This window comes from Sciurus carolinensis, chromosome 16, assembly GCF_902686445.1.
Source record: "Sciurus carolinensis chromosome 16, mSciCar1.2, whole genome shotgun sequence".
In the NCBI taxonomy this organism is placed as follows: domain Eukaryota; kingdom Metazoa; phylum Chordata; class Mammalia; order Rodentia; family Sciuridae; genus Sciurus; species Sciurus carolinensis.
In genome coordinates, this window is record NC_062228.1 from 43706074 (window position 1) to 43776514 (window position 70441).

Sequence of the window (70441 nt, forward strand, 5' to 3'; positions counted from 1 at the left end):
CATTTCAATAGGGATGAGCCTGAATTTAAATTGAAACTTAGCCTTCAGGGGAAAGGCTAAGTGCCAGATAACCAAATTGCTGAGGAACCCAGAAAATAACTGGGCGAGCATAAGGTGGCGGTCCAAATTGTAGGGCAAAAAGGCCCCTAAAGGGGGCATCAACCAGCCGCACTATCACATGCCAGTAATCCCACAGACTTGGGAAGCTGAGGCAGGAGGATCCAAGTTCCAGGCCAGCCTCAGCAACTTAGGGAGACCCTAGTAAAAAAATAAAAAGGGCTGGGGATGTAGCTCAGTAGTAGAGCCCCCCCCTGGGTTCAATTCCCAATACAAAAGAAAAAAAAAAAAAAGTAACATCAGCTATACTCTCAATATATCTCCCCTCGTCAGGGTCCTGGGAACATATGAACTCAGAAAACAGGCCGAGGTCACAGGACTTCCTGTATCCAAGGCTTTCTTTAGAGACTGGAAGACTGAAGGCGACACTTTAGGGTCGTTCACGAAAAACAAAAAAATAATGGAGACCCATGATTCGGCTGCAAAAAGGCACAGGGTGGCATTTGTAGGCGGCGAAAAATGCAGTTTGACCACAATCCGGAATGCGGCAGGGGCCTGAAAAATCCATTCTGCCTTAGCCTTTGCAACAGTTGCACGTGTCTGTCCCCAGCTTGTGAGCCAAACAAAACTGGGGGCCTCTCGGTGCTGTTTGTCGCGAAAAAGTCTTGGGAATGACCGGAAGCCGCAACTGTCGCTAAGCGAAGTTACGCCTCTGGCCGAAAACTCACACGACACTAGTAACGTCACTTTGGAGCTCCGGTTAATTTTCGCAGGAGCAGAGAAATAAGACTTTGCACCTGTCTGGGCGGGGCTCGAACCTCCGGCGCCGGAACCGTGCGAGGCGGAGTCACACCACCCGCAGCCCGTTACGCGCGGGCGGGGCCGCCGCGCGCAGGCGCAGTTTCAATGCCGGGTCTAGGACCGCGCGGATGACGGCTTGGCCTTTGCAGTGTCTACCCTAAAGCTGGTGCCTGAGTCACCCGCCCCGCCCTCCGGAGCCGGACGCAGCGGGAGGCCCGAGAGCAGCAGACCACAGACCGCCCGACCGCCGGACGTGTAAGTGAGGCGGTGACCGCCGGGCCCAGACTCCCCCCATATCCCGAAATCCCGAGCTCGGCAGCCCCCAGACCCAGCGAGACCCTAAAGACCCGGCTTCAGGGGTCCGAGAACCCATTATCCCAGATTCGAACCCCTAGGCCTGATCAATCCTCATTTTCCCGTCCGGGGGACTCCTCCCCATCCTCGGTTTCATGATCTATAATACAAGCCCATAGATTTGAGATGCACCCTTAAATTCTTCCTTGGGACGCCCAGAACCACGATCTTAGACCCATGCCTCCAGTTTCAGTGGGAATCTTGTTATCCCGGGCCTCTAGGACTCACAGCTCTGACTTCGGTCTAGAACCCTCAGACAGGGCGGTGACATTGTAGTCCCTCTGCCGAGAGTACCCAAAGGCACAAACCCACATTCGGAATTCCCTAAACCCCGCCCAGGGGGCCTACAGGCCTAGGATCTCCGATCCGCGAGCCTGACTCGCCAAAGACCCCCAGGTTCAATTCTGGGGCTCGCGACCTCAGATTCGAGCGCCCAGACACATCGATACGCCTTGCACCACATGGGGACCCCCTCTGGAGAACCGTGGGCAGACCTGTGCCCATTCCCTTAACGATGCCAATACATGCATTCAATCCAAAGTCCCTCAAGCTCGACAGGTGCCTTTCAGACCCGGGGTTTCAAACCTGATCCTTCCTCCCTACCCCGCCCTCCGTCAGAAGCCCAGACCACTAGCCGTGGTATCTGCCCCCACCCCGAGGCCTCAGATTCTTCTACGTCTGCAGCCGGAAATGCTTCTTTTTGTGGAAGAGGGCGGACTCAGGGGCGAAGCAGCTACTGTCCCCCTTTTCCCCTTCAGGAGTCAGTCGCAGCCATGTTTCTGGTTAACTCGTTCCTGAAAGGCGGCGGCGGCGGAGGAGGAGGCGGCGGGGGCCTGGGTGGGGGCCTGGGAAATGTGCTCGGAGGCCTGATCAGCGGCGCGGGGGGCGGCGGCGGCGGCGGCGGCGGAGGAGGAGGAGGAGGTGGAGGCGGAGGAGGTGGAACCGCCATGCGCATCTTGGGCGGAGTCATTAGCGCCATCAGGTGAGGCGGGGCCTGGAGGGGCGTGGTCCAGCACCGACAGAATAGGAGAGACCTGGAGAGCGGCGGGGGCGCCTGAATTAGGAGGGGCTGTTCTTGGCAGGAGACTGCCCAAGGGGAGGACACTAATAAGGCTGGCGTCAGCTTGTGGGGGCGGGGCTTGACGTGGACGTCATCTCCTTGTGCTTGCCAATAAATAAATGTGGGCTCTCAGGGGGCCGGGCCGGTGTATGGAAGGGGTGGGGCTTAATGAACTAGGCGCAGCTTTTATTGGCTAATCTTGAGATTAACGTTCTAGAGGAAAAGCCAGTGAGTCTGGATGACACTTAATAGGGGCAGTACTTGACCTAGGTAAAATCTGCAGTCCTAGGTGAGTTAGTTGGCCCAGGAGAGGCCAAGGCCTAATGGGATAGGGGAAAAGACCAAGAAGGAGCTACTGATGCCTAATTAGCCTTCATCAACAAGCAGTGATCTCTCAAAGGGATAGGGACTAAGGGATCTAAGTTAGGATGTTGGGAAAAGCAGACATTCAGGAAGGGGAGCGATGGGGAAGGGTCCTAAGAAGATGGGACCTGAGGAGGATTAAACCCTGGGAAGCTTGGGCAGAGCCTTTGTGAAGTGAGTCTTGGAAGGGGTGTTGTGTATGGAGTGGATAGGATTTCGGGTTGATAATTGAGTGGGACCAAGATGATTCTGAAATCTACCATTGGATGGATATGCCTTGGCAGGAATGGATTCTACCATGGGGGTGGGACTGTGGGATGTGGTTGGCCTGATGAAGTGAGAGGCAGAACCAGAGCCATGTGGAGGGGCAGGTGAAGACAGGGAAAGATGAAGAGGGAAGGAACCAGGTAAGGCGGGTGGAAGGCTGGGATTTCGGGGGTTGGCGTTGGAGATTCTGAGGGCACTGCCCGTTGGAGGCCCCTCCCCCTTCCGCACTAACTCCTCCTTGTCTCCTCTTAGCGAGGCGGCTGCACAGTACAATCCCGAACCTCCGGTAAGCGGCCCTCCACGACCAGAGAACCCTCTTCTCGGCTTTTTCCTTCCCTGCTCCTATAAATAAGACTCCCCTCCCCCTCTTATGAAATTGCTCTGCCATTAAGTCCCTCCCTTGCCATGTCCCCAAACAGCCATGGGTTTCAGCTATGCCACATATTCTTCCTGTTCACTAACCACCCCTTATCCTCTGATCTTCAGACTGCCTGACCCACTCACTTTCTCATCTGCAGTGCTTGGGTATGGGGAACCAAGGTACCCTTCCCATATCTGCTCTGAGATCTTCTCCCTCTGCAGCCCCCGCGCACCCATTACTCCAACATTGAGGCCAACGAGAGTGAAGAGGTCCGGCAGTTCCGGAAACTCTTTGCCCAACTGGCTGGAGATGTAAGTAATTTGGGGACCCTGGCTCTATCCTAATCCTTCATGTCTTCTCTTGGACTCTTCTTGTACCATATATTTGTGACAATTCCAAAGTTCCTGTTCCCCTTCATAACCCATCCAGACCCCTTTCAGTCTTCCCCTAACCTGCCCCTAATTTCTGCCCTCAGGATATGGAGGTCAGTGCCACGGAACTCATGAACATTCTCAACAAGATTGTGACCCGCCGTGAGTGTCCAGGGTCAAGGCATGGTTTAGAGGCATAGGTGCTGGGGTGTCTGTGGTCTCTGGCCTCTGACCTTCAACTTGTTCCCACAGACCCTGATTTGAAAACTGATGGTTTTGGCATTGACACATGTCGCAGCATGGTGGCTGTGATGGATGTATCCTTTTGGACACAGTCTAGGGAAGGACCTGGGTGAAGAAGGAATTTCCCTTTTTTTTTCCCCTTCCTTTCTCTCTCTCTCCCTCTCCCCCTCCCCCCCCCTCACTCCCTCTCCCCCTCCCCTCTCTCTTCCTCCCACCTCCCTCCCTATCTTCCTCCCTCCCACCCTTTCTTTTTTTCTTGAACCCAGGGATTAGTTACCACTGAGCTTCATCCCCAGCCTTTTGTATTTTTTATTTTGAGACAGAGTCTTGCTAAGCTGCTTTGAGCCTCACTAAGTTGTCGAGGCTGGCCTTGAATTTATAGTCACCCTTCCTCAGCCTCCTGAGTTGCTGAAATTACAGATGTGTACCACCAGGCCTGGCTTAAGGAGAATTTTCTGAGAGTGTGTTTGGGACAGCTGGGTAGCTTTCATACCCAAAGACATGAACATGCATATATCGGAAAACACACCCACCTAGAGACCCACGTGGGAACAGTGGCCAGGCACAGGAATGTGCAATAAATAACATCAGGTAGCACAGCTGGCACTTACTTAAGTTAATGGTCTATACCTTCACAGACACCCTAATGGATAGGAATATCACTATACCATGTTTTATAAGTAAGGAAACTGAGGATCAAAAAGAAGCAGACATTTGAAGTTATAAAGACGAGTAAATGGGAGGATATGAATTTGGACACAGGTCTTTTGAGCTTGAGAATCCAAGCTTATAACACCTACATGTGCATAAATTCACAGCACATACCATACAGCACATGTAATGTGGTGTATGAAGGAACATACACAGGAGCACATGTGGGCTAGGGATGTAGCTTCAGTGGTACAGTGCTGCTCTACCATACATGAAACCCTGGTTCAATCCCCAGCACTACAAGAACACACACAGAATATCTGACCACACATGGGCCAGTCGCTAGCTGATCTTGGATACAGGCACACCTAGAATATAGGGCAATACAGATGCACGAACACATGTCATGATCACTCTTGTGTTCCATAGGGTGAAACAATCCCAGCTCTACTCCTTAGCAGGTTGTTGACCCTCTTTGTGCCTCACTGTCCCTGCCTGCAAAATGGGAATGGTGGCCAGGCACAAGAATGTGCATCTGTAAGCCCAGCTACACCGGAGGCCGAGGCAGGAAGATTGTAAATTCAAGACCAGTCTCAGCAATTTAGTGAGACTACGACTCGAAATTTAAAAAATAAAGGACTGGGGATGTAGTTCAGTGGTAAAGCTTTCCTGGGGCTCAATCCCCAGTACCCCCCCAGCAAAAAAAAAAAAAAAAGAGTGATAACTGACACTGGAGTTACATGCATAAGATTTAGCACAGTGCACAGCATATAGCATATAGTATGTGGTCTGTACACATTAACTTTTACTGTGATCTTATTCTAATTTTTCAGTTTTGAATCTGTTTTCTTCTCTGGAAGTAATCCAGGTAGGGCTGGTGTTCTGAGGACTTAGTGAGAAAAGTGATGTTCCTGAATAGCTTACTACAGTATCTGGAATATACTAAGTAATTTAGTAAGTATTGGCCATTGTTGTTATTTGAGAATTTATTAAATGCCAGGCCCTGAACTAAGGGCTTTGTATCAATATCTCATTTAGCTTTTGATTTGTGTGTGTGTTACTGGGGAATGAACCTAGGGCCTCACACCTGCTTGGCAAGTGCTCTACCACTGAGCTACATTCCTAACAGGTACTTGTTATAACCTTATTTCCTTAAAATTTTAGGATTTTAAGACACTTGCTTTTTGTTTTGGTACTGGAGATTGAACCCAGGGGCACTTTACCATTGGACTACATCCCCAGTCCTTTTTTAATATTTTGAGACAAGGTCTTGCTAAGTTACTGAGTGTCTTGCTAAATTGCTGAGGCTAGCCTTGAACTCATGATCCTCCTGCCTCAACCTCTGAGTTGGCGGGATTATAGGCATGCACCACCATGCGTGGCTACACTCCTATTTTTTACATGTCCTAACATTTATGAAATTGTTACTATGTAAAATTTTATAAACAAGGCACAGTTGAACACACCTATAATCCCAATGACTCAGGAGGTGGAGGTAGGAGGATCACAAATTCAGATTAGCCTGGGCAACTTAGGGAGACCCTGTCTCAAAATTTTAAAGGCTGGGATGTAGCTCATGCATGCCTGGCATGCATGAGGCCCTGGGTCTCAGTACCGGGGAAGAAATGGGGTGTGGGGTGCTGGGGATATGCATCAGTGGTCTGTCTAGTGCTTGCCTACATACATGAGGAGGGGCATAGGAACTGAGGTGGCTGTGATCTCTGGCCTCTGACTTTCAACCTGTCATCCCACAGACCCTGATCTGAAAACCCATGGTTTTGGCAATAACATGCCATAGCATGGTGTCAATCATGTATACAAATGAGGACTTAATTCTTTTTAGATGAAGAACTCGTAGTTTGAAGAAGCATGATGTAACTTCCCATGGTTATATTTAAAGAGAGTCTTGGGGATATAGCTCAGTAGTGAAGTGCCCTTGGGTCCAATCCCTAGTACCACACACACAAAAAGAAAGATGTGTTGATAAAATGAAAAATGAAACCATATCCCATGTGACATGATGGGTGTTGAATGGGAGCTGGCATTTTAGTCCAGGTTCCCGAGTTTGTAATATTGTTGTGTGTCTAGTGCATACCGTATGCATATCTGTACAGCTGTCACAGTATTCTTAACAACCTCCTGCCAGAGTGACACCACAGGCAAGCTGGGTTTTGAGGAATTTAAGTACCTGTGGAACAACATTAAAAAGTGGCAGGTGAGTGGCAGTCTTTGAAATTCCTAGCACCCAAGACCCTCAAGCCTTGGAAGCACTATGCCCCATGATGCTCAGTCAGACCCTGTCCTCTCTCCACAGGCCATATACAAACAGTTTGACTTTGACCGATCAGGGACCATCTGCAGCAGTGAACTCCCAGGGGCCTTTGAGGCAGCAGGTGGGGCAACCAGGGACGTGGTGGTGTTGGGGTGGGATTGATGAGGCAGCCCCCACTGTGCTGGTGGCTGAATCCTGGGAATTAGAGTAGGTTGGGTCACGTGGCCTCCGTACCTAAGAGACTGACCCGTTCTCAGGGTTTCACCTGAATGAGCATCTCTACAACATGATCATCCGGCGCTACTCTGATGAGGGAGGAAACATGGATTTTGACAACTTCATCAGCTGCTTGGTCAGGCTGGATGCCATGTTCCGTGAGTGACATCTCAGCTCTCTTTCCAGGAGATTTGTCCAAACTCTGTTGTCCAAGGTTTCTTCTAAGCCTGACCTTGAGGTTGGCAGTGCTAGGGGCATAACAGTGTCAGAAACAGCCCTGTTCCCTTATGAAGCTTACAGTCCACTAGTAGGCCACAAGCAGTACCAGCTGAGACTAGTTAGAGTGATCAGGATTATGAGGGGCAGCTCAGAGGAGAGTGTGGTCAGATTGTGCTTGGGGAAGCCCCAGGGGGGCTGTTCAGAAAGAGGAGTCACCTGATGCAGCCCAAGGGGTCAGGGAGGCCTCCCTGGAGGGAGGGCACGTGTGAGATAAGACGTGAGGGATGAGGAAACATGAACATAGTAAGGGTGCAGGGAGCAGTGTTGCAAGCCAAGGAAACAGTCTATGTAAAGCCTTGAAAGGAAAGAGAAAATGGTGCTCTGGGCGCTTTTTTGGTGGACTCTTGGTTCAAAGCATACTGAATGGGGGCTGAGGAGGCGCAGGAGTGGGAGGGTCCATAGGAAGTAGGGACTAGGTCATGAGGTCTTGCTTTTTGTTTTTTCTTTTTCTTGGTGTTGGGGATCAAACCTAGGACCTTGCACATGCTAAGTACATGCTTTACCACTGAGCTACACCCCCAGCCTTTATGAGTATTAATATACTGAATCCTTAAGACAACCTGGAGAAATAGAAATTACTGTCTTCATTTTGTAGAGGACGAACCTAGGGTTCAGGGAGGCAAAATTGTGTGATTACAGCCATTCAGCTAGGAAGTGGGAAAGTTGGAATTTGAACTTAAGTCTGTCTGAGATCTGAACTGAATAGAGTGAGAGGAGGCAGGAACGATGAGCATGGTCAGGTTGTGCAGGGTGGTGAATGCCAAGTCCTGGGGTGCTCAGACTCCACCATTGGCACTGGAGAGCCTTGACAAGTTTTAGGCAGGAGAGGGACTGGCTCAGGTTTGGCTTTAAGAAGATCCCTTGGCCTCCCAAGAGCCCAGGGTAGACAGTACATTAAGAATTGAAGGAGGCTGGGTGCAGTGACACATGCCTGTAATCCCAGTGGGAGGCCATGGCAGGAGGATCATGAACTCAAAGCCAATCTCAGCAATTTAGCGAAGCCCTAGGCAACTTAGCGGGACTGTTGCAAAATAAAAAATAAAAGGGCTGAGAATGTGGCTCACTGGTTAAGCGCCCCTGGGTTCAATTCCTGGTACTAAAAAAAAAAAAGTTGAAAGAGGAAAAGTGGAAGATAGTGGGAGTGGACAATAGGGCATTTAATGTCCTAAGTTACTATGAGAAGGCCCAAACTAGGTGCAGTGGGGCACACTTCTAATCCCAGCTACCGAGGAGGCTGAGGCAGAAGGATCTCAAGTTGAGATCATCCTGGGCAACTTAGTAAGACCCTGTCTCAAAATAAGATATAAAAGACTAAGTGTAGTTTTTTTTTTTTTTTTCAATTGTAAACAAATGGGATACATGTTGTTTGTAAGTGTAGTTTATCTCAGTGGTAGAGAGCTCTTGGTACTCACCAAAAAAAAAAAAAAAGAGAGAGAAAGTTCAAGAGATGCCCTGGATTTTCCAGCAAGAAGACGAGTGGTAACGGTGATGAGTGCAGTGTCCAAGACACACAAAATGTAGATGCCTGACTGGTGACAGCTGTGAGTGATGGGAGTGACAGTATAGGCACCTCTTTGCATCAGTTTGACTATAGGTGGGAACCTAGAGTCAGTTCCAGTAGTGGGGATCACACCAGATTTTAGGGGTAGAAATTGAAGTCTGAGAGCCTCCCCAGTATCCTGTTGGTGGAGACTGGAGAGAATGGAGCATAGAAGTTAGTGGGAGGCTTGGGATTCCAGTCCCAATTTCTTTCCTCTCTTGTTTTGTGACCTGGAGCATGTCACTTCACTTCTCTGCACCTCATTTTTAAATGACAATCACTCAGCCTGATGGTACATGATTGGGGAGACTAAGGAAGGAGGATTGCAAGTTTGAGGCCCACCTGGGCAACGTACGGAGTCCCTACCTTTAAAAAAAAAAAAAAAAAAAAAAAAAAGCATTGGGGATGCAGCTCAGTGGTAGAGTGTCCCTGGACTCAATCTCTAATACCAAAAAAAAGAAAAGAAAAGAAAAAAGAAAACCGGTTCTCACAGAATTGGATTCAATGAGTTAATATGTGGAAAACACTTTACACAGCATTTGGCACAGAGTAAATGTGTGAGCTATTACTTTTTCATCATGGTCCCATTTAACAGTATATCATTCTCCAGGGCTGGGGCTGGGGCTCAGTGGTAGGGCACTTGCCTCGCACATGTGAGGCACTGGATTCGATCCTCAGCACCACATAAAAATAATAAATAAAGAAATTACATCCATAAAAAAAAAAAAAAAAAGAAAGAAAAAGAAATTACATCCATAAAAAAAAAATAGTATATCATTATTCTAATCCCTCCAGCCCCAATACAAAAACATTCTTTCTCCTCCAGGTGCCTTCAAATCACTTGACAAAGATGGCACTGGACAAATCCAGGTGAACATCCAAGAGGTAAGAACCCCCTTCTTGGGGTGTGGGTACTTGGAGAGACTCTGTCCTCAGCACTGTGTACCTGCTCAGAACTCTGGCCCCCTCTATCCTACTTCCTAACAATCCCTAGGTGAGGGCAGAGAAGAGGGTCTGGTATTCTGGGGTTCCCTGCTCCTCACTTTGTGCCTTCCTCTCTCCAGTGGCTACAGCTGACTATGTATTCCTGAATGGGAACCCTAGACCTGCCCCCTCACCGCCTCGCCACAGGAGCCACCACGGACCTTGGTTTCTGCCAAGGCCGATCCTGTCTGCAGTCACTTCTTCATAGGTCCTGCTACCCACAGACCTTTCCTTCACCCAGTCCTTGAAACCCAGTTTCTTAGTCAATAACCAGGGCCCATCATGCTCCAATATGCTGTACCCTGAGTGTTACCCTGACTCTAAGACGTTCTAGCACGTTCAGCCCAAGGGTCGCCCCACCCCTGCCACACCCCTCTCGTACACTCTCCATTACCTCTCTCCTGTACCTGTGCCGAGCCAAATATTCAGGTGGCTTCCATGCCCCAAGGCCCTGTCTCAGTTCTGAGATCACTGCAGTTCTCACATGCCCTGGCACACTCATTCAAGTTACCACCGAAGCAGCCAAATAAACTCCAGGCCATTGCAGGCCTGCACACCCCAGTGCCTTCGCCTGTACTCTGCTCACAGCCTGCTAGGCCCAGGAGGAAATAAATGTGTTCCAGTTGCTGCTCCCTATGTGATCTGTCTCCTGTTCTGGGAGTTTAGGGGTGGCTTGGGCTCTGGGGAAGAGAAAGAGTGGGTTAGGAGTCTAGCTCCATGCCTAGCCTCAAGATCTGTATATCTCCTAATCCTTTTCTCCTCTGCATCTTTTTCTCATTCTGGGTTCTAGTCACTCTGTAACCGGGTTCTTGCTGAGAATCCCACACAGGTCCTGTGGAGCCTGAGACTGAGACCCAAAAGCCCAGGTAGTCTCCACTTCTCCTTCCAGAGCCTGAGCTTGTAGGAGGTCTCAGTGCCACTCCTAATTCTGTTCCCCAGGGTCATGTTTGCTCCTCTTTCAGCTTTGTTCTTTGAGCCAGTTTCTGTCATCACTTCCCCCTGCCTCTTACGATGTCATTGGTTATACTCAGTGGCTTCCTTTCTCAGTGGGTCTCTGCAGGGGGAGGGGCTGCATCTGGGTTACAAAGCCTCTGTCCCACTCAAGGGTACCATTCCAGGTCCCCAAACCTGAAAGGGCAGCCTAGGGTGCTCTCTGAAGTCTTCGGCAAATAGCTGAGAAGCAGTAACATCCTGGTCCAGCATGAGGGACCAAGGGCCAGGGTAATGGACTCTCCACAGGACAGACATGGGAGGATGGGCTGGGACACACACACACACACACACACACACACACACACACACAGAGGCTGGGTTCCAAGAAGTCAATTTATTGATGTTTGTTCAAGTCCCCTAGGTCCTCCAAGCTTCTTGATCTTACTTCTTGTGGGGGAAGGAGGCCCAGCCAAGGCAGTACAAGCTGTAGACAGTGCCTGGGATGGGAGAGTGGGGGTACAGAATGAGGCCCTAATTTCCCTTCCAGACCTCATCTCCCACTTTTAAGCCCTTCTGGTTTCCCAGCACCATCCTAGATCCCAGTTCAGTTCAGATGTCAGCTCCCTTTCCAAACAGAACCCCTGATGGAACCCCACCTCCCATCCTACAGGCCTTGATCAGGACCCCAGGTAGCATCCTTTCTAAGTGCCAACCTTGACTCCAGTCCCATCCACCAAACTTGGCCAGCTGAGGACTCAGTGCCTTCCCAGACTGCCAATCCCCAGCCCAGACTCTAGCAAAGTCCTCTCCCCAAATGCCAGCGGGAACCAGCCCCCTCTTCCACATGCAGATCAGGACCAGCAAGCCTGCACTCACCCCCCAGAGTCAGCGCCATAGTCAGTCGGTATAAGAGGTTGTCTGTTCCCCCGCCCTTCAAGTGTACAGGGAGGTCATTGTCCGCCTGAGTGGGAGTGAGGGATGAGAAAGGATGCTGGCTGCCACACTGACCTCAACCCCTCGCCTGGCTCAGAGACCCTGCCTGCTGCCCTGGTTCTTCCCCCACCCCACATACCTGGAAGAGTTTCTGTTTCTCGGGCACTCGGTTCTGAAAGCGGTGACTGGCGGTTGAGCTGAAGGAGCGAATCAACGCCTGGGAGACCTGCGGGTACAGCAGGTAGATGGGTTGGAGGCACCTGAAGGGTCGTCCCTACATGGGGCTGGTGAGGCATGAACTTGAGGACCGTCCTATCCCTGGCAATGGTCCTGAAAGCAAGATTCAACTACCAGTGAGGGCAGGGAAGGAGGGGCCTATCAAGAAAGGCCTAGAAGAATCTTAGTACCTAGAGAGGAAGGCTTGAAGGTTAGAAGGCTGTCTAGACGGTCCTGGAGATCAAGAGGACTCAAAAAGGGGCCTTCTGTTCTGGAAGTCCAAGTCCTGAGAATGAGGGTGGGGGTTCCTAGATTCATGGGAGGAAACTGTGTCCTGGCAATATCAAGACTAGGTTCCCTGGGAGTTTCTAGGTGGCCTAAGAAGTCCCAAGTAGTGGTAGGGGTTTCAGTGATGGAAAGGGAACCCTGAATGAAGGAGGTTTAAATCCGGGGCTCTGGACCATGTTAGCGGTCCTGGTTGCCTCAGAAGCTTGGGTTTTGGAGGAGGGTCCCAGACCCTGAAGGGGGCTCACGTTCCAAGGCCCCAGATCCTGGGATGTTTAAGGAGTCTTGTGTTATGGCCAGGGCTTCTGGGTTGGGGTTTCTGGCCCAGTCCGTGGGGGCCCTCACCCGCAAGGCCCTCATTCTGCGTCCTCCTCTTCTGCTGGAGTCACCTCCCCTCTCCGCCCAAGGACACACAGTGCCCTCCCTTCCCGGGGAATCCCAAGCCACGCCCGCCGCGCTCGCGGCAGGACAGCTGGCTGGGGACACGGCCTCCGCCCCGAGCTTGACGGCTGAGAGGATGTGACCTCCGCCCAGGCTGGGCTGCCGGGTGGGGAGCCCAGCAAATCGGATTTCCAAGGGGCACGCAGAGAAGACATTTCAGCCTGCCCGCGCGGTGGTAGTAGCATCCATATGTTTCTGTTGGTCCAATTGGAGAGGAAAGTCGTGCCAGGGACGCAAGTTTGGATTCTTTGCCTACAAAGTTGGTTATTGAAGAGCAAGTGAGGGCACTGAAAAACCGGGGTAGGAGCTCCACTCCATGGTTGATATAGTGATTGCACCTCAGAGCTTTAGTTTCCGTATTTGTAACACGAGGGAAAGTCAGGATCTTGTAAATGAGCTCATATGAGATACGAGAGCATAACTGAGCCAACACAGGAACTGCAGAGAAAAAAAAAATGACCATTATTTTTAGCGCTAAAGTATGTACGTGTGTATACATATGTATGTATATACACGTGTATATGTATGTATATGAACATGTATACCTCCCTACACACAATATATATATGTATGTATATATGTATATATATATATATATATTGTGTGTGTGTATACATGTATATACATATATATAAATATATATACTTTTTTTTTCTTTTTTTTATTTGGTGGTGCTGAAGATGGAGTCCAGGGTCTATTGCATCATGCTGGGCAATTGCTCCACCACCATCTGAGCTGTATACCTCCAGCCTCACCGCCCCCCCCCCCAAAAAAAAAAAATTCCTGCTGGGAATTGAACCCAGGAGATCACATATACCAGACATATACTCAAGCATTCTACCACCACACTACATCCCCAGTCCTTTTTCGTATTTTATATTTTTAAGAAAACAGGGTCTTCTTAAATTGTACTGCCTGTCTTTGAACCTGTGATTCTCCTGCCTCAGCATTGCCAGTAACTGGGGTTACAGGTGGGTGCCCAATTTTTTTTTTTTTTTTTTTTTTTTTTTTTTTTTTTTGCAGTGCTGGGGGTTGAACCCAGGGCCTTGTGCTTGACAGGTAAGCACTCTATGAACTGAGCTATATCTCCAGCCCCCAAATATTTTTATACTTGTTTGATTTTTGTTTTATCAAGGAAATTTTTTTTCTTTTTTGTACTGAGGATTGAATACAGGTGCACTCTACTACTGAGCTACATCCCCAATTTCTTTTTTATTTTGAAACGGGGTCTCACTGAGTGGCCAAGCCTGGCCTGGAACTTGCGATCCTCCTGCTTTAGTCTCCCAAGTGGCCACTGTACCACGCTAACTGATATATTTTAAAGCAAATCCCAATATCATTATTTAAATATATTACCCTCCTGAGCACAGGCAGGGGAGCAGACAGTTGGCAATTGGAGGGGTGGGTGGGCAGTGGGAGTCTGGGTACTTCAGGGAGAAAGACTTCTGAGCATCTGAGTTACAGGATCCCTGGGAATTTGTAGAAGAAATGATTGATCCATGTATGACCTTCTGGATTATTTGTGAACCAAAGGGTAATAAAATTTCTCTTTTTTTTTTCTAGTACTGGGGATTGAACCCAGGGGTGCTTTACCTCTGAACTACATCCCCAGCCCTTTTTATTTTTAAGTGTCTCACTAAACTACTAAGTGCTGGCCTCAAACTTGCAACTTAACTTCCCTGAGTCACTGCCTCAGCCTCCCTCCTGGTGTTACTTGCATGTGCCACCATGTTCAGTAGTAAAACTTCTCTTATCTCACAAGAGGACCATGGTTACAGCCTGAACAAGGTGCCTAGAATAACCCACAGGTGCCAGGATGTGTGTAACAATATCTCCATGTCAAAAGCAGTGAAGCCCCAAACCTTGAAAGAATCAAACCTTGGAGTGGTTTATTTACCAGGGGACAACTGCCTCCTCATTTTTTTTTTTCTTTTTTATTGTTTGTTCTATTTAGTTAAACATGAAAGCAGAATGCATTTTGATTCATTGTACACAAATGGAGTATAACTTTTCATCTCTGGTTGTACACATTGTAGAGTCACACCATTCATGCAATGAATGTTTGTCTATTCCACCATCTTTCCTTCCCCCTGCCCTCTCCCTAATTTTTTTCTTTTCTTTTTATTTGTTTGTACCAGGGATTGAACCCAGGAATGCTTAACCAATAAGCCACATCCCCAGTCCTTTTTTAATTTTTATTTTGAGACAGGGTCTTGCTGAATTGCTGAATCTGGCCTCGAATTTGCCATCCTCCTGCCTCTGCCTACCAAATTGCTGGGATTATAGGCCTGTGGGGGGTGGTGGGGTAGATTCTAAAAGTCAATGCCTAAGGTGAAAATAATGTGTAGTTCAAATGCCCCTTGAGCAGGTGTGGTGGTGCATACACGTAAATCCAGAATCTTAGGAGAGTGAGGCAGGAGCCTGGCAAGTTCTTTCATGGGAGAAGACATGTCTCTGAAGAAGGGTCAACAGAGTTCCCAGAGAGAAAAGGGAACTTGACTCAGGACCAACAGGGTCATGGCATACTTATTGGAAAAGAATTTCAGCAGCACCAGTCCTTTAGGGGTTTATTAGGAAAGTCGATACAATTCAAGGGAGTATGCTGGGCTATCTCCAGAGCAAGAGAAAGCAACTGTTGATGTGGGGTGTTAATGTTTATAGTGATGGTTGCTAGGGGCTGGATTAGAGGTGGAGCTACATAGTTTTGGGTCACTTTTATTCTACACTGTGCATTGCCCTCTCCTAACAGGGCAGGGGCAAAGGGCATGTTGCTCAGGAGTTTTAACTGTTCATGGGTGTTTTCAGGATTATCAGTGGTTATGGGCACTTCCTTTGAGACTCAGCATCTTTCCCTTTATTCTCCAATTTCTATCTTAGTTCCAGGCCAGCCTGTGCAACTTAGTTACACTGTCTCAAAATCAAAAAGGCTGGGTTCTCAGTACCACAAACAACAAACAAAATATTTCCCCTGAATGGAACCATACTGGAAACTAGGACATCAACTTTTATTAAGTTAAATACAGCCCATTCTCGAGGCTGAAACAACTCACTGTGGCTTTGTCTAAATATCAGTGTTAGCTGGGGTGCTGTGGTGCACACCTGTAATCCCAGTAGCTTGGGAGGCTGAGACAGGAGGATCGAGAGTTCAAAAGCCAGCCTTAGCAAGGCGCTAAGCAACTCAGTGAGACCCTGTCTGTAAATAAAATTCAAAATAGAGCTGCAGATGTGGCTCAGTGGCTGAATGCCCCTGAGGTCAATACCCAGTACCACGCCCCGCCAAAAAAGTAATTATCAGTGTTAGGTTTTGGTTTAGGGAAAATATTGAATGAAAAATGTACCCCTCATTCCAGGTAAGAGATGGGAATCAAGTGTTGGGGCTCAGAATACAATGTCCTACAATAAGGCACCTTGGCAATTGAGAAAATTGCAGGAGCAGAAAGGTCACGCTGACATTTCTCCTCCCCTAGCCTCTTTCTGTATGAAGCCTGGTCATAAAGAATTCTCTGACTAATCTTGCCTGAAATTAGGTCACAATCCTCATTTCAGAGTTGTCCTGCCCTATAAGTAGAGGCAAGAATCTGAACAAATAAGCCCTACCGAGTGACACCTTCCACCTACCTAGCCTCCACCCCCAAGAACTAAGTTCACCCTGGAAGGTAGTGTGGTTGCTCTACATATCTATATTATTTTATTTTGTTATTTAAGTGCTGGGGATTGAGCATGGTAAGCATACACTTTCCCACTATGCTCTATGAATGGCCCCTATCTATATGGTGACTTTAGACTCCATTGTGCCCACAGCACCTGGCATATGGGCAAACTTGATAAATATTTGTTAAAGGGAACATAATCCAAATGTTCTCTGACTGGATCACTCCCACCTTTTTTTTTTTTTTTTTTTTTTTTTTTAAACAGACTGCTTTTTGATTCATTTGTACACAAATGGGGTACAACTTTTCATTACTATGGTTTTACATAATGTAGATTCACACCATTTGTGTAATTATACATGAACATAGGGTAATAATGTCTGTCTCAGTTCACTATCTGTCCTTCCCCCATGCCCTCCCACTCCCACCTCCTTTAATAAAGTAGGACATAGCTGGGCACAGAGGTGCACACCTGTAATCCCAGCTACTCAGGGGGGCTGAGGCTGAGGCAGGAGGATCACACTTTTGCAGAGGGCATTTACTAGGGATTGAATCCGGGGCACTGGACCACTGAACCACATCCCCAGCCCTATTTTGTATTTTATTTAGAGACAGGGTCTCACTGAAATGCTTAGGGCCTTGCTGTTGCTGAGGCTGGCTTTGAACTCTCAATCCTCCTGCCTCCACCTCCTGAGCCACTGGGATTACAGGCCTGCACCACAGATCCAGCATCCTCAGCCCTTTTTATTTTTTATTTTGAGATAGGGTCTCACTGAGTTGCTTAGGGCCTCACTAAATTGCTGAGGCTGGCTTTGAACTTGTGATCCTCCTGCCTCAAGACAGTGTGGCTGTAAAGGAAGCAGATGATGACTCACTGTCACACATCACACATCACTTGACAAGACCCAGTCTCAAAATAAAAAGGACTGTGGCTCAGTGGTAGAGTGCCCCTGGGTTCAATGCACAATACTGAGTAAATAAAGTAAATAAGTAAGTAAGTAAGATCTCAGTGCTTCTTTTAGCTTCTAGCCATCTCGAAGATATTTCTGGGCATTCCCAGTGAATGGCTGCACATGGGCCTACTCACCCATCTGTTCTTTATAATGTGTTCCTGAAGCATCAACATTGTGGGGAAAAAAATAGAAATCTAAGAGCCAGGCACGGCGGTGCACGTCTGTAATCCTAATGGCTTGTGCAGCTGAGACAGGAGGATCTGTGAGTTCAAAGCCTGCCTCAGCAATTTAGTGAGGCTCTAAGTAACTCAGTGAGACCCTGTCTCTAAATAAAATACCAAAAATGGCTGGGGATGTTGCTCAGTGGTTAGTGCCCCTGAGTTCAATGCCTGGCGCGCGCACACACACACACACACACACACACACACACAACCCAAAAAACAAAAAGCAAAAAAACTAAAGGTTGGTGACTTAGTCCAGTTTCTGTTGTTGTAACAAAATACCTAATACCAGGTAATTTATAAAGAGTATAATTTTACTTGGCTCATGGTCCTAGAGGGTGGGAAGTTCAAGAACCTGATACCACCCAACTGCTTGACTTCTGGGGAGGCCTGTGCTGTGTCATAACATGGCAGAAGGGTAGAAGAGGAGGTGAGCACATGGGAGAGAAAAGGCACAAGGGGCAGTCTTGCTTTATTTCAATCCTTTCTCAAGATGACCAATCCACTCCTGGGACAAAGACATTAATTCCTTTTTTCTTTCTTTCTTTTTTTTTTTTTTTTTTTTTTTTTTTGTGGTGCTGGGGATGGAACTCAGGACCTGCCTGCTAGAGAAGTGCTCTACCACTAAGCTATATCCTCAGCCCTTTTTATTTTTATTTTGAAACAGGGTCTCATTAAAATGCCTAAGATGGCCTTGAGCTTGCGAACCTCGTGCCTGAGCCCCTGAGAAGTTAGGATTACCATGTGTACTCCCACGCCAGGCTACTAATCCCTCTTAACCCTTAAGACTTGATCTCCCAACACTACCACCATAAAGACCAAATGTCAACATTATTTTTTGAGACAGGATCTTGCTCAGTTGCTTAGGGCCTCACTATATTGCTGAGGTTGGTTTGAACTTGCGATTCTCCTGCCTCAGCCTCCCTAGTTGCTAGGATTACACTGTGTTATATTTTATAAATACGTATTCAAAAAATTTTTGATCCTATGTTATGATGTATAGTATACCCAGTAACAAATTAACACAAAATGTAGCAGCTCAAAACAATATTATTTCACAGTTTCTGTAGGTCAGGAATCTAGAGATGGTTTAGATCTGCCACAGTCACAGAAGATCATGCGTGAGAAACCAGCAGAAAGTCATGCAGCCTTCCAGAACCCAGAACCTAGCTTTGGTGTCTCTCTTCTGCCATCTTGTGGTACAGTGTAGAACAACTGCCTGGCCCGCTGGACCTTACCATAACTAATCCTTTTCGATTATGTCTGAAGATTTGCTTTTTGAATTCTTTAAATTTTCTGTTTGTGGTGCAGGAGATTGAATCCAGAGTGCCTTACCACTGAGTTACATCCCCATTCCTTTTAGTTTTACTTATTTTTATTTTGAGGCAGTCTAAGTGCTGAGGCTGGCCTTGAATTTGTGATTCTCCTGCCTGTCTTCCAAGTCTCTGGGATTACTGATGAGCACCACTGTGTTCGGCAAATTTTTAAAACTTTTTTTTTTTTTGCGGTGCTGGGGATTGAACCCAGGGTCTTGTACTTGTGAGGCAAGCACTCTACCAACTGAGCTATATCCCCAGCCCAAATTTTTAAACTTTTAATCATCTAGTTGCTGAATGGACCACAAATTCATATGATTAAAATTCATAAAGGAAAACAGGGACTTCTTCCCCATGGGAACCTTTGAGTTTGTTTCCAGAGCAGCACTCTATGTTGTTTCTTAGGTGACCTTCCAGGAAAATTTTATATATATTCAAAACCAAGGAAATAGGAAATTTATAAAAGGTCAACCAGGAGCATGAAGCATCCCTTCCAACCTGTTTGTAGTTTCCAAATACCATTTGGAAAAGTACCAAAAGGAAAGAGAATTCCTTGGAAAATGGTTACATCAAAGTGGGAGGCAGGAAATGAACAAGGTGAATTTAGAACATTTTGTGGGAAATAGCAGGTTCTAGAAATTTATCTTAAAGATATACCACTAGAACAAATCCTTTATGTGCAAGGAAAATGTTTAAGATTGTTTGGAAGAGCAACACATGAAAAAAGCCTAAGTTAATAGGGTTAAATAAATTATAAAACACATAGTGGAATACTAAGCAGTTGTTATAAGGAATGAAGTGGAGCAGGGAATGTAGCTCAGTGTGACAGTGTGCACTTGGCATGCACAAGACCCTGCGTTCCATTCCCAGCACCACCCCGCACCCACCAAAAAAAGAATGAAGCAACAGCTATGTATGTATTAATATGATACACACTTGAAGATGGATGGATAAGGAGCTGGGCATGGTGACTCATGCCTACAATCCCAGCTATATGGGAGGCTAAAGCAGCGGATGGTAAGTTCTAGTCCAGCCTCAGCAATTTAGTGAGACCCTGTCTCAATAAAAAATGAAAAAGACTGGGGTTGTAGCTCAGTGGTAACACACCCCTGGGTTCCATCCTCAGTACCAAACCAAACAAAACCAAAAAATCTAAGCAAAACTAATTTTTCAGTAGATATAATAATGTATAAAAATTTGCTACCATTGTATAAATTTTTTTTAATAGAGCATGTTATGTGTATGTCTATGTTTATGAAATTTAAAAATCAGGGCATACATACAAGTCCTCTCAGTGATTGTTCAATAAAGGGTAACTGGGGCTGGGGAGATAGCTCAGTTGGTAGAGTGCTTGCCTTGCAAGCACAAGGCCCTGGGTTCAATCCCCAGCACCACTAAATAAATAAATAAATAAATAAATAAATAAATAAATAAAAATAAAGGGTAACTGAGTGGGAAAGGGGTAAAGAGAGTATCAAGATTCACTTATGCTGGGCACAGTGTAATCCCAGTGGTTCAGAAGGCTGAGGTGGGAGGATCATGAGTACAAAGCCAGTTTCAGCAACTTAGTGAGACCCTCTCTCAAAATAAAATATAAAAAGAGCTGGGGATGTGGCTCAGTGGTTAAGCATCCCTGGGTTTGATCCATGATACAAACACACACACACACACACACACACACACACACACACACACACACACGAGACATATAGAACACTGCTTCCTAATCCTTTGTATTCAGTGGCATGTGCATAAAATGCAGGTGTTTTACTGAACATGCAGGATGACTGACAAGATGGCTGGTATACTAAGGTTCACTCATACACCTTGATCCAGATGTCACTGGGGTTAAATCAAGAATCTTTTCCTTTTTATTTTTGGTACAGGGGACTGAACTCGGGGGCACTTGGCCACTGAGTCACATCCCCAGTCCTATTTTGTATTTTATTTAGAGACAGGATCTCACTGAGTTGCTTAGTGCCTCACTTTTGCTGAGGTTGGCTTTGAACTCACGATCCTCCTGCCTCAGCCTCCCAAGTCGCTGGGATTATAGGTGTGCACCACCATGTGCAGCTTTCCTCGTTATTGTGATTTTTCTGGAGTTATAATGTCAAAATTCTGAAAACATAAAACAGAAGCAGATGAAATTCTAGACATTCAAGATTAGATTTTTTTTTTTTTTTTTTTTTTTGGTACTGGGAATTGAACTCAAGGGTATTTAACACCCTTTTGTATATTTTATTTAGAGACAGGGTCTCACTGACTTGCTTAGGGCCTCACTAAGTTGCTGAGGCTGGCTTTGAACTCATGATCCTCCTGCCTCAGCCTCTAGAGCCGCTGGGATTATAGGCATGGGTCACCATGCAAGGCTCTAGTTCCTTATTTTTAAGAGTATGAGATTAAGTAAGTAGGAATTTATTTATCTTCACAAATGACAAGTGATCAATAATTTGTTTTTTGGGAACTGTAGTATATGGAGTTGTTCTCCCTGGTCCTTAACTGGAACTTTTTTCAGTTTTGAAAATGAACTGGGAGGTTTTTCTTAGGGATTATCTGTTTCTTGAAGTTCCCTTTTCTTTTGGTACTAGGGATTGAACCCAGTGGCACTTTACCACTGACCTACACCCCCCAGTCCTTTTCTATTTTTTATTTTGAGACAGCGTTTTAGTGAGTTGCTGAGGATCCCGCTAAATTGCTGGGGCTATCCTTGAACTTGTGATGCTCCTGTCTCAGCTCCCAGTTGCTGGGATTGCAGTGTGCATGACTGTGCCCAGCTTCTTGAACATTTTGTAGGTAAAAAAAAAATTGAAGCCTGGGCCACATGCTAGTCAAGCACTCTACCACTGAACTACATCCCTAGCTCCTAAAACATTTTGTTTAAAGGGAAGGGGTCTTGAATGATGTTTATGTCCCCTTGTTACAGGGTTTTGGGGCTTCTGAGAAACTGAGGTAGTTTGAAGACACCCCCTATAACCCACAGCCCTGCCACCACAGATTCTTATAGTGAAGTCAGAAGGATTTCAGATATGTTACTCTGAGCAGACTTTTTCCCCATTGCCATTACAACTCTAGATCATCTTGGCCCATGCTGACAGTTCTAATTGGATTTTTTTTTTAGTGGTGCTGGGGATTGAACCCAGGGCCTGGGGCATGCGAGGCAAGCACTCTACCAACTGAGCTATATCCCCAGCCCTCTAATTGGATTCTTAACCATAAATTCTTACAAATTTTATGAGTAGGAGGAATTATCCTTATCTCCCTGAGTTTCTGGATCAGTAACAGGCATGAGTTTATTGAAAGGATAGGAAAAGGGAAAGGGGACACTTGTCAAAGAGAGTCGGTTCTCTGAAAGAGGAGAGGGACAGTGTGCCTTACCTGTAGTCCAGTTTTATTGGAGATCTTAAGAGAAATTTCTAGAATCCTGCCCACGTCTACCTCTTGACTTTTGACTGACAGCTGGATGAAATCAGACTTCCAACTTCTCACTGCCATGACAACTCTCGGTCACCTTGGCCCATGTGGACTGGTTCTAATTGGATTCTTTTTTTTTTTTAACTTTATTTTTATGTGGTTCTGAGGTTCGAACCCAGGGCCTCACACATGCCAGGTAAGTGCTCTGCCACTGAGCCACAGCCACAGCCCCTCTAATTGGATTCTTAACCATAATTCTTACAGATTTTATGGTTAGGAGGAATTATCCTTATCTCCCCGAGTTTCTAATCTGGTGTGTGAAAAGTCACAAAAGTCTCCTCCTTCAGGGTAACTTGGGTTCCTCTTGACATTATTTCTGGCCTGCATTTCTCCTGCAGATAACAGGTAGTTTGCTGAGGAATGTGACATATCCTGTCCGTTTAAGCCAGGCAGGCTACAGGTAAATTGCTTCTTGGAAAAAGAGCATGTGGGGGTCAACACAGTGACCCATTTTATAGAATTATTCCCTTAGCCTGGTGTTCCCAACACCCACATCTGTCTGCCCCCTGTTTAGAATCATTTGTTTATTCTGGCATTGCACATCTTCTTGAACCAACTTGATATTGTAAAAATTGATTCTCTCAGGATTTTCAAATACATTATCAAATAATTAGAATATTCATACTTAATATTTTTAGTATTTTAAAAGACTTCACCCCCTGCCTATTCATTATTTTTCCTAGATCACACTTGTAAATAGTCTCTTATTACATGGTAAAATAAACAACCTTCAGATTTTTTTTCTATTTTTAAAAAATTAATTAATTTTACAGTACTAGGGATTGAACCTGCGGCATGGTACATGCCAGGCAAGCACGCTACCACTTAGCTACATCTCCAGCCCTTTTTAAGCCAAGATCTTGGTAAATTGCCCAGGCTGACTTTGAATTTGCATCCTTCTGCCTCAGCCTTTGGAGTCCTTGGAATTGCAAAGGTGAGCCACTCGGCCTGGCTAATCTGACTTTCTAACCTTTTGAATGAAGACCATCTTGTGACAATTATAATTTTGTTAATCTTTTTCAGAATTATCATAACAAGTGATTATAAATGCTTTTGATAAGTTGATAAAGACCTCCTTTGGTGAACTCCTTAACAATAACATGAAAATAATTTTTTTTTTTTTTTGGTACTGGGGATTGAACCCAGGGGCATTTAAGCACTAAGCCACATTCCCAGTCCTTTATTTATTTATTTATTTATTTATTTTTTGAGACAAGTTCTCACTAAGTTGCTTAGGGCCTCCCACGCCAAGTTGCTGAGGTAGGTTGGTCTCGAACTTGTGATCCTCCTGTCTCAGCCTCCTGCATCTCTGGGATTACAGGTGTATACCACTGTGACTAGCTGATAATAAAATTAATAACAATAGCTAATATTTATTGAGCACATAAATATGCCAGATACTCAAGACCTTATATAAAATATCTGATTTAGTCCCCACGAAAGCTCTATTAGGTAGGTATAATTATCACCATTTAAATTAAAAAAAAAAAATAAGGGACAGAGAGATTGCACAATTTCCCCAATCCTACACTGTCAGTAATCAGTGGAATTATGACCATGTCAAGTAAGATCTGTGCCATGACAAAAGACAAAAGGCACATTCACAAAAATCTTTTTTTTTTTTTTGGAGGTGTGGTCTTGCTATGTTGCTGAGGTTGGTCTCCAACTCTTGGATTCAAGAGATCCTTCTGCCTTATCCTTGTGAGTAGCTGAGACTATAGGCTTGCTCCACTGTGCCCAGCCACAAAATATTCTAATTCAGTCACTTTCTATTTGGAAATCTCAGAAGTTTAACATAGTTTTGAATAGTAACAGAAGGCTTTTCTACATTCATATTAACCTTTTCTTTTTAAGCACAGCTTCTCTGATATTTAATAAACAGTGAGTGAGGCAAAAAGAATTCCCACATTTATTGAATTTTCTTCTGGTATGAGTTCTCTGATATTCCATAATGAAAGTGACAAATCAAGTCTTTAATTACATTAAAAATTACCTAATACTGAGCCAGGTGTGAATTCCACACAGAATCTTTCTGCATCCCTAACACTCTAACCAGTATGAATTCGGTAGTGTTCAATGAGCTGTGAGCCAAGAACAAAGGCCTGCCCACATTCTCTACATTCGTAAGGCTTGATGCCAGGATGAATTCTCTGGTGTTCAGTAAGTTGTGAACTGCGAATGAAGGCCATTCCACATTCCCTGCATTCATAGGGTTTCTCACAAGTGTGAATTCGCTGATGGTGAGTCAGCTGTGAAACACGAATAAAAGCTTTCCCACATTCCTTACATTCATAGGGCTTGTCACCTGTATGAATTCTTTGATGTTGAATAAGGTAAGAACTGCGACTAAAAGCCTTGCCGCAGTCCTTACATTCATAGGGTCTGTCTCCAGTATGAACTCTCTGATGTCGAGTAAGCTGTGCATGCTGTCTGAATGCCTTCCCGCATTCCTTACATTCATAGGGTTTCTCCCCAGAATGAATTCTTTGATGTCGAGTAACTTCTGAGCTATGGATAAAGCCCTTTCCACATTCCTTACACTCATAGGGTTTCTCCCCAGTGTGGATACGCTGATGAACGGTCAGCTGTGAATGCTGTCTAAATGCCTTCCCACATTCTTTACACTGATAGGGTCTAGCACCTGTATGGATTCTCCGATGAACAGTTAGTTGTGAGCCACGAATAAAAGCCTTCCCGCAGTCTTTACATACATAGGGTTTCTCACCTGTATGAGTTCTTTGATGCAGAATAAGTTGTGAATGTTGCCTAAAAGTTTTTCCACATTGGTTACATTCATAGGGTTTCACACCAGTATGAAGTCTCTGATGTAGAATAAGTTCTGAAGTACGACCAAAGGCTTTCCCACATTCCTTGCAGTCATAAGGTTTCTCACCTGTGTGAATTCTCTGATGCTGAACAAGGTGTGAGGCCCGACTAAAGGCCTTCCCACATTCCTTACATTCAAAGGGTTTTTCACCAGTATGAGTTTTCTGATGTTGAATAAGGTGTGAGCCCCGGCCAAATGCCTTCCCACATTCATTACATTCAATCAGTTTCTTACTGGTCCCACTGCGCTGAGGTAGAGTGAGAGATGTGGGATGCTCCAAAGTGGAGATGTTTTCATAGGCGATTTCTACTTGCTTGAAATAACATTCCTGATTTACTTGTTCTCTCTCAAACTGCCCTTTGCATTCCCAGTCATCTTTAAAACCGGAGCCCTGAAGATCACAATATTTAAGGCTTTCCATGACCTCCCAATTGAATGACTTTATTTCAAAAATATCTTTTTGTGGAAATGTCTCACACCTGGACTTCAAGTCTGAAAAATAAGAGAAAAGTAAATGTAAACTTCTCTCTTCTATGGGAAATAAAATTCTATAGTAAAATAGGAAGACAAATGAAAATAATAACGGTAAAAAGTAAATGATGTATAAGAGTCAATTATTAAGCAATGTCTTTCTTACTTTCTTTCTTTTTGTAGTGCTGGGATTGAACTTGGGGCCTTGCACACGTTAGGCAAGCACTCTACCTTTGAGTCACATCCCCAGCCCTTACTAAGCAATTTCTAAAAAGCAAAGGAAAGCACAAACTTGATAAAAGCTCATATGGTGCCAGAAGGGAGCAAGAAAACACTAAGCCAGGGTTCTCAACTCTGATATGGATCAGACTCATTCAGGAAGTCCTTTTATAATATAAATGTTCAAGCATCACCCCAGAACTGAATTAAAATCTGCAGGAGTAGGGCCAAGGTGTGTGCATGTGTATGTGCGTATTTATCTATTTACTTATTGATTTATTGGTCCTGGGAATTGAATCCAGGGGTGCTTTACCATTGAGCCAAATCCACAGTACTTTTTAAGTCACTGAGGTTGGTCTAGAACTTGTGATCCTCTTGTTTCAGCACTGAGCTGCTGGGATCAGTGTGTGCCATCATGCCTGGCTTCTATCTATATATGTTATTTATACATATATTTTCCCCAGTACTGGAGATTGAACCCATGGTGCTTTACCACTGAGTTACATTCTCAGCTCTTTTTATTTTTTATTTTGAGACAGCCCTTGCTAAATTGCTGAGGCTGGCCTGGAATTTGTGATCCTCCTGCCCAAGCCTCTCCCTTTGCTGAGATTATAGGTATGCATTACTGCATCTGGCATCTTTCTATATATTCAACTGAGGTAAAATTCACATAATATAAAGTTTCCCATTTAGACATTTGTTTCTTCCAGTGCTGGGAATTGAACCCTGGGTCTTATGCATACTAGGCAAGTGCTCTACCACTGAGCTATAGCCCCAGCCCCCATTTAAATGTTCTTGAAATGCACAACAGTGGTTTGTAGCACATTCCTCTACCGAGTTTGAGAACATTTCATCACCTCAAGTACAAACCCCACGCCCATTAAGCAGTCACTCCTCATTCTATTCTCTTCAGCCCTGGGAATCACTCTGAGAATTTGCCTATCACGGACATTTTAAATAGAGAAGGCAGTTCTATTTTATTGTTTGTGGTTTTTTGTTTGTTTTTGAGAAGGTAGGGTTCATTATGTTGCCCAAGCTTCCATCAAATTTGAAATCCTCTTGCCTCAGCCTCCCTAGTTGCTGGGATTACAGGCATGTGCCACTAAGCCCTACAATGAGAAGCAGTTTTTTTTTTTTTTTTCTGGTACTGGGGATCGAACTCAGGGCCTTCCAGCTGAGCTATCTCGCCAGCCTGAGAAGCAGTTTTAAGAAAACAAGTTTTTCTAAGACATAAAGACACTTGCAAAAAAAAGGATCTAAAGTACAGGTAAAAAGGCAGCCACGAGGGAAGAAAAGTGCACATTCCTTTTTGGAATGGAAGGAAATGGAAGAAGAAAGAACAGAGGAACTGAACAGAGAGGGAAAAGTTCCTTTAGCTAAGGCTGACAAGGTCTTTGCTCTTCACATCTTCATATCCAAGGACTTTATTCTGCAGCAGGGCTTTGAGAGTTTTCTAACAATAACTCAAGTTACAGTCATCGGTTGCCTCACCCACTGGGCTATAATCCCTATGACCTCTGCCACTAGATTAGCCCTTGCTCACCTGGGTACCATGGTCCTGTCACATCATTTGCAAGTAACCATGGCTCTTTCCCTTGCTCCAATAAGGAGATGACATCAGGTTTAGAAATGGAAAGTCCTGTTTACAGAAAAAAAAAAAAAAAAAAAAAGGGCAAGATGATTCTGTTCCAAAATTCAAAACCAGTGCCTCTGTTACTATGGAATTGAAGTTGTAAGGAAGAAGGTGTGAAGGTTGTCCAAAGGATGGGAGAATAGTGGACACATTTCCAATTCCACAAAGCACGAATAATTATCTTGGGAAAATGGAAAAGAAATTCAGTCAGAAACTTGTAAAAATTCACAATAAGAAGACCAGAAATTCCAGAAGGCTAGTTCTGCATTGTTTGGACTAGACATCCATGGTCATTATACTCCATTAATCCTTTCCTTCCCCTCCCATCCACTTCCTGCTCTGTGCCAGGCCCTGTGCCCCACACAGCCTGCTTGTAAGGACTATCTCCCCTACCCTGTGATTTCCCATGGGGCTGGCAGATGGAAAGCATCAATAGGTCAGTGGGTAGAAGGCTGAGTACAAGATACTTCTTAGCTCTCTCCCTCCCTCCTCTGACCTAGGAGTTCTGGAGACAGTTACAGTTGCTGCTGGCTGGGCCTTTCTCTTGTGGTTTTAGTTCTTACCATCTCCAGTGGCACTGTTTCCTCTGTTCACTTCTTTGGGCCAGAAGTGGAAACAGTCAAGTCCCACTGCTGTAGTCTCTGGGAGTCTTATTTCCTGTCTGTCCCTGTGTGATACATTAGCCTTACCTAGTGAGACCAAATGACTGAAGTTCTCCAAAGTCACATCCCTGTACAAGTCTCTCTGGGCAGGTTCGAGGCATTTCCATTCTTCCTGAGAGAACTCTATGATCACATCCCTGAATGTCACCAACCCCTGAAACAATAAATCCATGCCTTACTAGTAAATGAAAGGACTCTTTTCCATTTTTATTAAGAAAAATTTCAAAATGCATTGCTTTGACAATAACAAAAAATTTTGGCAGTACTGGGGATTGAACCCAGAGGTGCTCTACCTTATCTTTCTCTCTTCTCTTCTGTCTTTCTTTTTTATTTTTATTTTTTGCAGTGCTGGGAATCACACCCAGGGCCCAACACATGCCTGGCAAGCATTCTACCACTGAACTATACCCTTTGCCCTTCCTTCCATCTTTTATCCCTGGTCTGAGGTAAATCCCACATATCAAACATTATACTACTTAATCCACAAATACTTTAGTACCTAAATACTTTAGGCCGGGCACAGTGGCACACAACTGTATGAGCCACATTCTGAGCCCTCTTTTTGCTTTTAGAGACAGGGTCTTGCTAAGTTGCTTAGGGTGTCATTAAATTGCTGAGGCTGGCTTTGAACTCTCAATCCTCCTGCCTCAGCCTCCCTAGTCAGTGGGATTACAGGTGTGTGCCACTGTACCTGGCTGTTTAACACTTTTGTAACTTAAAAAAGTTACTTATTTGGGACTGGAGTTGTGGTTCAGTGGTAGAGTGCCTGCGTGGCATGTGTGAGGCCCTGGGTTTGATTCTCAGCACCACATATAAATAAAATAAAAGATCCACTGACAACTAAAGAAAAATATCTTTAAAAATTACTTATTTTAATTATTAGCATACATTAACTGTACAAATGGACAGATTCCATACATGAATATATTATACTTTGATCATATTCACCTTCCCCACTACCCTTATTTTTTGGTATAAAAATAAAGTATTTATTATTTTGCAATTTAGAACTTACCAACATGTCAGAAATTTTTATGTAAAATTTCCAGAGGAATGAGAAAAATATTGGATTTATTTCAAAAGTGCTCTTACTTGTATTTAGAAAAGGACTAAAAAAAACACTTTACTAAGTGAAATTACTTTAGGAAACTATATTTATTTTACAACATGTCTGCTTTCCTACTACCCTTTTTTTTTTTTTTTTTTTTTTTGTGGTGCTGGGGATTGAACCCAGGGCCTTGTGCTTACACTCTACCAACTGAGCTATCTCCCCAGTCCTACTACCCTTTCTTAATCGCCCCTCTGTCCCGTGGGGTTCCCATCCCTCTTCTATTTTCAGGTAATTTTTGGTTTTTTGTTTTGTTTTGACATTTTCCACATAAGAGAGAAAACATGCAATAATGTCTTTCTGTGTCTGGTTTATTTTGCTTAGCATAATATCTTCTAGTTCCATCCCTTTTCCTGCAAATGACATGATTTCATTTTTCATTATGGCTAAATAATAGTCCATAGTGTATATACACCATATATTAGTTCAATTATCTATTGATGGGCACTAGGCAGATTCCATATCTCAGCTAATGTGAACAGTGCCACAATAAACATGGGTATACAGGTATTTATTTTGTATGCTGACTTTATTTCCTGTGGTATATATACCCAGGTGTGGTATATCTGGATCATACAGTAATTCTATTTTTAATTTTTTGAGGAACTACTGCTTTTCATAGTGGTTGTACTAATTACATTTTTTTAAATTTTTTTTTTAGATTTTGATAGACCTTTATTTTATTCATTTATTTATATGTGGTGCTGAGGATCGAACCCAGTGCCTCACACATTAGGCAAGCACTCTACCACTGAGCCACAACCCCAGCCCCCTAATTTACATTTCTTTTTTTTTCTTCTTTTTTTTGCAGTACTGGGGATTGAACCCAGGGCCTTGTGCTTTCGAGGCAAACACTCTACCAACTGAGCTATATCCCCAGCCCACCCTAATTTACATTTCTAACAACAGTATATAAGGTTCCTTTTTCTCCACATCCTCCCTAGTATTTATTTATTTATTTTTTTGTAACTCTCTTTAATGACTGGCTGAATAAATGAGAGTTGCATTTTCTTTCTTTTTTTTCGTCCCCTTACCCCCCAAGTGCTATGGAACCCAGGCCTCACCCAAGGTAGGTAAGCAGCACTGCTCAGCTAGTCACTAATATGACAGCTGGATTTTTATATCTGCTTCTGCATTTAGTCTGTTGGGATAACACTGATCATGTAGCCTCTGAGAAACTCCTCTATACATCTATTAGAGAATGTCAGTGATAAAGGCAAATAATGTGCTATTATTATTACAAAAAATCATTTTGACCTGAAGACTTCCTGAAAGGGTCTCAAGTCCTTCCTGTACTACACTTTGAGTACCACTGATTTAGGGCTACACAATTTAACATGAATGATTTGAAAATATACTGTGTTGAGTGAAAAAAATCTAGTCATAAAAATACAGAGAGTATGACAACTTTACATCAAATGTAAACACAGAAAACCCAATAGTATATTGATTAGTTTGTAAACATATAGAAAAACTATTAGAGAAATCAAAGGACTGATTAGCATAAAATTAAAAATAGTCATTACCGGGTTGGGAGTATGGCTTGGTTGGTAGAGTGTTTACCTTGCATGCACAAAATCCTGGGTTCAATCCCCAGCACCACCAAAAAAAAAAAAAAAAAAAAAAAAGTAGTCATTACCATTTGCAGGAATGGTAATGGACTTAGGGAAAGAAATGTAGGTTACTTAGATGGTGTATTAATCTTAGTGATGACTATATAAGGACTCATTTCATTATTCTTTTAAAAATATCTTTATTTTATTTACTTATTTATTTTTATGTGGTGCTGAGGATCAAACCCAGTGCCTCACACATGCGAGGCAAATACTCTATCACTGAGCTACAACCCCAGGTCCTCATTTCATTATTCTTTATGCCCTATATATGCTATAGACATGTTTGTGTATGCATTTTTTAAAAAATATTTTTAGTTGTACATGGACACAATACCTTTTTTCTACTTATTTATTTTTATGTGGTGCTGAGGATGGAACCCAGTGCCTCACAAGTGCTAGGCAAGCACTCTACCACTGAGCCACAAACCCCAGTCCTGTATTCTTTTTGGTTTGTTTGATTTTTGGTACTGGGGATTGAACCAGGGGTGCCTACCACTGAGCCACATCCCTAATCATTTTTGTTTTTTATTTTGAGACAGGGTCTTGCTAAGTTGCCCAGGGTCTCTCTAAGTTGCTGAGGCTGGCTTTGAACTTGCAATCCTCCTGCCTCAGCCTCCCAAGCCACTGGGATTACAGATGTGTACCACTGTGTCCAGCTGTATTATTCTTTGATAGTATGAAGTATTTTATAATTTTTTTTAAGGTGGAGTTACATTCAAAATATAAGAAGGAAACCACCCATGTCAAGGGAAAAGATCAAACTCATCCTCTTTGGCCCCACTAGACAGTGGTATGATAAGGAGACTCTGTCATCTTTCTCTCAAGAGAAGACATTTCTACTCCATTGGTGCTTTGGTGAAAGCATTACTGGAGAAGAGAGGGCCACAAAGGGAAATGGAGTATCATTACTTGTTCCCTGGGATGGAAGAACTGTGAACAAGTTACAGAGATGTTTCAGGATAAGAATACAAATGTTCATATGATCTGGAGGGAAGAAACTACCCCAAGGATAAAACAAATTTCAACTTACCTGGGCCATGGCTTTTAGAACTGTTTGATCTTTGGTTTATCTGGAGTTTTCTCCTGGACAATTAAGAGTCTTGAAAAAGCGCAACAGAAAGAGAAAGAGTAAATCTGTGATAAATGGAGCTTGCCTCAGCACTGACAAATAGATGAGCTTAAAATGACGGTACTTCCACTGTCCCTGTTCTGCTTCCCCTGCCCTCCCACCACACAAACAAGAACATCAAGAGCTATAGAGTTAATAAAACCAATTCCCTTTTAAACACTAGGAAATCCAAAAGCAGCAAGATAGTTTTCAGGCAGATGTATTCCATAGAACCCAGGCACATCCATAGGAGAGATTCTAGCTGAGACAGTTCACATCTAGTTAACGCTAACCTGAACAATGGATAGGGCCTAGAAGTTTTCACCTGCAGCCAGGAAGATAATAACTCAGACTTACCCATTTTACCCTCTAAGGATGAGCACAGCACCATTAGACTAGGAGTATAAAACATCAGTGTAAGATAAACCTTGAGAAAAAGACATCCCTAAATAAGGTATTCCAAGCTTCTCTAGGCTCAAAGGCAAAATCTTTTGGTATATTAATGACTCTACTTCCTTCTTCCAAGAAAAAATGGGGCTACTTCACCCATCGTAGGCTCTGTCAGGGTTTCCAGTCTCAGCTGGATTCATCAGACATGGAGCAAGAAAACGACAGCAATACAGGGATCTTACACACATACCTACATATCTGGAGTACTGAACTCAGTGGAAACTCTATTTTTAGAAGCTTCTTGGTCAAGCACTCATTTCCGCTAAGTCCTCTCTATTGCCTTCCTGTAGAACATTAATTCCTCACTGACTGTGAGGGCTGACAGTGGCTAAGTCTGGAGCCTGTGAATGGCAAGTAATGAGAGTATTTTAAGGTATTAAGAGTGATTCTAATTAGGGGAACAAGAAACTTCCCATGGCTGGGGCTGCTCATAAGATGTCTACTTTAATCAATGTGTGTGGCGGGGAGTGTCAAGGAAAATATCCTGTAAGATGAGGATATGAATCAGGTTCTAAAAATATCAGAAGTTAAATAGAAAAGGGACAGAAAACATTGTGTACTTAGTAAGGGACTGTGGTGAAAACAGTGGACCAAAAGTACAAGGTATGTTTGTAGAGCATAAAATAACGCACAATGACTTCTGTAGTTTGGGGAAAAGCCAGGACTATCCAACAGCACTTCCTGTGATGGTATAAATGTTTATGTCAGAGTTGTAAATACAGTAGCCACAAACCACTGTGTTACTGAGTATTTGAAATGCAGCCAGTATGACTGAGGAACTCAACATTTTACTTTATTTAATTAGCTCTAGAATCTAGAGGCAGATAATACTGGAAATGACATGGGTGGGGTAAACAAAGGTGCATGAATGAACTAGCTATGAGGGTAAGGACCAATAAGTTTCACCACTGCAATTAGCAGTTTCTACAGTGTTTAGAGGCTACAGATGACCAATATGGTTTGCACATGTAAAGGTTAGGTGTACACTCACTAATGAAATGGAAGGCAGCTGAAGAATCTAAAAAGGGAAGTAACAGGATCAATATGGCCACATTATTTCATTGGAAAGGAATAAAACTGGGAATTGAAAGACCAACTGAGACGTGGTAATACTTTTTCAAGCAAAGAGGGTCTGACCTAGGACAATGGCAGTAGAAACAAGAAGTAGAAGGAGGTGGAATTCAAAGTGTAAACAGGAGGCAAAATCAACAGGCTTTGAGATCTGATTAGATATAGAGGCAGAGAAAGAGGAGTCAACTATTTTTTCTTATGTACTGAGCTCCTACCCTCAACTAGCATGGTTGTAGACATGAGAAAGATAATAAATCAAGTCCTTGTCCTGGAAAATCTTGCAATCTAATGGGAAAAGAAAATCAATAAATATTGATATATTGGTATTGATATTCCTATTTGTATGCCAGGTGGCAGAATTTCTCTGGAGAAAAACAAAGAACAAGGTGATAGGGAGCTTTGGAAGAATGGAGGGTGATTTCAGGCTTTTTACTGGGAAAGTCATATGTATGTACAGCTCACATGAAGTGAGTAAAGAATGCAAATTATTGGGGGTTTGGGGCAATGCATTCCCAGGAGAACATTTTCAAAATTCTTAAGGCAGGAGCAGGCTTTTTTTGATCAATAAAGAGGAAGAGGACAGGAGTGGCCAGAATGAAGTGTCTGAGAGAGACAGGGTCAGAAGCTGACCTGATCACATAGAATTTGGAGACAACTATTTGGAGGCAACTGTTAGAACTCTGGTTTTATTCTTAAGATAGGAAGTCACTGAAACTTCTAAAGCCAATGAACGGCATAATTTGTTTTAAAATTTAAAAGCTCATTCATGGAACATGGGCCACAGGGGACAAGGGGGCAAGCAGGGAGACCAGTGAGAAGAAAACTACAGTAATCCAGGCAAGGGGCAAGGGTGGCCTGCATTAGGGTGGTGATGGGGGAGGTGATGAGACTGTTAGGATTCTAAAGGCAGATGACAGGATTTGCTTATTTTTATGTAGAAAAGAAAAAAACAACAAAGATGCCAAGATGATTCCAAGATTTATGGCTTGAGCAAATTAAAGTATGAGGGTCTCACTTTTTAACAAGGAGAAGGATGTGGGAAGAGTAGCTTTGTATGGACCAATTATGGGTTGTTTTAGACCTCAGCACTTGAGATGGTTATTATATACCCAATGTGGAAAAATGTCAAATACGCATGAGACATTTGATTCTGGACTTCAAGAGAAAGTCCCAAACTGGAAATACAAAACTGGGAATTATTGTTGTACAAATGGTATTTAAAGTTCTGAGACTAGATAGAATCACCTACAGAATAATTAAAGGTAAGGGAAAAAACCAAGACCAGAATCTGGGGGCTCTAAAGAAGTACGAAGGGGCTGGGTTTGTGGTTCAGCGGTAGAGTGCTTGCTTAGCATGTGGGAGGCACTGGGTTCGATTTTCAGCACCACAAAGAAAAATAAATAAAATGAAGTTATTATGTCCAGCTACAATTAAAAATATTTTTTAAGAAATGTGAAAAGGAAGTACTAGTGGAGTTGCAGGAAAAATACAGAAACTTGTAAGGAAGCCCAGTGAAGAAAGTATACCAACAAGGAAGGTGAGAACAATAGTCAATTGCTACTCATAGGCTAAGTAAGATGAGGAATGAGAATTGTCCATGGGGTTTGACATTAGAGAGAACATTAGAAATCTTGGTCTCTGTAATTAGACAAAAGTGATTCTTTGGAGTGACACAAAAGCTTGGTTGGAATGGGTTCAAGAAAATGGAAGGAAAGGAAGCGATGATAGAACAATCAACCCTTTGAAAGAATTTTGTTGAAACACATGTAGAAATGGAGCTAAAGATGGATACGGGATCCAGAAGGGATTGTTTCTTTTGAATTTGGTGGAAATTATAGCTTGTTTCATATTGATGGAAATAATGCAGTAGAGAAAAATTTAAAAGGCAGGGATATGCCCTGAAATTATATAAAATGGTAGCATGTGGAGAAGTTGGCTTAAGAGTATATGGAAATTCTCTTTTTGTAACATGTTTAAATCTAAAACTAATTCAAAATAAAAAGAACAAAATTTAAATAAATATTAGATATGCAGGAAACAGGGAAATCTTTTAAGTCCATCTTCAGAGCACCAAATAAATTACTCCTAGGGCGAACACTGGAAAGCAGGCCACTTTGCTGGTAGTGGGTATGAGAGGGTGGTTCTGTCCAAGAAGTTTCAGAAGAAGGAAAGAAAGGCATGCCCTGAAAAACAAGAGTTTCAGGGAAAGGAGAATAAAACCTGATACACTTTGAGCTTGGTTTTTGTATGTTCAATAGCATGTTCCCTCCTTTTCTAAGCACCTTTCATGGAAAAGGGTTAAGAAAAAGGAATCTTGAGTGACGAGGATAATTTTGAAGGGTCACCCTACTACACAGGGAAGGAGATCAAAGAAGACCAATTCCAATGTCACCCTAAAAGCTGAATTCATTACAGTTACAATGTCTCTCTCTCTCTCTTTGTAGTAGGGATTGGATCCAGAAGTGCTTTTTCAGAATCATAATCTTTTTATTTTTTTATTTTCGGACATGGTCTTAGTCGCTTAGGGCCTCGCTTAGTTGTTGAGGCTGGCTTTGAACTTGCCATTCTCCTGCTTCAGCATCCCAACAGTCTCCGGGATTACAAGCAATCATTACTGTGCCCAGCTTCAGGGCCAGAATGTTTTAACTTCACAGGTTCCGCCGGGGGTGGGTGGTGGGGTGTCAGAGCATAACCATATATCCACTTTTTGTCTGGGATTGAACCCAGAGTTGCTTTATCACTGAGCTATATCTCCAGCCCTTTTTTAAAATTTTGATACAAGGTTTCCCTAAGTTGCTTAGGGCCTCCGTAGTTGCTAAGGCTGGTCTTGAATTTGCCATCCTCCTGCTTCAGCCCCCTAAGCCATTGGGATTACAGGCATGTGCCACCAACCTAGCAATACATCACGTTCTTTTTTTTTTTTTTTTTGATACCAGGGATTGAACTAGGGGCGCTTAACCACTGAGCCACATCTCTGCCCTTTTTAAAATTTTTTTATTTTCAGAAAGGGTCTTGTTAAATTGCTGAGGCTGGCTTTAAATTTGTGATCTTCCTGCCTCAGCCTCAGGAATCGCTGGGATTACAGACCTATGTTACAACAACCCTTTATTCTTAAGACATACACTTACACACCCTTATACACAATCACAATCATACACAAAGAGGATACAAAGAGCCACACAATCTACTCACAACTGTGACACACAGTCACTCCTTTATAGTCACAGGCTCTCCACACCAACACCCTAAAATACCCTACATAGTCAAAAATCACACACCCACTCCAGGGGGTGCAAACAATGGCACTCTACATCACCCAGTCATAAGAACATTCACTCGGGAGACATTCAGTCACACACCAGCAAAGGCACTCCACACCCACATACACTGTAGCACACACTGTCACAGTCACCATTTCTCTCTCTCCCAACCCCCTTTAAGGGACACAACAGGGATACACACACAGTGTCACCCAAGTCACCGGCACACAATTGTACACTTTACCACACATGGCCACAGTGTCATACAACCCGACACCCTCACCGGTCATTCACAAGTACCCATGAACAAGGCAGACACGCACATACACGCAACAGGGTCACACATATCACCACCCCCAGTCACAAGGATCCAGCACCACAACACGCAGTATCACACATGGTTATACAAAAACAACCAAACATACACCTTAGAGGCAGGCGAAGACAACTGCAAACTCAGGGGCAGGCACACCCGGTCACCTAGCCACAAAGACACAATCAAAAACGCGCATTCTCGGCCCGCTCCCGCCTGCGCGCACAGACCCAAGGCTCCGGACACGCCCCGCCCCGCCCCGGACTACCAGACCCCTCACCTTCGGTCTCCTCTGGTCGCGTCCGGGACCTTATGGAGCTAACGATCTCGTCACGACGTCAAGAAAGACGTAACGTCAGGCCGCTGTGGACTCTGGGAAACGTGGTCCAGCGCCAGACCAGCCACGGACAAGATGGAGTCCTCTTACTTCTGAGCTTCAGCTTGGCCCGTTTTGAGACTGCACTCGGGAAGCATTAAGGAGGGAGTCTCTACTCCAGACATCCCAGTAAGTTTGAGTTCATAGGAGTCCCACAAAGGACCACTCACCAGAAGAACCCCAAATTCACAGGAGAAGGCTGCCAAGGTTGTGTGGGGGGGGGGGGAGAGAGAGGGGGGGGAGGGGGAGAGGGGGAGGGAGGGAGGGGGGGGAGAGAGAGAGAGAGAGAGAGAGAGAGAGAGAGAGAGAGAGAGAGGGGGGGGGGGGGGGGGAGGGGAGAGAGAATCGAACAGCAATGCCTTAAGGGAAATGTAGTCCATGGTCGGAAAAGCGGCGTTGCTGGTAATACAAGGTAATCACGTAGTCTGGGCCTGGTTCGCGCATTCTCCGGGCGGAGTCGCGAAGACTTCTGGGAGTGTTCGCTCGCCTTCGGAGTGCGCAGGCGCGGCCCTCCGAGTGGACATTTTGGTCTTTGTCCGCGGGTCAGTACGGTGTCTTCATCCACGTGGCGCCAAAATAGGAGGTGGGATCTGGGCGTTTTGGGTCGGTCGGGTTGGGGAAGTTGAAGGGTAGGATTCCCGATCTTTCGGGGCGCGGCGCGGGATTTGAGAGTGGGTTTAAGAGCTTTTGGCCTACGCGTTAGGCGGAGGTGGGGCCCTCTGAGGAGGGTTCGAGCGTGTGTGACCCTGAGTTTGACCGCAAAGTTTGACCCGTTGTTGGGAATCGTTGAGTGAATGTGAAACTGGGTGTGCGATTGTGTGTGGTTGCGCCTCAGGAGGATATGTGGAGACCAGCACTGAGGTAATGTCGGAGCCGAACTTCCCGTGTCGAAAGTGCTGACGACTACAACGTTGCGGTCTTCCTGGAACCCCTATTTTACTTGAAGGTTGGAAGGGGGAGAGCTAAATAGTGAATTATTTAAGAAGAATTTTTGTCTGAAAACGCATTTCTTTTCGATTGGAAGGTGCCGTGACTTATTAAACCCCTCGTGACTCTCAAAACCCTTCATCTTTGGGGTATTTTAATGGGACCGCTAGGCAAATTCCTAGACTAGCGTTTCACTTTGGGTAGAAGTGGGCAGAAGGCTCAGCAATAGGGCGTCAAAGGTTGTAGGTGAACTACAGTTGTCTTACTTTATTGAAGAAACTCAGTTGTTGCAGTGTTTATCCGTGAGTCCATATTGACGTGCTCGTAGGATGTATAAATTTTGTGTCATAATGGAGAAAAACAAATTCTGTCTAGTAATCCCCCCCCCTGCGGTGCTGGTGATAAAACCCAGAGTCTCGTTCACCCTAGGCAAGTGCTCTGCCGCTGTGCTAGAACCCGCCCCCTAAGATGTTTTTCCTAAAGACTTCCTTCGCAGTTGTCTTTCACATAGCTTTAAATAATGAGTTAAATAATTTGGTACAAATTAAGATCTAGAAATCAATAGACTTCAAATTTACAAACAGCTGCCAGTTAGAGATATAATTGAAGAAAGTTACTTTTTTACAATAGCAACAAAAAAATACAATTTTCAGAAATAAATTTAAGAAGCATACAAACTAGTAGAAAATAACTTGAAAATACAACTAAGGGGTGTTACATAAGATGTGAACAAAATATAGAAATCCATGTTACATAAAGTAGCGTGGAGGGCTAGGAACTCAGCTCAGTGTATAGAGTGTTTGCCTAACATGTGCAAGGCCTTGCATTCAATCCCCAGTACCCCCCCCCACATACACACACACAAGAAATGTGCATACCTAAGTAAATTTATTAACATAATGTAATATGAAAGTATCCACAGGCTTCTTTTTTAACTTTTTTTTTTTTAAAGTTGTCAGTGGACCTTATTTTTATGTGGTGCTGAGAATCAAACCCAGTGCCTCACACATGGCCAGCAAGCACTCTACCACTGAGCCACAACCCTAGCACATCCTCAGGCTTTTTTTTTAACAACGTTAAGCTGATTTTATACTTCATTTGGAAAAATAGACAAGCAGCAATAGAGCAGTGAAAATCTGATGAAAAGGTGTGGGAGGTGGGGATTCAGCTCTCAAACTTTAAAGTTTCAGGGCTGGTTTTGTGGCTCAGTGGTAGAGCTTAGCATGCCTGAATCCCTGGGTTTCAGCTCCAACAGTACAAAAAAAAGGAAAACAACAATAATTTAAAAAAAGGAAGGAAGGAAGAAAAACCTTCAGATATTAAAATGGTATTGGCATGAGTACAGCCTATAAAGGACAGTTTGGGAATATTTATTTGCAATTCTTTTGACCCAATTTTTTCAAGTTGGAAATAAATGCTACAAATGTATCTACATTTGCAGGAAAACAGGTACAAGGTTCTTATGGTGGCAATATTTGGCATTTAAAAAGATCAGAAACAATTCACGCTTTTAAATGGATTATACAACAAAACATGCTGTTGTACAAACAAATGGGGAGGAAGCTTTCTGTATATTTACCCTGAAATCACAAAATTTAAGTGAAAAAGTACAGAATGTAGAGTGTGTTTTATTTGCAGTAAGAAAACCCAGTATCATGCATTTCTATTTTTAAAAAGGAGCTGGGTGTGGTGTTGCATGCTTGTCATCCCCGTGATTTGGGAGGCTGTGATTTGGGAGGCTGTGAGGCGGTAGGATTGCAAGTTCAAGGACAGCCTCAGCAATTTGGAGTCTTAGCAATTTAGTGAGACCCTGTCTCAAAATAAATAAAATGGACAGGGATGGAGTTCAGTGGTAAAGCTCTCTGGGTTCAATTCCCAATACCAAAAAAACCAGAAACAAACCAAACCAAACTCAAAAGATACCTAAGAAACTATGGTTGTGGGTATTTGTGTTGTGAGTGTAGGGGTACTGTAATAGATATGCAAAGGCAACAATACCTCTTTATGTCTGTTTCTTTTCTAACTGTGTAATGTAGAATACTTTTAAGTTTTTTTGTTTTGTTTTGTTTTGTTTTGTTTTGTTTTGTTTTGTTTTGTGGTGCTGGAAATTGAACCCCAGGGCCTTGTGCATGCGAGGCAAGCACTCAACCAACTGAGGCAAGCACTCAACCAACTGAGCTATATCCGTAGCCTGTTTTTTTTTTTTTTGTATTTTAAAGAAGGTTATCAAATTTCTTGTGTTAACGCCGTCAACTGCCACTTTGTATTTTTGTGACTTTAGGCAGTTAAACCTTGTGACTCACTTTCTTGTCTTATAATAATGAGACAAAATAATCTGGTTCACAGTGGTTGTGCAAATCAAAAAGTTAATACATATAAAATTCTAAAAATAGTCCGGGCATTTAGTAATAGTATTTCTTTTTCTTTTTTTTTTTTTTTTTCAATTTTTAGTTGTAGATGGACACAGTACCTTTATTTCATTTTTTTATGTGGTTCTAAGTATTGAACCCACTACCTTGCACGGGTGAGGCAAGTGCTGTACCACCGAGCCCTAGTAATAGTATTTCTTAATTAATTTTTTTTGTGTGTATATGTGGTTGTGAGGGTTAAACCCAGGGCCTTGCTCATACAAAGCAAACACTCTACCACTGAGCTATATCCCTAGCCCCTGTGTTATTATTTGTTGTTGCGGGAAAAAAATAAGAATTTTCTCAGAAATAGTGTAGTCATTTGCACTCTTTATGGTAGAAATTTCTGAAAGAATGGGATATATAGCAGTTTTCTTGTTTCTGTATCTTAGACTTTTTACCTTTTTTGTTGTTTTGGGGCATTAGGAAGTGCCCAAAGTGGGATGAAAAAATAAGTTGTGTTCAAGGATTCATCTTTAAAAATTCATCACTACCTCCTTCATGAAGTTTATTTGATCACTTAAGAGAGTTATCTTCATGTTTGTAATCCTCAATCTCTGGTATTTTTAAAGAATTCCAATGGTGGCTCATTTTTGGCCATAATACATAGGAGATGTTCTTAAATGCTTCATATAGCATTGTATCAGGAGAGGTGTACTATTGTGGCTGGTCTATTGATGACTGTATTTTTCCCTTTATGACCAAAATGTTTGTGGTTTTACTTTGGTAAATCATTTAATGAATGGTTTTAACACCAGTTAGTGATCCTTAACTGAGTCAGTAATTTCTATACAGCTTGTAAAGTGATGGTTTTACAGTATTTTTTCTAGACCTTTTATATTTATTTGATTGTTACCTCAAATTTTTCCTGGCATTTTCTTTTTTAAGCAGTATTATTATTTGCAGAGGTGGAGAGTGAACCTAGGACCTCACACATTCTAGGCAAGTGCTCTACCACTTATACCCAGCCCTAAGCATGATTTTAACCCATTATATTCCATCATCCTTTATAAACACTTATGTTGAGCAACAGTTGTACCACTTATGATTACTTTGAAATATTATGTTTTTAGAGTTCTTTTGAGAAAAGTAATAGGTGAATGATTAGAGCATTTCATAAATGTATGAAAATATGTTAAAATTTTTTTAAGAAGGACTGGGGAGATAGCTCAGCTGATAGAGTGCTTAAGGCCCTGAGTTCGATCCCCAGTACCGCCAAAAAAAAAAAAAAAAAGAAAAAAAATTTTAAGATATTTAATGATGTGTATGGCATTTTTTTGACTGTCTAGTCCAGGGTATATCATTTACTTCCTTACCACTGAGATACATCCCCAGCCCTTTTTATCTCTTTATTTTTTATTTTGAGACAGGGTCTTTCTAAATTGCTAAATCTGGTCTTGAACTTGTGAACCTTCTGCTTCAGACCCAGTTGCTGGGATTATAGTGTATCTTTAAAAATAAACTCTAGGTTATGACTTTCCAACTATTTTAGCAAATCTGAGTCACTTTTGTTGAAATATTTGCAGAATTGAAAACTTAGGATTTAATAGATTAAAGTTGTATTGATTTAGAGTGTTTTTGTGTGTGCATATTGTGGGGGTGAAGTGTTTTGTGCTTGTGTCATCACAGTTGAAACCAGTGACTGCTGCTTCAAGTCAACTCTAGTCTTTTTTTTTTCAACTTTAGTCTTTTCTTTGAAAGTTTTAAATAATTGATATCCAGGCTCACCTTGTTTGTTTTCTGTCCCGCACTGGAATTGGCCACTTTCTCTAAGGAGTTCTGGTTCTTTTATTAGAGAATGGCATAAGAAACCAAAATCTAGGGCAATGGTTCAAGGCTATCATTTCGTGTGTTTTTGGTGCTGGGAATGGAAGCCACGTTCCGCTCTACCACCAAGCTACATCTGCCCCTCAAGGCCATTTTAAGCCATGAGTCCATATATATCTGATTATGCTTAAACGGTATAGTGTTTTTTCCTGGTATCTTAGATCCTAATTGTATTTTGAAATTTAAAATTTGAAACAGGTTGTAAGTATTTATTCCTGCAGTATGAAGAGAATGATTTCAAAATAACAATACCTATAGTAGTAACCATAAACATACTATATCTTGTTAAAATTTCTGTAATATATTTAATAATATATATGACTTTTTTTTTTGTCCTTTCAGTATATCACTTTAGAAATACGTAATTCGCAAGTTAATTTTTCTAAAGCAATTTGAAATTAATCCTTTCTCTGAGGAGTTATGTAACTAAGTTAGTATACAGTTAACTTCATTCGTTTCCATTTGTTTTCAAACTGATGCTTTTTAAAACAATTTAATTACTTAAAAAGCAAGTAATACATTTCTGTGATTCAACAAAAATGCATCTCACAGAAATATTCTGCTCTTCTAATCACATTCTTCTTTGTCCCATGTAAGTACAGTTTATTGACTTTTTTGTTGTTTGTTTCTTATTTACCCTCCAAGTGGGTTTTTTTGTTGTAGTTTGGTCACATGTTTATTCTTCACCCTTATTCCCCACCCTCTTTACATATAAGGTAGTGTGTCATTATTCACCTCTTCATACCTTACTTTTTCCATTTAAAATTATGTTCTGAAGAGTCTCCCCACTTCCTCAACCCCCATAGTAATGGGGATTGAAGGCAGGGCTGCTCTACTACTGAACTGCATCCCCAACTCCTTTTATTTCATTTTTAGTTTGAGGCAGGGGTCTTGTCTTCCTAAGTTGCCCAGGATGGCCTCAAACTTGCAGTATTCTTTTTTTTTTTTTTTGGTGGTGCTGGGAATCAAACCCGTGGCCTTGTGCTTGCAAGGCAAGCACTTTACCGACTGAGCTATCTCCCCAGCCCCCCAACAGTACTCTTACCTTAGCCTTCTCAGTAGCTGAAATTACTGGCATGGGCTACAATCTGGGGCAAGATGTTTTTTTATTTATTTATTCATTTTTTTAGTTGTAGATGAACATAACATAATACCTTTATTTTATTTATTCATTTTTATGTGGTGCTGAAGATCAAACCCAGTGCCTCACACATGCTAGGCAAGCACTTCTACCACTGAGCCATAACCCGAGTCTTGTCCTTTCTTATTATCTTTCCCCCTTTCTTTTTTCTTTTTTTTTTTGGTAAACAAATGGGATACATGTTGTTTCTCTGTACATGGCGTAAAGGCATACCATTTGCGTAATCATAAATTTATGTAGGGTAATGTTGTTTGATTCATTCTGTTATTTTTTTCCTTCCCCCCACCCCTCCCATCCCTCTTTTCCCTCTATATAGTCCTTCCTTCCTCCATTCTTGCCCCCCTCCCTAACCCTAACTCTAACCCTAACACTAATCCCTCCCACCCCCCATTATGTGTCATCATCCACTTATTAGCGATATCATTCGTCATTTGGTTTTTTGAGATTGGCTTATCTCACTTAGCAAGATATTCTCCAATTTTATCCATTTGCCTGCAAATGCCATAATTTTATCATTCTTTATGGCTGAGTAATATTCCATTGTATACATATACCACAGTTTCTTTACCCATTCATCAATTGAAGGACTTCTAGGTTGGTTCCACAATCTGGCTATTGTGAATTGAGCAGCTATGAACATTGATGTGGCTGTGTCTCTGTAGTATGCTGATTTTAAGTCCTTTTTTTCCCCCCTTCTTAACTACTGTGTGAGTAAGGTACCACTGTGTGGGTGTAACATAGTTGATTCAGTTAATCCCCTGTTGTTGGACATTTGGGTTTCTGCGGTTACTAACAATGTAGTAATGAATAATATGTGTCATTTTGTATTTAGGCAGGACTATCACTAAAGTAGATTTCTCCAAGTGGAATTGCCCAGTGGGTAAGTATTTACATTCCCCTAACAGTATGCATTAGCATCTTTTCCCTGGAACCTCAGCATAAGACTATAGTGCTAAATAGTTGATATTTTGCCAAAGGCATAAATGAAACTTAATTTATATTGCGTATTACAAGTAAGGTGTTATCTTTTCATAATTGTCTGTTCATATCCTTTCCCCCACTTTCTATGGAGTGTCTTCTAGAAATTGTTAATACATTAGAAAGGTCAGGCCTATGTGAAGTGAGTTTGAAGATCCCCCCACCCTCAAGTTTTTCATCTGTTTTAACATTGTTCACAGTGATTTTCTTTTTTAAAACTGCAGAATCAGGAAGTTTTTGTTTTTATGTAGATTTAGCAGTCTTTTTTTTTTTTTTTTTTTGGGTGCTGGGGATCGAACCCAGGGCCTTGTGCTTACAAGGCAAGCAACTGAGCTATCTCCCCAGCCCCTAGCAGTCTTTTCATTAATGATCAGTCAGCCTTTCCCATTCTAAGTTTTATTTATGTTTTCAGATTCTTTTTTTTTTCTTTTCTTTTCTTTTCTTTTCATTTCTTTTCTTTTCTTTTCTTTTTGGGCACCAGGGATTGAACTCACAGAAACACTGAACCCTGAGCCACATCCCAATCCCTATTTTGTATTTTATTTAAAGACAGGGTCTCAGTGAGTTGCCTAGTGCTTCACCATTTCTGAGGCTGGCTTTGAACTCATGAGCCTCCTATCTCAGCCTCCTGAGCTGCTGGAATTACAGGTGTGTGCCATTTTCAGATTATTTTTATTTTTTTTAGTTGTAGATGGACACAATATCTTTATTTATTTTTATGTGGTGCTGAGGATTGAACTCAGTGTCTTGCACATGTGAGGCAAGTATTCTACCACTGAGCTACAGCCCCAACCCTGTTTTCATATTCTTAACAGTGCTGTAGTTTATATGAATTTTAAACTATAATCCATTTAGAGTTCATCATGGTTTGTACTGTCGGGTATGTATCCAGGTTTATCTTTTTCCAATTGCTTCCCACATCTTCCAGCACTGTTTATTAAAAGATCTTTTCCTGGGTGGTGGTGCATGCCTTTAATCCCAGCAAATTGGGAGGCTGAGGCTTGAGGATCGAGAGTTCAAAGCCAGTTTCAGCAACTTGGTGAGACCCTGTCTTATAAAATGGAATGGACTGGGAATGTGGCTCAGTGGTTAAGCACCCTGGGTTCAATCCCTGGTACCAAAAAAATAAAAGGAGAAAAAATGTTTTTTGAACAAATGCATAAACATTTGTAGGACGTTTCTGATACCGTATGAAGAAGTAAATATGAAGACTCCAGGTAAACTTTTGAGTTTTTATTCCTGAATACTATTAGAATAACTTCCTACACATTGTACTCATATGGTTTAGTTCCAGTAGGCATTTGTTGATACAGAGATAATGAGTATTGAATTCATGCGGGAATAAGGGCCATAGCGAAAATCCATTCAGGAACGTCGGCGGAAATGTGGTGCTAGAGAACAGTAGCAACTAGTCATGCAAGGAAATGAATGGTTTTCCTATGTGACTAAAGTTCTGAAAGCTAATTCTTCCTTTCTGGTAGTGTAGAGACTTTAAGTAATTTGGTATGACTTTTAAATTTAGGATTCAAAATATTTTATTCCCTATGCCCACATACTTGTGTTCTTTAGTCACCAAGGCAAAAAGTCATTACTTTGCTCTGTTTCACAGGGCTGCTTCCTTGTGCATCCCTGCAAACTACATCTTCCTCAGTCTTTAGAAGGCCACAGACCCCGAAGCTCTGAGGCTCCTCCTGAGTTCTAGGATGGTACTTTGGCCTCAGCATTAACATTCTGGTCCTATCATTTTCCTTGAAAGCAGGTGATAAAGAGACCAAACTATATGATCCTCCATTGAAGCAAGAAGATCCACTGGATGGTGGAGAAAAAAGTGGAAGTCTTGTCAGGTGAGTGAATGACAGGCTGGCATAGCTGTTTGTTTTATCAACATTGACATCTCTGGAGTATGTTTTTTGTTTTTTTTCTCTTCCTTGGTACCAGGGATTGGGCACTCAACCACTGAACTACATCCCCAACCCCCAGCCCTTTATATATATATATATATATATATATATATATATATATATATTTTTTTTTTTTTTTTTTTTTTTTTTTTTTTTTAATAGTCAGGGTCTCACTGAATTGCATAGGGCCTCACTTTTGCTGAGGCTGGTTTTGAACTTGCTATCCTCCTGCCTCAACCTCCTAAGCCTCTGGGATTATAGGTGTGCGCCACTGTGCCCAGCTCTGAAGTGCTTTTGAAGACATTTTCTACTGGTCCCAGCCTGGCAGTCCCACTTGTTATCAATTCCTTAGGCACCTGCTGGATGTTTTCAGTCATAGTGTTTTGCTATTTCAGTGTTCTGTTTCATTCATCAGATTCATCACACACCCTCTTCTCTCTGTTCTGATGTCAACACTTCATACTTCACTTTTACTGCCTCTGTTATTGTTTTCCGTCAGTGTCATATCCAGTTTCATAACCCTGTATGTGTTTCCTTTATAGGTCATAAGTCTTTTCATATCATCTAGTGATCAAGTTCCTCCTTACTCCTTACCACCTTGTCTAATTCTTTCAGTAGTTAAGTGCTTCAGAATTATATTTTATATCTGTAGTCTTACTTAATTTTGTCTTCTTAGCACCTTCCTCATCATGGACTAACACACTTCTCTACTTCCCTTTCTTTACTTCTATATACCTCATGCATACGTTGCCAAATTAGAAATCATTGCTGCCTTTCTATTACTTGGTGTGCGTGTATGCGCCCACGCACATACATGAGTATTTTCTTTGTAATATATCATTTGAACTCATGAAAATCTCCCTTCCATCATTATTGATGAACATTTTCAGGTCACATAAAACTTTGATTAAATCAGTTGGTTAGGCTTTTTTCTGTTCTTTTGTCATAGGTATAAACATTTTGAATATCAAGGTATATAGCAAAAAAGAAAAAGAAAAGTCTTGCTGGGTGCAGTGATGCACACTTGTAATCCCAGCAGCTCAGGAGGCTGAGGCAGGAGGATCAGGAGTTCAAAGCCAGCCTTGGGGCTAGAGTTGTCTCAGTGGTAGAGTGCTTGCCTGGCATGTGAGAGTCCCTGGGTTTGATACTCAGCACCACATATAAATAAATAAAAGAACTATTAACAAGTAAAATACTGAAAACAAAAAGGCAGCCTCAGCAACTTAGCGAGGCATTTAGCAACTCAGCAAGACCCTGTCTCTAAATAAAGTCCAGAAAAGGGCTGGGAGTGGTTCAGTGGTTAAGTTCCCCTGTGTTCAATCCCTGGTACCCCCCCAAAAAAAAAGAAGAAAGAAAGAAAAGAAAAGCCTTCTCTCACCTCTGACCCTTAGTCCTAAAGTTTCTTTTCAAAGATAGTCATATTTTTTAAAAAAATTTTGTTTTGGTTGTAGGTGGACATAATACCTTTATTTTATTTTTTTAATGTGGTGCTGAGGATCGAACCCAGGACCTCTTGTGTGCTAGGCGAGTTCTCTACCACTGAACCACAAACCCAGTCCCATCATTTTTTTTTTTTTTAATTTAGATATTTTTAAAAATTTTTTTAGTGGTTGATGGACCTTTATTTTATTTATTTATATGTGGTGCTGAGAATTGAATCCAGTGTCTCACACATGCTAGGCAAGCGCTCTTCCACTGAACTACACCATTAGCCCAATACACTCATTATTAAGAGCCACACATATTCCTCTTTGAGGTAGTGTATGAAAAACCAGCATGTTATATATCTCTGCCACAAACATATATACATAGGTTCTCATTTTTCCTTTTCATATTAATGGTGTTATATATTTTATTGTGTGTGCAGTATTTTTTTTTTTCCTTAGAGTTCTCCAACACAGGCTTGAGTCTCATTGTATGTGTATGTGTGGTAGGTATGTATATCTCATGTAAAACACTTATTTTAGAAAAAGTGAGCATGGTTGTGATTAGAAGTTCAGAGAAAGGGTTTTACAAGAGACAAAATTAGGTCATTTAAGAGTATGTTCTTGGAACTCCTTCCAGGAAGATTTTAAAAAGGTTAAGATAGAAGGGGTCAGGCTAGTCTTAGCCAAAGAAGGACATGATGAACATGATATGCAGAATTGTGACTCACTGATTATACACTTACCATGTTTGACAGGATCTTCTTTAGTGCCTGTGAATACTGAGAATGCATTTCCTCCAGTTGGCTATAATAACCATTCTCTTTCAGGTCTTGATGGAGTTCTCATTTGAGATTGAAACTCTACCCCTTCTCTAAATGTGTTCCATAGCATTTAGTAGCTTTATAGCATCATCTCATTTGTCTTTTTTCTATTAGAATATAAACTTGAAGGCAGAAGTTGTGTTTAGTACTGTTTCTCTAGAGCCTACACTGGTACTGTGCACTAGTGAGGCTACAGAAAGCTATCTAATTCTACATTTTCATCACCATAAAAATGCTATACCCATTAGCAGTCACCTTTATATATTTATGTTGTTGTTTTGTTTTTGGGTACTGGGGATTGAATTCAGGGGCACTTGACCTCTGAGCCTATTTTGTATCCCCAGCCTTATTTTATATTTTATATTTTATTTAGCGACAGGGTCTCACTGAGTTCACCTTTGCTGAGATTAGATTTGAACTCGGGATGCTCCTGCCACAGCTTCCTGAGCTGTTGGGATTATAGGCATGTGCCACCATGTCTAGCTTACCTTTATATTTTTAAAAAATGAGTACCTCCAAGATCTTTGGTTTAAATGGTGATACTTTTTGTAAAAATGCAAATTACATTAAAAAATGCATAGGGGTTATACTGTGTTACTCTAGTGAACTCAACCAGAATCAGGTCGTGTCTGTTTGGGTTGATGAAATATGAATACAAATGACAGTTATCTCGGAGGAGCATCGTATAGTAATGTTTATCATGGGCCTTTTGGTTTCTTCAGAGAAAGATCCTCTCATATCTTGCTCATGGGTATGCATGCCTTAGTGCCAACATTTTTTTAGCTTCTGCTGCCAAATGGTGCTGAAAGTCTTACCATAATACATTTAGGTTTAAACCTAGTAATTTCAGTATAGTGTGGCTTTCTTCTTTCATCTCATTTGTAAGATACAGGCTGAAAATGTAGCTTGGTGGTAGAATGCTTGCCTAGCATATGCAAGGCCCTGGAGTCCAACCCCAGTACCAGGTGTAAAAAAGAATATGCATTTGCTGGGTGCCCATGAGTATGCATCTTATTTGATTCAATTTTTACAGAGAATAAGCCATTTGATTATGAAGAGGTGGTTTACCGTTTTTTTTTTCTTTTTGGTAGTACTGGCATTTAAACCCAGGGATGCTTTTACCATTGAGCTATATCTTCAGTCCTTTTATTTATTTATTTTTTTTTTTTGCGGTACTGGGGATTGAACTCAGGGCCTTGTGCTTGCAAGGCAAGCACTTTACCAGCTGAGCTATCTCCCCAGCCCCAGTCCTTTTATTTTTATTTTGAGACAGGGTCTGAGTTCCTAAGGGTTTTCCTAAGTTGCCAAGGCTATCCTTGGATTTTTGCCTCAGTTTTCTCTCTCCTAAGCCTCCCGAATCACTGGCACTCATACTTTCTTTTATTTAGCCACTATCCTTTATTCCTGTTTATGAATATTTGTTTCCCTTCATTTCCTGAGTTTTTTTGATATTTTGTAATACAAATCAGCTTAAGATTGGCATCCTCTTATACAGGATCTTTATATTACATGAGCTTCCTCAAATAACATTTTGTTGTTCACTGAAAAATCTTTCATATCCTTTCTATTATTGAAAAATTCATTAATAGCTATTGTGTCCTGTGTCTCGTACATATGGTTTTTCTTGTGAGTTTGTACCATATTTTTCCTTGTTATTTTAATTCTGTTTGGGTGGGGATCAGTTGTGTTATCTTTTTCCTTTCTTAGGCATCCTATTTAAGTCTTATGGTTGGACTGAGCTAGTCAGGGAACCACAACTTTCTCATTTTATATAGTCATCTTTTTATCCTGTTTGGCAGTCACCATTTTGGGGCATTTTGCTGAATTTGGAAATGGAAATTTTTTTTTTTTTTTCCAAGAGCACCCACATGCCCTCTTTAAGGATTCTCTTCTGAAAATTCAGTTAGAGACATTGCTTGTATGGATTCCTTTCTTCTGGGAGATGGCCTGCCAGCAAAAAGCACAGTTTGGTATTTTATTGGGAACATTCATAAATAATAGTGATGATAATGTAAAGGTAATATATATGAATGCTTACTGTACGCCACCCATGGTTACCCATGGTTCCGAGTCTTTTATATATTAACTTCTTTAAATTACCATTCTTTGTATTCCATTTTAGAAGAAGACAGAAGATGATGAGCAGATAGAAAACCAACAAGACTTGGGAGGCAAGTTGTATCCATTGAAGTACAGACTGAGGAAAAAAAGGACGCGAATATAAGAAAACTGGAAAAATCCTTCATTTGTTCACAGACCTTGTTTCTTTTAAGGAAACACATTTTTGAAGTTTTGAGTTTGAAACCATTTAGACTTAACCATGAGGGAAGGTGTATAGTACAGTCACTGATTTTTACTAGCTCTAAGTCTTCTACCACTGCTTATTTCTTATGGTAATAGCCCCATAAGTGTAAATCAGTGTGGAAATGCCTTCAGTATAAAACGTGTGTCTCATCTGATAGCAGAGGAGTCATACTGGAGAAAAATCCTATGAATTTATTGAATGTGGGAAAACTTTCACCCACACATCCCATTTCACTGAATGTAGAAGTCATGCTGAAGGGAAACATTGTGCTTCTAAAGAATATTGAAAAGCCTTTAGCTAGATGACAGATCTCATCAAGCAGCAAATTCATGCTGGAGCAAATCCAGTGAATATAACAGAATACTTTGAATATTAGAAAATTTGTATTGGAGAGAAAACTGAATGAACTGAGTACGATAAAATTTTCTCACAAACTTTATCCCTTCCTCTGCATTTGAGAGGTCATACAGAGAAGCCTTGTAAGAAATGTGGAAATATCTTCAGGCAAAAGTAAATTCTCGTTTGTCAAAAACTTCATAGTGGAAAGAAACCTTGTGAATGTGGGAAAGCTTCCATTCAGATGTCACACCTCAGCCAGCAGAGAATTTATAGTGGGCAAAGCCCCTTTGCCTGTAAGGTATGTGGGAAAGTCTTCAGCCACAAATCCAATCTTACTGAGCATGAACATTTTCATAATAGAGAGAAACCTTTTGAATGTAATGAATGTGGGAAGGCCTTCAGCCAAAAGCAGTATGTCATTAAACATCAGAACACTCATACTGGAGAGAAGCTTTTTGAATGTAATGATTGTGGAAAATCCTTCAGTCAGAAGGAAAATCTTCTTACCCATCAGAAAATCCACACTGGAGAGAAACCTTTTGAGTGCAAAGATTGTGGGAAAGCTTTCATTCAGAAGTCCAACCTCATCAGACACCAGAGAACTCACACGGGAGAGAAGCCCTTTATATGTAAGGAGTGTGGGAAAACCTTTAGTGGGAAATCAAATCTTACTGAGCATGAGAAAATTCATATTGGAGAGAAACCTTTTAAATGTAATGAGTGTGGAACAGCTTTTGGCCAGAAGAAGTACCTCATAAAGCATCAAAACATTCACACTGGAGAGAAACCCTATGAATGTAATGAATGTGGAAAAGCCTTCTCTCAACGAACATCACTTATTGTGCATGTGAGAATTCATTCAGGTGATAAACCTTATGAATGCAATGTATGTGGAAAAGCCTTCTCTCAGAGTTCATCTCTTACTGTCCATGTGAGAAGCCATACAGGTGAGAAACCCTATGGATGTAATGAATGTGGAAAAGCTTTCTCTCAATTCTCAACCCTAGCTTTGCATTTGAGAATACATACAGGTAAGAAGCCTTATCAGTGCAGTGAATGTGGGAAAGCTTTCAGCCAGAAGTCACACCATATTAGACACCAGAAAATTCATACTCATTAAAGACCCTGTGAATATATTCAAAATGGGAATGCATACATCAGAAATTATATCTCACAGTGCATTGGAAAGTCATTCTGAAACCATGCACCACAAATGAGGTGAACTTATACAAGTGCTCACGATTTTCAGGACACTGAAAATTCATATAGAAGAGGAAGCCATTGAGGAAAAGACTTGTCAAAAACAAAAATCCTGCAGTCAACCATAAGGGTAATGCTGAAACTGTAAATGAATTTCCACTAAAATTGAACAGAAAACAGGCCTGTTACTCCATCAACATAGAAGTGAAGTTGTTCACCAGTTTAATAAAAGAATAAGTTGTGTTAAAAAGGAAGAGACAAAACATGGTATGATCATCTATAAGTAATAAAACTGTTGGTTTCATTCAGCAGAGGGAAAGAGATTTTAGGAAGAGACCTATGCATTTAGTAGAACATACAGTATTAAAGAAATCCATCAGATGAGGAAATATGGAACTATTTAAAATTTTTTTTTTTGAAGGTGATTGTTCTCTGAAGGGGAAAGGAAATAGACCATGAACACACAAGCAGAATTCATGGGTATTGAAGATAGATATACAAAAAAGCCGTGTACTAAAAAATGGCTGTGACCTTGGGATAGGGAAACATGTCTTCATCTTAACGAATTTAAAAATATTTAAGTGTTTTACTTGTGAGTGTGTATGCTCAGGAGATAAATACCAGGAAATTTACTGTAGCTTGATTTGTAGTAACCAGATATTGGAAACAAATGTCCATCAGGAACAAAAAGAAAAGTTCTCATGATGGGATACTTTACATCTGTAAAATGCAACAAATGAGATTCACATGTTGTTAATGGAAGAACGGAAGGATCTAAAAACAGTTGCATTGAGGGGGGAAAAAGGATTTGCAGAATTATGCATATAGTATAGTGACTTTTTGTAAATTTGAGTTAAAATTCATGAAATTCAGTTCTTTATATTGGTAATGAATACTTCTGCATATGTAAATGTTTTTGAAATGGAGAAATACAGAGCAAACCCTTGATAGCTTTGGCCTGTGAAGAGTGAGAGGGGAAGGGAATGAGTAGGGGTGGCAGGGTGGGGAGGGGGCTTCAGCTTTTATATATAAACATCCATTTCTCTTGAAGACTGCAAGCAAATATATGAAGATACTGGCTAATTCTGGATGTGGTATATGGATATCGTCTTATTTTTTGTAATTTTCTGTATTTTTAAGATTTCTCAAAAGCTAAGAATGGGGGTGAGGATGGGAACTCTGTGTAGAAATGTTATAATGAACTAATTCCCAATCAAATACTAAACTTTTTATAGAAGATATTTCTGAAATTTTATCAACAATGAGTGTGGATGGACTTGCTCTCTATGTAATATGAAATTATCTATTTTATTAAAATTAACAGCATACTACAGACCTGTTTATTTTAACATGTTATACTGTATATAATGTCTCTTCTTTTTCCTAACATTTTGCAGCATATCACTTGAGACTAGGAACATTAAGAACATATTAAATGATATACATAGGCTGTATATCATTTGTCTTTTTCAGATAAATTGGTTTTGGAGTGTCAATTTTCCTGTCATTTAAGTTACTTTCAGAAGCATATGCATTAAAAGTCATTGATGATTTCATTTCTAAAAAGAGAAGACGGGGTTAGGGTTGTAGCTCAGTGATAGAGCACTTGCTTTGTATGTGTGACACACTGGGCTCAATTCTCAGCACTGCATAAAAATAAAGGTCCTCTGACACTTTAAAAAAAATTATTTATTTGTTTATTTACTTTTGTGGTGCTGGGGCTTGAACCCAGGGCCTTGTGCATGCACTCTACCAACTGAGCTATAATCCCTAGTCTTAAAAAAATATAAAGAAAACCATTTGACTTCCTGGACTTACAGAGCTTCCTGTATTACATGTGAACATCTCAGTCTTAACCTGCAGACTGTTTTCATTCTTCCCACTTCATTAACAGACACATCTTTTTGTTTCTTATATGTATATGGGAAGAAGATGGGGTGGGGGTGAGAAAAGTGACTCAGACTGGACGGAATTCTGTTGTCTAAACTTGTCCTGAAGATTTTTTAAAATTGCATCCTTCATCACAGTGTAACGATATAGAATGTTACTGAAGGTTTTTTTTTTTTTTTTGTAGTGAATGTCAACAGTCATTTGAGATTGATTTTAACTTTTAAAACTCAAACAGTTGATGTGACTGCATTAATGTGTATCTTATTAGCCTATTTTGAGGAATGATCATGAGTTACATAAATAGCTAATCCTTGTCCTTTGTAATGTGAAGTCTGATGCCCTTTTTCTCTGCTTTCCCAGCTTGACATCATATATATTCCACATTTTCAGGTGTTCTCTTTTTTCGTGACCTTCCTCCTCCCCACCCCTGGGTCCTGGGGGAGGTTGGCTGGGAGAGGGAGAGGGGGTGGCTCTGGGTGGGTGGCCTGCAAGGGTAAAGGGATGGGTGTGTGTGACACCCTGCAGCACTTCCTTCTGGTCTGCGAGGTCTGCTCTCCATGCCCTTTCCTGATTGTGCGGGGGCTGAGGCACTGTGAAGACCCGGGTTATGAGTCATCATACACAAATGGGGTACGACTTTTTGTTTCTATGGTTGTACACAGTGTAGATTCACACCATTCACGTAATCATACATGTCCATTGGGTAATGATGTCTGTCTCCACTGTCTCATGCCCCCACCTCCTCCCAGGTGTTCTTTTTCTACAGGATTAAGAAACTAGCTATTTTATATGGGAAACCTGTCTTTGGAATTTGGCAGTTAACCACTGATACTGGCATAGATGATCATAATTTAGTCCCGCAAAGCAATGAATACAATCTCACTTCAGTGCAAGTCTCCCCACATTTCTTATTTAATGGTACCTAAATGTGAATGCACCTTACAATCGCCTAGAGGGCTTGTGCACTACCTCCAGTTTTTGATTCAGTTAGTTTGGGGATGGGAACTGAAGATTTGCATTTCAAACAAGTCCCTAAGGAATTTTGATGTTCTAGGGACTAAATTTTGAAAGGAGCCAACCAATGTAGTCATACTATCTTTAGGACAAATTTCTTGGTAGTACACACCCAATTGTACCCATTTTACATCCAGAAAAAAATTAGCTGGGTGTGGTGGCACATGCCTATAGTCCCAGCAATACCCTGCATATCCAGTTCTTGGCTGGCAAACATCTTGGACCTGACGGTATGTGCTTCCTCAGGTGTGATGGGGATTCAAGTGCACTCAAAATTGTGAACCTGGCTGTGCACATGCAATATTCAGATGTGGAAAGACTGAGCATGAAGAGGAATGGGAGGCTTAAGGTAGGAGGATCTCAAGTTCAAGGCCAACCTCAGCACTTTGGATCCTGTCTCAACACGGGCTGGGGATGTAGCTCAGTGGTAAATCCCTGGGTTCAGTCTTCAATACAAAAAAGTGAAAAATACAAATAAAACTTCACATATACCTGGTGCTATTGTTAACATGAACGCAAGTTGTGTCCTGTTAAGTGCAATAGATGAGTGAGCAATGATCTCACTGGCCAATATTTGCCTGCTAATTATATGCAAAATGTACAAAATGAATATTAAAATACAGCCCTGGTGGTGTCCAGCCTCAGTCACTTAGGCCCTAGAACTTAGGGAGACCATTTCCAAAAAAATAAAGGGCTGGAGATGTGGCTCAGGGAGAGTGCTGTTGAGTTCAGTTCTCAGAACTTGGGGTGAGGGGGCAAGGTAGACACTTAAGATGGAGAGGCAGCTAGAGAAAGAATTTACCAACTCTAGGAAATAAGCCACACCAAAAAAAGTAAAATGGAATAGTAGAAAAAACCTTAGATTGTTACTCCTAATAAGTATAAACAGGCTCAACTTAAAATAGACTTTAAGGCAAACATTTAAAATTAGAGACCAAATTCATTTAGAGATGTATAATTTCAGTTTGCTAGTGAGGGAGACAGGAGAACTTAGGCAGCAAGGGCAAGATGTTGAGTGAGGTCAGGGGCAGGACCAGAACAAAGGAACATGGCAAATGTCTTCTGACCTTGCTTGATGAAAGTGCTCTCCAACACATGCCTTGACTGAATCAGACAGGCACTTCTGTACTTGTGCTACTAAGTACTTTTTTATGAAAAAAGCAGGTGTGGACAGAGTGGGCACCAATCAATAGTGAGGAGCCTATGAAGAGAGGAGTTGATAGGAAAGGAGGAAATTCCAGAGACCATGAAAAGAACAGGCCAAAACTCCTCCACCGGATTCCCAGCTGTGGGACCCTTTCTCTTCAGAGAAGTCTCTCCCTCACTCTTGCAACAAACCAACTTCTTGTTTGCTATCTCTTTGTCCTGTTCTTTGATTCTTTGCTGAAAGGAGACAACTAACCCGGTACCCCTAGAGGGTGAGACTGGGAGCAGATAATGAGTTCGACCTTTGTTCCTGAACAATGTATAGCCTGAGGATATTCATTAAGCAAAAGTATGAGAATCACAAGTGAGGGGTTATGGAAAATAATACTCCTACAAGATAGCACCCAGGGAAAAATGGAGGGACTGTGTGACTTGGGAGGAGGGAGGGAGAGTTGGCCAAACATTAAATCTCTCCCAGTACATCCTTTCCCAGTAACAATGGGCCTGGAGGGGGCAAACAAACTTCCATCCCTTCTCAGGTTCATGCCCAGCATCTCTGCCAAAAACATTCACCCCTTCCCAACCACAATGCATTCTAAAGGGAGGAGGCAAATTCTGCAATGCTGGGCTTTTACCCTTCCCCCATTGCAGATGAGTCCTGCAAGGAGAAAAGCGAATGATGAAATTCTAGCTAACAATGGGTCCCAGAGGAAGGAAGATAAGCAATGAACACCGAGTTGTGAGCTTTGCTTAGCCACAATGAGTTTCAAACTTTTTACAACTTCCTTCCTTAGTTGAAATTTTAACCTGCAGGACTGGGGTTATGGCTCAGTGGTAGAGCGCTTACCAAGCATGTATGAGGCACTGGTTTGATCCTCAGCACCATATTAAAAAATAAAGACCAAAAAAAAGAATCTGTTTGAAAAAAAGATAAAGGGGAAAACTCCTGGATGTACCATTTTGTGTAGTTTTGACCGTAGAAATGTGTTTTACATACTGAAAAATAGATATATGAAATTAACATATATACATATGTGTGTGTGTGTGTATATATATATATATATGTATATGAATATATATATGTTAAGTATATATACACATACTTTTTTCTGGTATCAGAGATTGAACCCAGGGACATTTAACCTCTGAGCCACATCCCCAGCACTTTTTGTTTTTTTATTTTGAAATGGTCTTGGTAAGTTGCTTAGGGTCTTTACTAACTTACTGGGACTGGTTTTCACCTTGAGATTCTCTGGCCTCAGCCTCCTGAGTCACTGGGATTATAGGCTTGTGCCACCACACCTGGCTTAACAAGTATATTGATTTTCTATTGCAATGTAACAATTTATCCAAATCATTTACTATTTCATAGTTTCTCTGGGCAGTCTTTTTGTTTGTGCTTTTCATAGCCCATCCTAACATTAAGAGTCAGAAGGCCTCTGGAGTTCTATACATGCCTCAGGAGCATGTTTTCACTAGGCCACTGCAAGCAAAATGTAACAAGAAAAAGTCAGAGTTCAGCCAAAAATGAGCCAGAATTACATTTGGAAGGCTTTGGGCGATATTCTCACAGAAATCTCTCAAAGTCCTCATCACCTATCATTACACCATTCCCACTCTGAAAATTTCTTCTGTCCCGTCCTAGGAAATATTATTTCCTGGTCTGAAGAACTAGCTCAGTTAAGCCAGAAATTACAAGAAGGGAGAAGTTCCTTTCTACCTCAGTCAGCATCTCCAGGACCTCCTCACCCAGGAAGACTGACAGCCACCAGGGACAGGGCCTCAGAGAGCAACTGGCTGAGGGCTGCAGGCTGGGAGAACACCTTGTCCACAGGCTCATTGCTGGAGAGGTGGCCGTAGGCCTGAGCTGCTCCAAGGTCACCTGTTCACAGGATACTCCACATCTCCACTAGGAACATTTCACCAGTTGTTCTGGATTCCACATCCCACTCAGGCCGTGGCAGGATGAGTAGAGCCTGGGTGTGAAGAGAAAGGAGAACTGTACTGTCCTGGAGGTCACAGTATTCCACCTGTCTCTGTCCTCCCTGGTGGTGTGTAGCCTCTAGGGTAAGAGGCAGCATCCATCAGTGCCAAAGACAGGAGGCAGATTCTTCAAGTGCAGAGAGCCTGTTCTCTGGGGACAGTTTGCTGGATCCTCTCCCCAGACTCTTACAAAGTTAAGTGTTAGCTGTTCTCATGGAGGAAAGGATTTGCTTCCAGCATTGAGGTGGTTGGCATTAAATAATTTCTTTGTGGCTATAGAATTCATGGCAGTTTGTTTCTTGAATGTTTCAAAGCATTGAACAGAGAAACAGAGGGAGGATCTTTGCTGCTTGGAGCCTCTGACTTTGCTGCTTGGAGTTATCTTCGTCAACTTTGCTATGAAACAACATAAAAACAAGAGTGATATTCCACAACTTTTGCCATATTCCTTTGGTTAGAAGCAGTGCACGGGTCTCACTTACCCTCAAGGGGATGGCATTACCCAGTGTGTAGTTGTGCCAGGCTAGCTCAGACGCAGGTAAGGGCATGGAGTCAAGAACCTAGACTCTGGGAGTTGGGTGGAAGCAGCTTGTGGCGAGCAGCCTACACACTCGTTTGTTTTGAGAACAGATATTCATTTTATAGGCTTCCTACCCAATCACAATGTGCCAAGGGGGATCTGACCACCAGGCTCCTATACGGGTTCCCTTGGTTACACTAGGTCCATTTGGGGCAGTTGCTTACTGTCCCAGGTGGCCAGAGCGGAATGCGCCTCTCCGCAGGTTTTCCTGACTGGCAGGATTGTGCTAAGGTTTTCCTACACACTTGAGATGTTCACTGCTGCCAGCCAGGAAGAGGATTTCTCCCAACATGGAGGGAGTCACTGCAGCCTGCCGCACCCTCTCAGTGACCTCACAAAGGACTGCTGTGATGTGAAGTGCTCTGGGCTGCCATCCTAGTGCCTTGTGTTACAGGAAGATCACAGGATGTGGTGACTGAGCCCGAGGAGTGTGGAGAGCCTGAAAGCACTTGACTTCAGTCACACTTACTAACACATTTCCTCCCATCCCTCAGGCTGCCAGCTCAGCTTTCTCGTTCCCTGATGACCAGATCCCTGGAGTGCCCTTTTGCACCTTTTCCATCGAAAATGCCTCCTCAGATTTCCTCCCTCACATGTATGTGTGCTTCAGCACTTGCTGATGCTCAGGAATGCGGCCATGGATTCCTCTCGGGAGTGGGAGAGCCTGGACCAGGGACAGCGGGATTCGTACAGCCCTGGTGCTGGAGAGCCAGAGCCACCTCATCTCCCTAGGTGAGAGTCACAATTTGAACCTAGAAATTCCTGCTTGCTGTTCCTCTCAATTTCTGGATTGTCTTTAAATATCTAGAGGTATTTCTTTTTAAAACAATCTTTGAGTCATAGATGGACACATAATTTTATTTCATTTATTTATTTTTATGTGGTGCAGAGGATGGATCTCAATGCCTCACATGTACTAGGCTAGTGCTCTGCCCCTGAGCCACAAGCTCAGCCCTGGTTTGTGTTTTACTGGCAGCCCACATCATCCTTGGTGACCCAACTTCTCCATCCTTCAGGAATCTTGTGTGCCATTTTCTTGCCCTGTCACTGTTTCTCTTCCTTAACAACCAAGGTTCCAGATGGAAATTTTATTCATGTGATCATGTTTTAATATTTTGACTTCTGGGCAGGGCTGTGCATATATCAGCCAGATGTGCTCTTATTAGGAAAATGTCAAGAGCCTTGGATGGTTTTGAAGGATGAAGTAAGAGGATCTTACCCAGGTGAGCGTGGGCTGAAGAGGCACCAGCCAGCCATCATCACACATGATAGCTCGGCTGCTTGGTGAGGCAGCAGCACCCCTGGAATATCCAGCTGGAATATCACTTCACTGGCCAAAAATCTCTACTGAAGGCCTGCAAAACACACACACAGCCTTTTGCAAGAGAACTTTCTCTTCATTCCAGACGACTCTCCATTTCTATACTCTCATTATCCCCTTGTGTTACAAAATGGAAAATGCCCTTCTATTTTTCTAGTGGTACTTATTTTATGGATGGTGTGGGTAAGCTCCTTTCTCTACCTATTTCATTAATGTATTTGTTAATTTCTTCATTCTCTAAAACAAATTGTGCTTTTGCTTTTTATTTTACGTCGACCTCTTGAGGTCTTCCTATATTACCTACTTTTTCCTTGCTGTGTTTTTCCTGCACTCATTAATTCATACTTTTAGCTGATTTCTTTTATCTGATTTTTAAATTTTGTTTTGGTTTAGAAGAGTTAACAAAGAGTGTAAGATGTATTAAAAAAGCTTTTATGCTTTCCTATGACAAGAACATGGCCACAAATCTGCATAATCGATTCTATAGTAAGAAAAGACCCAATACCTGCAGGTTTGAAATCAGGATAAAACAGTGAAAATGATACCCCGTTTACCGGTGACGAGTTCTGCTCCTTCTAATGTTGAAGATTGAACACTAGAGAAGCACGCCAAGGCAAGCATATTAAGCAGGTTTTATTTAAAGGTAATAATACAGACTTCTCCTGGCAGGAAGAAGGGGGCCATGGCTGATGTTCTAAAAGTCCCCAGAAGTGAGCGCACCCTACATCTTTTATAGGTTAAAGTCTCTTTTGTTCTCCAGTTTTCTCCCCCTTTATCTCTCTCACTTTCCTGCCTACGTGACTAGGCCTGGTTTTGCATTTAGAGAGAAGCCATGGGCAGGGGGAGGGCCCAGGTGATTCAGGCAGGCAAGGGCCCAGGGGGCATTAATTAGCAGCCCCTTGTTTGCAGTCCTTGATAAAGGCAGATAATTTTGGTAATCAATGGGCTCCGGAGATCCTTGACATTCCATTCTTCCAGGGGCAGTCTCCAACTTCTAGAGGCAGATGACTTTATGGCCTCCATTTCCTCAAATTGACCCGATTCTCTATTTCTACACTAACTACCTGTCCTTAATTCTGGCTTCAAAAACAGTTCTGGCCAATAAGGAGGAAGGGACACAAGAGAGGTTAAAGCTGATGGAGGACAACCAGGGGAATACAGTGCAGAAGAGACAGCTGGTTTGTCCAGGCCCCAGGTCCCTAGATTCTCCATTTACTCCTCTAATGACAATGATGATTTCACTAGTTGTTGAGGATTTATTCTGTGCCGGGTGCTTCCTGGAAATAGTGTATGATTCCCTATTCCCTCAAAAGAAACTCTGAGAAGAGATATTTTATCCTCATTCATCATATAGAATAAATGAAGAAGAGCTCTGCCAAGGTCATTGATTCTCCCAACACCAAAAGATGGTATCAGTAAAATAAAGTAATCTGAAACCATGGTCTGTTATCTTCCTGCTGTGGTTCACTGCTCATACCTTGTGACTGAACTGCCTTTGAACTCGTTTGGTTGTTGCTTGAGTCCTTGCTCAGCTCCTAAGAAATTCTGTCCCAAGAAAAACTCCCAAGTTCACAAGAAAAATTTACAGCACAAACAAATGCCATTTTTACTGAATCCTAGTTACATATGAAAAATTAGTCGCTAAAGAGTTAAGACTTCTGCTTTATTTCTAGCTTGTGCCGGATTCATGTTGCTTCAACAGAATTCTCAAATTATTTTCCTGTCTGAAATATCACCCATAACTAACTCCATCAATGTAAATACAACATACCCCGTGTTGTGGAGTTCCTCGTATAGTGTTGATTCTGGACTACATTGCTTTCCATGTATCAGACTGATGCTCTGTTGTTTCCAACCTTCCTGTATTTTAGCTTAGAATTATATAAGATGTTCATCATAGTGTCTTGCACATTACTTGCAGATTTGTAGGTATTTTATGAAATACTTTCCTTGGCCTTGTCTAGAAGGGAAAAAGAAGATCTTGGGAGGGCTTTGAAAGCATACAACAGCCACATTTTCTATCAAATGGATGAACAATACTATGATTTAAAGAATAAATAAAGCACTCTGGGTGGGATTATATGACAAAAAGTGGTTTGGCTATGCAAGTGGAAGAAATGAGCAAGGTTCAGTATTTACATGTAGAATGACAAAAGGAGAATGAGAAGGGTTCATCACATTCCTTCACATTTCTCTGTGACTACTTATGGCTGGGTATGCCTTTGTCTCCTGTTTACACAAGGCTTGTGGAAGCACCATGTGTAACAGTTTCCATAGAGATGGAAGTGGTGAAATGGTGAGGCAGGTCACATGATGAGACTACTCCATTGGTGGATTTGGTCCCTAGTTTTGTAATGGCATCCTCTACTCCATCCTGTGTACCACTCACCGTCCTTTTTTCTTGTAATGTGTTTATTCTATAATTATATTCTAATGACTCACATGTGCTAAAAATTCATGAGCATACTATCTGAAACACAGCTTTAGGTCTTTAGTTTCTTATGCTGTTTTTGAAGTGGTACGTAGACAATCATTTTTGATCAAACTCCTCAGATGAAGATGACCAAAACAAAAGATTTTCTCTCATCACCTGCCTGAATTTTTATTACCACTTAAAAAGTTTGACTTCTTTCTGGCCCTTTTGTTGAGACTGCAGAGAATTTGTGAATTTTAAAACTCATTTCCTTCCCATGAATCTTAGGATTTACTCTGTACCATTTCCTATTTCCTACAAAAGCAGTTTCTAACTTGCACATGGGCATTAAAATTATGACCTTGGAGTGAAGGGCACAAGCGAGATTTGGGAGTGTTATGGTTTAGATGTTAGTTGTCTCCCAAAAGCTCATGTGTGAGACAATGCAAGAAGATTTAGAGGTGAAATGATTGGGTCATGAGGTCCTTAACCCGATCAGTGAATTAACACCCTGGTAGGGATGAACTGAATGGGAGCTGAGGCCAGGTAGGGTGTGGTTGGAGGAGGTAGGTCAATGGGACTTTGGGGTGTCTATTTTGTGAATTGAGCCCAGTCTCCCTGCTTCCTGATTGTCATGTCCTGGGGCATTTTTCTCCACCACACACATCTGCCATGATGTTCTCCCTCCTCTCAGTCCCCAAGGAATGGAGCTGAGTGTCAATGGACTGATACCTCTTGTGTTTTATAAGCCCACAAATAACATGTTCCTCCTCAGATTGTTCTTGTCAGGTCTTTTGGTCACATTGGCAAAAGAACTGAATCAAACAGGGAAAATTATGTATTATCAAGGGATATCTCCCAATAATAAAGTTGAGAATTCATTTGATCCTGTTTGTGGAAACTTTCTACTTGCATCACTTCAACTCTGTCAGCCCTGCTGTGTGCTACACCCACGAAGCCCCTGGGCAGAGAGTGAACCTGGGGTTGAAGCAATGCTTAAATCAACAGGAGGCCTTCATGAAATTGGAGTGAAGCTGCTGCTGGAGGCTGCCTTCCACCTGCACCTCATTCCTGCTCCTGGGAGCACACATGCTCTTGTACTGAGTACAGGCCTTAAGGTCCCCTTAGGACGAATAGGAAACTGTTGCTGCAAGAAAGCAGAGTTCCTTAGGGTCACATGGAAATTCATGTTTATAATTAGCCTTGGAACCACTGTACAACATCCAATTAATTTTCCCTTCAACAAGCAGTTTCCAAATTGCACATTGGTGTAAAATCTGAGACAGTGGCCTGAAGGTCAAGGGATTTATGGAAAGATCATTGTTTATCAAGATGTGTGTCCCAAAGATACAGAAAGATAGGATCGTGAATTCACGTTGATTCTGCATTTGCAATCTTGCCACTGGTACATTTTGTCTGTGTTCTTCTAGTTGTTTTTCTAAAGCAGATACTCAGACCAGTTGTGCAATACACCTACTAAGTTTCTAGATAGAAAGAGAACCTGGGGTTGACATAAGAATAAACTCAGATCCCTTGGTGAATTAAATTGGAAACTGCCTGTGGTAGAGGCTGCCCTTTGCATTCCACTACTTGTCACATAAGCCTTTTCTAAACTTCATTTTCAAATCTGTTTGTTCCTCTTAGATATACATGACAGTAGGGAACTTGAGACCTCTAAATTTCCTAACCTCCTACAGAGGAAGGCTTGATCTGTCTTTGCTAATATGATTACCCACCCTAAGAGACAGAAATATAGGGATCTCTATTAAACACAGAGGTTATGCCAATAAAAAGGTATTTTACAAAATTCAGGTGGCATTAGATATCTTAACTACAACTTATGGGAGCATCTGTGACATTATACAAACTACATGCTGTGGTTACATTCCTGACAACTCTGGCAATGTAACTAATATCCTTAAAGATTCACATTCCCATGAGAGGCAACGTCCTCACAGGCCTTGTCATGGTAACAACTTCTTAGCTCTTGGTCATCTGGCATCTCCTGGTGAAAAATATGCTGGTCTCTACCATCATCGCCATCATCATCATCATCATCATCATCATCACCATCATCATCACCATCACCATCATCACCACCACCATCATCATCATCATCATCATCATCATGATCTTCGTGATGTTTACTGACATGTTCAGATGCTGGGACATTTATTGTTGTATTAACCTCATTCCAGAACTCATGTTTTCTTTTTTCTCTTGTACAGCACCCTCCCCCCAGGTGACTTTACAACCTGTTTTCTCCAAACTAGATTCATCCCTCAGACCCATCAACACACCCACAACATTTCTAAAAGGGAAACCAAAGTGCTTGTCCCATGTCACCCCATCTCAGCCTGAAGCAGCCAGAGCAGTCCTCACCCATTTCACCTTTCAGCACTAAGGGCGCCCTTACTCAGAGGGGGAATGAGACAGGAAAAAAAGACAGAGAGTAAATGATCAGGTGGGAAAGATGAGGAGGGTTATAAAAGGATAAGAAATGGGCCGCTCCAGTTGCAATTCCCACTGAACCACTTGCTCACACCTCCCCGATCTGCACTTTCCAACACAAATGATCACACCCTGGGCTGCTCCTTCCTGACATTATCCTGTACACAGGAAAGAAAAGGAAGTTGGGGAGGGAGAGGAAACCTGGGATCTATAAAATGTAAGACACACCACCTGCATGGGCACCCAGCTGTGGTCTCCTATTTCCCTCTGGATACGTCTGCCACCTCTCTACTCTTTTCTTTGAAAAAAAAAAGTTGTTTTCTATGCTTGTGTTATAGTTTGGATATGAGGTATTCCTCAAAAGCATGTGTGAGACAATAAAAGAAGGTTCACAGCAGATGTGATGGGGTGATAAGAGCCTTAACCAAAGCAGTGAATCCCTGGCTGAGAGCTAACTGAGAGTGGGCAGGGTCTGATGGAGGAGGGGTGTCATTGGGGGTGTGCCTTGGGTATATATTTGGTATCTGGAGAAAGGAGTGTCTGCTTCCTGGTCATCATGTGAGCTTCTTTCCTCTGCCATACTCTTGTGCCATGATGATCTGCCTCACCTGCAGCCCTGGGACATGGAAGCAGCTGTCTAGAGACTAGACCTCTGAACCTGGGAGCCCCTAAATAAACTTTTCCTCCTCTAAAATGTTCTTGTAGGAACTTTTAATCACAGCAGGGAAAAGGGTGACTACAACAGCTTGCCTCAACATTACTCAGGTGTTAATGTTCAAACAGGTGGAACGAGGAACCTATCCTGATTTCCAAGGTGGGTGTCAGAGCTTTCTCCCTTCTCCGAAGCTCTTAACTGTATTTACATTGTGAACACTTCTCACCAGACCTACAAGAAGATTCTACATTACTTTCGATCCCCATCTTTCCTAATTAATTATTTCTTTAATTAACAGGATTAACAGGATTATCTAAGAACTAACTGAGAAATCTGGACTTTTTTCTTACAAAATCTTTGATGATTGAACTTTCCTTGCATAATACTTGTCTAGGCCAGCTGGTAAACCTTTGACCTCTTCCAACAGTGCCTCCGAAACCACCCTCAGCTTCTTCTCCACACTCCATGTGTGTTGTATTTCTGTCCCAATGGGCTGTAGGGATGCCCCAGATTCTATCTCATTTGTCTCTCTTCTCTTTCCTCCTCTGGGAAGTCCTTATTCCTTCACAGGTTTGGAAACCCAAGCACAGTACAAGCTCAGCTTTCTTCATGACACCTTGGATGTGTTCCCAGTTAAAGGTAATTCTCCTTTCCTCTACCCTTCAAATGGACAAAATTCATAGATGAGACATGGAAAAAGGTTAACCCTCCAATCCAAATCCATTCCGGGATCATGTTGATGTTAGAGTTAATTTAGGATTCAATAAAGCAAACAAATGAGGGTAAACAAAAGAAATATTTATTGGCTCATGTGTGCTTCTTTAAAGTTTTTAACAGATTTTTTAAGAATAAAAATCAAATATAAAATAAAACAAACTATTTAATAAAACTATCAACTATGGGAATAATGAGGAAATGAGTTTTTTTTTTTTTTACAACAATACATGTATTTATGTTTTAAAATAAGGGTTATGTTGACACAATCAAAATGTCAAAAAACTTAAAGAAAATATGCTATAGTAACCTGGAGTTATGTTATTAATAAAAGGGAATTTTTTAAAGTAAAAGAATTAGCTCATGTAACTCAAAAGTCAATATTTGAGCTCTTGAAGACAGTGCTGAAGAATCTGTCTTCCATTGGAAGTCTACTCTGGTTTCCTTTGTGTTCATCTCAGTCTCAAAGAAACCTTCCATGCAAGCATGGTGCAAAAGCAGTTCTCTGGAAACCCAGAATTTCCCATTGTGTTTAGTCGTTGACTCAGAGAGAGACAAATTGTCAGCCACTTGGATGATCTCCATAGGGAACATGTTGCCACGTTGAGTCCTGAGTTCCCTTGGAGAAGTCTCAGTTATTTGCATGGTTGGTGTAGATGGTAAGCTCGCTGTGAAGGCACAGGAAGTGGTGCCACCTAATGAGAAGGGGAAAAAAAAAAAAAAAAAAAAACCTCCTTTAGAGTCACAAAGACACTTCCAGGAACAGTACATTTGGTTCCTTGTCAGGTCTGTTGGGTGCTTTCATCGTGCCCTCACTCAGAGTTAGCCACTCCTGTGTATCTCACGCTTAAGTGTAAGCTCATTGAGGGCAAACATCAACAGAGGTTCAACCAGGCGGAGCCTAAGCAACACCAGCTGTGTGAAGAACCTTCATGGACAGGATGAGTGAAACAGAAACCAAGGTCAGCATGTAGTTAAAGTAATGTTCTTTCAGGCCTTTCCAAACTCCATGAATGAAACTTTTCAACAATTTAGAGAAATCGAACATCCCTTAAATGAAGGGACAGTGTTACTGCTTAAAATGCAATCAGGAAAGGAAGGAACGGGGGCAGTCTTTAAGATGCAACCAACTAATTTGAAATTTCTGACCCCAAATGAAGCTAGGATCTGACTAACATTAAGAACAAGAAGTTAAAACTTTTTCCTCATCAAAATGGTTGTATTTGGAAAGAAAACTTTAATATTTTGGCATTGCTAAGTGCAAACAGGACTTAAAGCTTGCATTTTAAAATTGATCCCAATTTGGAAATGAATTTCCCTTTAAGGTCTTAAGAAGTATGCACACTGCCAAGAGTTTTAAATCTTCAAAATGGATTACTAAAGAATATTTTCTTTTAAAAATTTCTTACCTGAGTAATTTTCAATAACCTGTGAAAATATCCCTGCTTTGCAGTTTTTCCTCTCAATAGATTGGTTGATCTATTCCAACTAGTTATTTTATGGTCACAGTACTATAATAGAGTTGGCTCATGGGATCACCACATGGATGGTACCTAATTAGTGATGTTTCCTATAACGGACTCTTAGTAAAGCAGGTTGTAAGCTTCTGTTCACCAAGTCCATGTTGTAGAGTCTGTTTAGTATACAGGTTCATCATTATGGACTAGAATGAGATTTAAAATCCTATGCAATCACCTCTGCTCACTCTTATCACTGGGTGTCTTGCAAAAGGAATTCAGCCTCCATTCAGCTCATTTTACAAACCTAAAATGGGGCTCATAATATGTGGTTCAGAGAATTGTGAAACTTGCAGAAAATGATGTGATGATTTGCACAGAGCATAAGACACACTATAAAGGCTCAAAGGAATACAAGGACTCTTGGCAAAAGAGTGATTTTTATGCTAAAATTGGTATGCATTCTCTTGAGAAAGGAAAACTGGATATTCCTGTTGGAAGAATAGTCGATCAGTCATAGTTGAGTATTCCTGTGTAAAATGAAAAGTGTCGCTGTGTGGATGTAAATGACAGAACAGTGCAGGGCCCTTATTTCCTGGATGCTGCAATGCTCTGCTCACATGTGATGGGCTGAAGCCTCTGCTGCTTACCTCCCTAAGGACACCTGGTATGTTTCCTGACAAATATCCCCATGTGGGGTCCCTAGGCCGGACCCAGTGTGACTTCTCATCTCCCACATGATACAAATATCTTACTCCAATTCAGACTCAAGGTCATCTTTTTGAGCAAAGCAAAGCTGCTCTACTCCAGGCCTCTGAAATTAAAAAATATGTGAAGTCAAACAAGGCATAGTGTGCGGGGCACCTAAGTGGCACCTCAGGGATCTCACGAGGCCACACCTCATGGCACTGTGTCATGGTCAAAGTCAGGGTGCTGTCAGACTCTTGAGGACTTACATAACTTCATTGCTGCCTGGACAAAATTGATTGAGTGCCTCTTCATGAGAATTATTTTGAGTTGCTAGGATGAGTCACAAACTTTTCACATTTTGTCACATATCCATTATCATTGTGTCTTTCCCTAATTCCATTTTTCTGAACATTTTGAGAAGAGTATTTGTGTCTCATACCCCTGAACCCTTTAATGCCTTTACTGTGCTGTGACTGGTCCAGGAAACACATTGTCTCTCCTAACTCTGGAACATTTCTAAATTCAGGAAACTAACATAGATACCTTCCTCCAATGTCTAGCCCAGGTTTGTTAGTTGTCCTAAGAAAATCCTGGAAAATATTTTGCATCCTCCATACTTGGTTTAAGTCCAGGGTCACCAAATTCCTACACTTGTCACATCTCTTTAGTCTCTTGAGAGTCTTAGAAAATTTTCAAGTTTGCATAATTTTGAAATTTAGAGTCAAAGACTGTGGCATTCCTGTGTGTGTGTGTGTGTGTGTGTGTGTGTGTGTGTGTGGTGGGTGTTTGTGTGTGCGGCTGTGTGTGCATGCAGGATGCTACCTTGGTGATTCTACGTCCAGCTATTATGTCAAAAGCCCAGATTGGCAAAGCTCATTTCAGCTCCAGAGTCATGCTGGGAGCAATCAGAACATCCAACATGTGCCACCAGGCCTCCGATCTAGAACTAGTTGTCAATGTGTGCCATGCTTACCAAATGGAGTGAGGATGAGAGCTTGGCATGCAGGAGGTGACTAGAAGAGGACCGCCCACGAAGGAGGGGTGGTGTCCATGGGTTCTTCGCTGGAGGCCTTGGAGGCTGAAGGGGCAGAGGCCCTGTGTGCCGGGGTGGAGGCCAGTGAATGGTTCACAAGTGGCAGCACGAGAAGCCTGGGGGCCTTGGCAGAGGCTCTGTTCTGCTGAGGGTTCCTGGATACAGGTTGAGGGGTAGGTTGTAGGACAACACCAGGGTAGAGATTGGAGTTGGGGTGGGTGACCTGAGGCACCAGGGTTCCAGTGGAGACAGCTGCCTGAGCTGGCTGCCTGTTCTTCCTCCGGCCATGGCCCTTGGGGTGAGGGCAGGAGCTGCCCCAGGAAGCAGCAGATGAAAAAATCACTGCCCACGAAGGTGGGGTAGTGTCCATGTCACTGTCCTCAGGCTGCACATTTGCATGGCCAGCAAGGGGAGCCGATGACTTGGCTATGCTGGTGGCAGAGATACTGGTAGCAGGTCCATTGTGGC

General features: G+C 42.2%; 4 protein-coding genes and 1 non-coding gene across 14 annotated transcripts; 2 read left to right on the plus strand and 3 right to left on the minus strand.

Moving 5' to 3' along the window:
• Positions 1 to 967: 967 nt before the first annotated feature.
• Capns1 (calpain small subunit 1) lies at positions 968 to 10455 on the plus strand. The gene is made up of 11 exons (XM_047527649.1): positions 968 to 1113; positions 1971 to 2194; positions 3155 to 3188; positions 3485 to 3574; positions 3739 to 3796; positions 3887 to 3951; positions 6675 to 6743; positions 6843 to 6921; positions 7058 to 7174; positions 9662 to 9720; positions 9900 to 10455. Exons 2-11 carry the CDS (start codon positions 1986 to 1988, stop codon positions 9924 to 9926), a joined length of 807 nt encoding a protein of 268 aa, XP_047383605.1. The 5' UTR covers positions 968 to 1113; positions 1971 to 1985; the 3' UTR covers positions 9927 to 10455.
• A 672-nt stretch (positions 10456 to 11127) lies between these two features.
• On the minus strand, positions 11128 to 12581 carry LOC124966433 (cytochrome c oxidase subunit 7A1, mitochondrial). The gene is made up of 4 exons (XM_047527691.1): positions 12532 to 12581; positions 11825 to 11911; positions 11629 to 11713; positions 11128 to 11249 (listed from the first exon to the last, which is right to left on the minus strand). Exons 1-4 carry the CDS (start codon positions 12544 to 12546, stop codon positions 11194 to 11196), a joined length of 243 nt encoding a protein of 80 aa, XP_047383647.1. The 5' UTR covers positions 12547 to 12581; the 3' UTR covers positions 11128 to 11193.
• Znf565 (zinc finger protein 565) lies at positions 12572 to 37553 on the minus strand. Of its 3 annotated transcripts, XM_047527560.1 has the most exons (6): positions 37257 to 37553; positions 31805 to 31873; positions 28078 to 28204; positions 27299 to 27394; positions 24964 to 25557; positions 12572 to 13065 (listed from the first exon to the last, which is right to left on the minus strand). In XM_047527560.1, the coding sequence occupies exons 2-6, from the start codon at positions 31811 to 31813 to the stop codon at positions 12572 to 12574; spliced, it is 1320 nt and encodes a 439-aa protein (XP_047383516.1). In that variant the 5' UTR covers positions 31814 to 31873; positions 37257 to 37553. The 3 variants fall into 3 exon arrangements, with proteins under 3 accessions (XP_047383516.1, XP_047383515.1, XP_047383517.1); XM_047527559.1 differs by lacking the exon at positions 12572 to 13065 and having other exon boundaries at positions 23801 to 25557; XM_047527561.1 differs by lacking the exons at positions 12572 to 13065; positions 28078 to 28204 and having other exon boundaries at positions 23801 to 25557.
• Trnas-cga (transfer RNA serine (anticodon CGA)) lies at positions 29964 to 30037 on the minus strand. The gene has a single exon. It is a non-coding gene; the product is annotated as a tRNA-Ser (tRNA).
• Positions 37346 to 53980, plus strand: Znf146 (zinc finger protein 146). Of its 8 annotated transcripts, none has more exons than XM_047527630.1 (4): positions 37346 to 37481; positions 44488 to 44535; positions 46390 to 46477; positions 50905 to 53980. In XM_047527630.1, the coding sequence occupies exon 4, from the start codon at positions 51668 to 51670 to the stop codon at positions 52544 to 52546; it is 879 nt and encodes a 292-aa protein (XP_047383586.1). In that variant the 5' UTR covers positions 37346 to 37481; positions 44488 to 44535; positions 46390 to 46477; positions 50905 to 51667; the 3' UTR covers positions 52547 to 53980. The 8 variants fall into 8 exon arrangements, with proteins under 8 accessions (XP_047383586.1, XP_047383591.1, XP_047383593.1 ...); XM_047527635.1 differs by having other exon boundaries at positions 46393 to 46477; XM_047527637.1 differs by lacking the exon at positions 37346 to 37481 and adding an exon at positions 37723 to 37935 and having other exon boundaries at positions 46393 to 46477; positions 50905 to 50984.
• Positions 53981 to 70441: the final 16461 nt, after the last annotated feature.

Excerpts from the sequence above, each read along its gene's own strand:
- Capns1 (XM_047527649.1), top strand. The coding sequence starts at position 1,986 with ATGTTTCTGGTTAACTCGTTCCTGAAAGGCGGCGGCGGCGGAGGAGGA. Across the intron at positions 3,189-3,484 it reads AGTACAATCCCGAACCTCCG|CCCCCGCGCACCCATTACTC; the intron begins GTAAGCGGCCCT and ends CTCCCTCTGCAG. Across the intron at positions 3,797-3,886 it reads CAACAAGATTGTGACCCGCC|ACCCTGATTTGAAAACTGAT; the intron begins GTGAGTGTCCAG and ends TTGTTCCCACAG.
- LOC124966433 (XM_047527691.1), bottom strand. Across the intron at positions 11,714-11,824 it reads AGAAACAGAAACTCTTCCAG|GCGGACAATGACCTCCCTGT; the intron begins GTATGTGGGGTG and ends ACTCCCACTCAG. Across the intron at positions 11,250-11,628 it reads TATGGCGCTGACTCTGGGGG|GCACTGTCTACAGCTTGTAC; the intron begins GTGAGTGCAGGC and ends CTCCCATCCCAG.
- Znf565 (XM_047527559.1), bottom strand. Across the intron at positions 27,395-28,077 it reads CAGTCATTTGGTCTCACTAG|GACTTTCCATTTCTAAACCT; the intron begins GTAAGGCTAATG and ends TTCTGTAAACAG. Across the intron at positions 25,558-27,298 it reads GACAGGACCATGGTACCCAG|ACTTGAAGTCCAGGTGTGAG; the intron begins GTGAGCAAGGGC and ends CTTATTTTTCAG.
- Znf146 (XM_047527630.1), top strand. The coding sequence starts at position 51,668 with ATGTCACACCTCAGCCAGCAGAGAATTTATAGTGGGCAAAGCCCCTTT.